The following is a 72,089-nucleotide window of genomic DNA, read 5'->3' as shown; positions in this document are numbered from 1 at the left end:
GTGTATTAAGTTCAAAGCGCTTTGCTTTGCCCACCGCATTGCCCAAGGAAAGGGCCCAAGATACCTGCAAAAGCTCCTTACCGTCCATCGCCCATCCGGAATCTGAGATCGGCCGAAGCAATGCTGTTTAAACTCCCTCGCATTCGCAAGGCCAGGATGGGAGGCCGTTCTTTTAGGTTTTTGGCAAGTAAACACTGGAACAAACTGCCCATAGATCTTCGTATGGAGCCCTCAGAAACAAGATTCCGTTCAAAACTTAAATCCCATCTTTTCCCTGTCAACTACAACTAGTGTTTCTAGCTTAATTTTCCCCCTCCCTCCGGTCTTCTGCCTTCTAGGGTCTTACAGCAATTTATAGCACGGGGGCACACTGTTTTAGTGTAACCAGGCGCTCTAGAAATGGCTATATTATTATTTTTTATTATTATTTCATACGGTGAATGGACCTCAAATCTAACTAGCCAAAGAAACTACTTAGAGAAGAGATTCCTCTCAGTTATAGAAGATCGGCACTCAGCACCTCTCAGCACTCTTGAAGCTAAAGTAAAGGTGACCAATCCCTTGTCATTGGAATATGTGACCATGCAACAGGTTAAACTTGGAACAACATTCTGTACATTCTGTCCATCACTAAGTAATTTCCTAATTTCGTAATGTCAAGAAACATTGCATTTGTTACTTTACAGGAAAGACACACCCTTCCGAATCAACCCACAAGTAGCTCTACACCGGCTATCAAAATTGGGGACAAAAAATGAATAAAAATGCTGCCATCCCACAAATGCTTGAACCTCTTATTTTTTGGTTGGACTGGAGAAATGTAAAAAAAAAACGTCAACAATTCATACTTGGGGCCCAAACCAGAAGCTGAAATAATGTGACTGTGATATACTAACGCAGTACAGCAAAATAAAATCTACATTTCATAGCTTTCATCATCATGCCTTTTTCCTTAAAAAATCTTCAACACCTTTCTTAGTATTTCTGTGTATTGTTCCACCTCATTCCCACATATCAAAAAATTATCGACAAAATTGTTTGTAATCAGCCCTTGCAATACAGAAGTGGCAGAACATAGATCAAACAGCCTCTGATTTGACTTATGAACTTCAAAAGGTTTGCTCAACCAGACCTGGTGGTATGGTGATGGAAAGTCCAGTATGACGATACAGTATGACAATACATTTTGTGCATGTCAGCATGCTCACCATCACCATGGTGTTCTGTAATGGGAATTTGTCTCCAACAACCCTTCTGTTAATAGTTCCAAGGTCAATACATAACCTGATTTCACCACTCCCTCCTGTCAATACTGTTGCTACCCACTCAGTGGCTTTCATACTCCCTGAGATCCTTTCAGCACACAAGCCATCAAACTCTCTGATACTTAGTGGGATACATCTTACTTTACATTAAGCAGGTACAGACCCTTCTTACAGGCAAATGTGTTAGATATATCCTTTAACACATGCAACCTTGTCAGAAAAAAAAACTTACGGTAACTCTGTATGATTCCACCAAGGTGTCAACACTGTGACAAAAATTTGAGTAGAATATTTGGGACCAGATGGTTTACCCAAAGATTTGTGTGTGTGGCCAGTACACAACTATATCAACTCTCACTGGTGTATATATTTTACCTATATTTAACAAAGAAGGGAGGTAGAGTACAACGTAGGATTCCTACTCCACGGGCACTGATAAATAAACAAGAAGAATCCTACTACCAGTGTGTAAAAAGGGAAAAAGGGGGGAACACTCAGTGTTGTGTAAAATACCCCTCACACACCAACAGGCCCCTTGGTGTCATGCTTCATCATCGGGGTCTTCGCACCCCGCTAAAGGGATGCGGCACGCTGCGACCTGCGACTACGCGGGAGCGTTGACAAGTTAGACTATGTGTGGTGTGTGTTGAGTGTAAGTGAACGAGGGATAGATGTGAGTGGGAGGTGTGGTGAAAAAATTTAAAAAGTACCTGGCTAGTGGGTAAAATGAAAAAAACTTTATTTTGTACCCCTGGCCGGTGCTGTTAAAAAGTGTGCAAAAGAACAAGGTTTTTTGTCTTAATTAGGGACAGAACCTCTGGTGTGCGTCGACATGTTTCGGTACTGGTGTACCTTCTTCAGGACGGGGCACAACTTCCCAACCCTACTCACGTTTTTCTAAGAAAAATCGGGGTTATTTTAATTTTTCTAAAAAGTGATAACACTCATTAAAGACGGCTACAATGTGCCTACAGCGGTTATTTGGATCATGTAATCACATGTCCTGAAAAAGAAGAAAAAAACATTAGGTTTGGTTACCATATAGGAATGGCTCAGACAGGTGCAGTCACCTGGAGCCCCAAACAGTTAATTAAACCTGTAAAGGAAAAAGACAAAAGACATACAACACACAACATATAAGACACAGTTAGGGTTTTTTTGTACTTATTTTCTTTGGACATACTCATGGTCTTTGCTGTCTATTGCCTCATGAGCAAGTCCTGAGCATCAAGGTAGGTAGGTGGATCCACAATCTATGAGGATAGAGAAGTGGATTCAGTGTTGTTGCTTTTACTCACTGTTTAACTCCGCCGTGCACCTAGACAGGCTGGGCTTTGTTTGAATAAATACTCACAAAATCCGCCTATATTGGCCTCCTTCTACCACCTTGTGCTGCTCCGCTGTGAATGAAATGCGGATGCGCTAGGCGGTATATAAAGGAGGATTGGGTGTGTTTCCATTGGTTGATTAGCGGAAATTGCAAGTGACCTTGTAAGGAAAATATCCATGTTGCCGCCTCCTCTGTGCATGTGGTCTAGCCACATGTAACATGTAACCCTCTGTCATTCGTTCATTGCCGGGTTTGTGAATGTCCAAATATGGACTTTCCGCTCGTCAGCCACTCACCGGCTCTTGCTGTGACTCGCGCTAAATAGGGAATCCTTAAAAACAGCTGCCGCTCGGCTGTCTCTCATGCGCGCGTGCGCACAAGTAGTTTCTCCGCGCTTCCTTTGAGCATGCGCGATGCTGGCAGCGCTGATCACTAAGGGTGCCTGGTTTTGCAGTTTTACCAAGATTTTATCATCATTTAGGATGCATCAGGGTGCATCAGGGTGCCGATTGCCATTCGGTTCTCTTCACATAAACGGGGCATTCGTTCAGGCATGAAATGTCCTTGTTCCATTCAATGTTTAGTTTTTGGTTAGTTTTTTGGGGGTTCGGTGCACTATAATAGCTGTTTTAGGGGGAGATGTCATTTGGATATATTCAATCCGGTGGCAAACTTCTCCCTGATATCTATACAGTGGGTGATACATCAATTGGCTTAATGATTAACGATTTGGCCACTGATATTGGTTCCCAGATTCACATTTAAACTGGAGGTTGTTGTTGATCCTGTTATATCCCGAGGGTGATCAGGTGATTTGGCTCCACGGTATATCATCATTTAGTCCTGTGATATGGGTTCCCAGGCGGAACACCCAACGTTGTTCCTTCTGGAACAGGCCTGCTTCCGAGGGTAGTCGTTCGATGATAGTCCAACGTAGATCATTGATGCAATGTTGGTGTGACAGAAAATGTGATGCCATCTTGGTTGTCGTTTTCTTGCAGCGTATATTGCTTTTGTGTTCCCCTATCCTTATTTTGACGGGTCGGGTGGTCATGCCCACATATTCCAGTCCACATGGGCAAGTTATTATGTAGACCACGTTCTTTGTGTTGCAGTTGGAAAATTTTTGTATACAAGGAGGTAGGTCCTGGGGGTATGGACAGCTGGACCCTATTTAAATTCTTACAAAAAAGTAATGCTGACCATACGAAAGTTCTACTAACTCCACATTTAGAGTAACAAATCAGCTTTAATTCAAGATTTGTTTGGTATTATTTATTTATACCATTTACTTCATTTGTTATTAAGTTAGAAAAAATTTTTTTAGACAAAAAGACATACCTTATACATACAATTATTCACAGTGAGGAAGAGGGGAAAGAAAAAAAGAAGAACAAACTTCAAATGACGGTGCTTAGTCACAATTAAATTTACAAAAACATAAATTAACCACTATATACAGTTGCATATATACAGTTGCACAATTATTTGTGTATAAACACAAATACTCATTAACAATTGATATTCAATCAAAGATTAAAGAAAAAATCAAGAAGAAATCAGATGGAGATAAGATAAATCAATATCATTCACAGTGTGAATAAGGCTGAAATGCTTAATCACTTTTTCAGTCATTTAAGGGAACAAATTAATCCCAGATCTTTAAACAGTGCTTGTCTCCATTTGGCCGACGCGTTTCGAACTCGCTAATTTAATTGGCGTGTTCTCATCAGGGCTTTTTGAATTTTCCTTACTGGTGTAGTCACAGTTGGTTGGGGGTCACCTATTTTATCAAGTTACCGCCGTGGTATCTTCAATCTTGTCTATGTATTCCCTTCATGGATTCAGTTTGCGTTCACAATATATAATTATCCCAAATGCCAGGGGCTCTCGTTTACATGCCTTTTATTGCGGTGGCCCAGCGGAAAGATTTTCACTGCTGCATGCGGCTTCGTGGACAGGCTCAATACAATTTGGAGCGGTCCTGGTACCGTTCTGCTCAATACAGGGCTGTGATTCCAACTCCTGGCGACACGAACATCAAAGCGCTTTGATGTTCGTGTCGCCAGGAGTTGGAATCACAGCCCTGTATTGAGCAGAACGGTACCAGGACCGCTCCAAATTGTATTGAGCCTGTCCACGAAGCCGCATGCAGCAGTGAAAATCTTTCCGCTGGGCCACCGCAATAAAAGGCATGTAAACGAGAGCCCCTGGCATTTGGGATAATTATATATTGTGAACGCAAACTGAATCCATGAAGGGAATACATAGACAAGATTGAAGATACCACGGCGGTAACTTGATAAAATAGGTGACCCCCAACCAACTGTGACTACACCAGTAAGGAAAATTCAAAAAGCCCTGATGAGAACACGCCAATTAAATTAGCGAGTTCGAAACGCGTCGGCCAAATGGAGACAAGCACTGTTTAAAGATCTGGGATTAATTTGTTCCCTTAAATGACTGAAAAAGTGATTAAGCATTTCAGCCTTATTCACACTGTGAATGATATTGATTTATCTTATCTCCATCTGATTTCTTCTTGATTTTTTCTTTAATCTTTGATTGAATATCAATTGTTAATGAGTATTTGTGTTTATACACAAATAATTGTGCAACTGTATATATGCAACTGTATATAGTGGTTAATTTATGTTTTTGTAAATTTAATTGTGACTAAGCACCGTCATTTGAAGTTTGTTCTTCTTTTTTTCTTTCCCCTCTTCCTCACTGTGAATAATTGTATGTATAAGGTATGTCTTTTTGTCTAAAAAAAATTTTTCTAACTTAATAACAAATGAAGTAAATGGTATAAATAAATAATACCAAACAAATCTTGAATTAAAGCTGATTTGTTACTCTAAATGTGGAGTTAGTAGAACTTTCGTATGGTCAGCATTACTTTTTTGTAAGCAGTTGGAAAATTGGCGTTGTTCCCATGTTGTGCCGTTTCTGAAGGTGAGATTTCTGCTTTTCTGGGTTTGGTGACAGCAGCTGCAATCTCCACACGGAAAGTGACCCTGTATACCAGTCATATTTTGTCTTGTTGTCTGGTTTTCCCGTGGTAAAGCACGATGTCCTTTATGCTTTTGCCCCTCCGATGTGCATGCATCGGTTTCTCAAAATTTAGGTCTCCACAGTTCAATATACCCCAGTGCTTATTGATGACCTTTGATACCTGGTTTGATATGGTGGAGTAAGTTGTCACACAGATAGGCCTCTTGTTTGTTTCTTTTTCTTGGGGGTTTTCTTCTATGAGTGCCTCCCTGTGATTGTTTTTTGCACGTTTCATCGCTTTGTCGATAGTTCTGGTGGGGTACTGTCTTTGTATAAGTTTGGTTTTTAGATCTTTTGCTTGTCGATTGAATTTGCTCAACTCTGTGCAGTTCCTCCGTAGTCTTAAAAACTGACCATATGGCAGATTTTCCCTTAAATGCCTGGGATGAAAACTGTCGTAGCGTAACAGACAATTCCTGGAGGTGGGCTTAAAGTGGGTAGTGCTTTTTAGTCTTCCGTCCTCACTGTAAATATTCAGATCCAAAAAAACCATCGATGTATTTGAAACGGTGCTGGTGAATTTCAGGTACTCGTTCTGGTTGTTAAGCCAGGTCACAAAATCCGTGGCGCTATTGACGTCACCGTTCCATATGATGAAAATGTCATCTATGTACCGTTTCCAGGTGCCAATCTGGGAACGGTAAGGGTTACTTTCATGTAGAATTTTTTGTTCCTCTAGGTGGTGGACGTATAGTCCCGCTAGGCTTGGAGCAAAAGTACTACCCATGCTCGTTCCGTGGGTTTGTAGGTATAGTGTCTCTTTGTACTGGAAGAAGTTGTCTTTCAGGGCCATGGTGATACACTCTAAGACCAGGTTTCTTGGTGTCTGGTATTTCCAAGTACGGCTGAAGAGTACTTCTTCAATGATCTCTAGTGTCTCTTCATGGGGCAAGCTCGTATATAGGCTCTCCACGTCGAGGCTTACTAAGAGCTGTGTGGTTGGATCAAAAGTTTTATCTTCCAGGAGTTGTAGGACTGACTTGGTGTCCTTCAGGTACGTATTTGTTGCTTGTACCATTGGTCTGAGGAAAGCGTCAGAGAATTTTGATAAAGGCTCCAGAATAGACCCAATCCCAGAAACTATTGGTCTTCCTGGTGGGTTGTCGATGTTCTTATGTATCTTGGGGATACAATAAAAGTATGGTATCTTGGGTGAGGAAATATACATTTTTGGTCAAGTTATGTTCCCTAGCGTGTACCCCACCGTCTCCATGTACCAGCTTAAAGTGCATGTAACTTCCCTCCTGTGCCAGCTATGAAGACGCAAATACATTTGCGTCCAACGTTAACATGTCCCTTTCAGACCCACCCTGAATGGGTTGAATAGTCCGTTTCTAAGTATGCCATGCCAACGTCTTTTTGTGGTGTACTTTACACGTTTTTCAGCTCTGGCGAAGTAGGCCCTGAATTCTGCCATCGAGCCTTTTTCCTGCCTTCTGACTCTGAAAGCCTCAGCCCAGGCTGTCTCTGTACCCGTGACCTCTGACTTACTTCCAGCGCGGCCCACCGCGCTTAGCTCAGCCTGCTGCCTGCCAAGACTGAATTCAACCTTCGAATTATCTGTTCCGCTCCTCGAAAATACATTCCTGCCTACTAGTTTAAGTAAACATCCCCCCAGCTGCAGAGCAAAAGGGCCCGGCCTCACTGTCTCTGTGCAAGTAATTCATAGCCTCTGTTACCATGCTCCCATGGAAGGCCCATGCCCCCACGCTTCTCATGCAGACACTTAGGCGCTTATACACGCACTCACAGTCAGTATAGAATAGCTTCTGCCCCAGAGACCTTTTCCGTTTAGATAATATGGTTCCCAAACACCAGATATCAGATATGATAGAAGTACGAGTTGATCTGACATGCCAGACTTCTGTCTCTTTCCGCCAGTGTAACTGTCAAGTCCCCTGCACCCTCCAGTTTCCACGTCAATCACACGTCATGCAGCTGCGCGTGCATCCAAGCCTCAGATTTCTGCTGACATTGCAACATTTCTGCTTTGTGCCACCCACTTGTGACACCTATCTGTGACGTTTCTAGCACACACCTCTATGTTCACGCCTAGTTCACGCCTTCTAATTACGTATCACTAACACGTGGATGCTGTTATCTTGTCTTCTCTCAGCTGTTACGCCTACTGTATTGGTTTCTATAATGTAACTTAAGTATATAAGCTATGTATTGTCAATAAAATATTGCTCTATCCCTTCCTGAACCCCAGTGGTTGCAGGAACATGATATCCAGTTCTAGAACCATTCCTTTTTAAGGAATAAAACCCCTAAGAACTCTAACACCACGGACTCTGCCTTTTTCTTTCCGATTGAGTTATTATTGATTAAGTACTTACCTGCATAGAAATTAAGACGGTAAATCAAATATTTACCACAATATTTTGGCGCCCGAACAGGGACCCCTCCCCCACCCCACGCGCCGGTTGGTGCGTTGCAAACTCTGTCCCCTGCCATCAGTTAGACGGAAACTACGCGTACCGGCAGGATTTCCTGTATCTCCCTCTGGCCCACGGAGGTGACGAAGACTGCAATCAGCACCCAGACGAGGCGGTGAGGAGTGCGGAGGATCCCGACCAGAGCCTAGCCGAAAGAAGCAAGGTCCGAGGTGTCAAGAGGCCCACCAGTTTCCGAAGTATCCACGTGTCGAGTCGAGTCCGGTCCAGTCCAGTCGAGTTTTCCGAGGCCTTCTGTTTTCCGTGCTTCCCGGTGAGTACCATTGCTGGGACGTATCTAGACGGGTTTGGGTACACAAGTCCGGTCTGCACTGTTTTAGACAGTGTATCTGTACTGTTTAGCAGTATATCAGTTATTTCAAGTTCTTGCACTGTTCTTAGCAGTGTATCTGTGCTGTTTAGCAGTACATCCAGTATAGGGGGGTAGTCATATATGTCTCAAATGTCTTTCATGTGATTGATGTCGTGGTATGAGTGTGACTGTTTTTAATGTGCATTATTGTGTTCTTGTGTAACTAGCTGTATTCAGTATTAAGTAGCAAGGATTGAGCATTCAGTACTAAGTAAACAAGATGCCGTTTTTCAACAAGTTAAAGCAGATAGGAACTAGGAAAGGGATACTAGAGGAAGAAATTCCTATCCCCCCTAGGGACACTCCTGGAAATTTTATGTACCACAAGCATGGCTTAGATGCCATATTGTATCTAGATTTATGGGCCGATTATACTAAGCATCTAGACGAGAGACACAGATGGCCTGTTACCGGAACATGGGATGCCGAGTGCATCATGAAGGTAGAGGAAGCACTATGGAAAAAGAAAGCCAGACAATCTCAGAAGGACGCCATAGAATTATGGCGTAAGGAATCACATAAGCGTGCTGAAAAAGCACTCCGTAGAGAAGACAGACTTAAAGAATCAGATAAAGCCCAAGAAAACAAATTAGTTACTGAAGGGATCCGAGTAAAATCAGAACAAATAGACCGCACACGAAACAATCTTGTAAATGGTATGTATCTTGTGGCCGAGGGTTCGCCTGAGGCCACTTCAGAAATACAGAAAAATCTGCCGCCACCATTGGTTCCAACTAAAGTAACTCACAGGACCACTAAAGACATATTCCTGAATTCCTATCTAGAGGATGTAGCACCCGCTTACACCAATCTGCCTGTCCGCGTCCCGCCTACTGACGGTGACGGGGTGGCAACCCGCCTCCAGACCATATCCCACCGTTACTGCAATCAGGTTTTCCCGTCCGACAGCCTGTCGTTCCTCCACCTCCGCCACTTCCCGCACCTAAAATTGATATACCGAAACCGCTTCTACCTGACCCTACTAAAAGACAAGTTCAAGTACAGATACAGACTCCACAGAGAGATAATGTCCAAGCTTCCGCCTCAGGAGGTGCAACCGGGGGTTACCGGACCCCGCCACCAACACACAGATTACACCTTAGGGATATGCAGAATCCTTTCACGTTCAAACCACCCCGTCTCGACATACTCAAAGAACCGCTTGCAGTTTGCAGATATGATCCAGTACCCGGCAAAGATGATAGAATGATGATGGCATCACTACGCTTACGACATGCTACAGATTATCTACTGTTATTCCCAGGAATGAAAGAACACCTAGATAAAATATATCATTTTGTCCAGACTGGGGAAGACCCAGACAGTATTAAGGATGCCATGGCGCATCAGAAAGTTGACACTCAAGCATATATACTACGCTTTTTTATAAATTGCCTAATAAGAGAACGAGACAGGCCTGAGACAGAACAGGAGGAATTAGATGGACTCAACAAGTGGGGTCAAAATATATCCGAAGGAAAACATGATAAAGGGGGTTGCATAGCCAGTATGTACAAGAGAATAAGAAAAGCAGTGATAGAAATACACGAAAAAGAGAAAGAAAAAGCTTCCTCCGAGGAGGAGGAAGAACCCGAAGAACCAGAAAAGACTACAGATACGATAGCGTATGTAGGTAAGGGAACTTACCTTAGGAAAGGCATTCGTCCAGAAAGCAAGAGAGTTTTTCTCTCTGGCATAACCAAACCGAATTCTCCTGAACATCAGTTCCAAGAGACTGATAAAAGGCTTCGAGACCGAATAGGGTACCACGTACTCAATTCTATGGATGAACAAGAACTAGCCCGGTCAGCAGTATTATGGGCTGACAATCCGAACATATACAATGATGACACAGTAGCGCAGACATTTCTGAACCTATCCCCAGACGAGCAGAAATTAGCAGGTGTATACATGATTCAGCACCTCCTCACGTTATACAGAAACCAACACTCCGATCCAGGTCCCTTACACGATACATTAGAAGCACTACTCATGGATAGATGGAGAGGTCTAAGTACCAAGTTAATACAAATAATTCTAGAACAACGACACAGATATAACACTTTCGTAAGCTCCGAATATGTTCCTGCTCCGCCCCCAGAAAGAAAAATGTATCATATGGAACGTCTGCATGGCATTGAAAGTCAGAACCCCTTACGAGAAGTACATCCAGTTATGGGTGCCGATCATAACTTGAAACGTGTGTATGTACACACGCCTCTGACCAAGTTAGAACTGTTAGAAATGAAGAAACTAGTACCGTGTCATGATAAAGATCCTGCAGGTTTTCACAGAGAACTTAAAGACATGTTACTGATGGGGGATTACACATATGAAGATATCATGAAAATGTTAAAGGTACTGCTGCCCACGGGCATCTACGAGAAACTCAAGGAAAAAGAATGGGAGGTGGGAGAGAAAAAGATTGTATGGGCAGAAATAGAAGACGAAGAGGAAAAACGTATCCCAGGGCTAGGCCTTGGGGAGAAAACTAAAGCATTACCAGGTTTGATAGTACAGGTTCTGCCAAGATTACTGACAACTAGAAAGGAAGATTGGGACGCAATTTCGGCCTGTAAACAGAAACCAGATGAAGATACTAGTGACTTCTATTCAAGATTCGAGAAATGTTTTATTATTAATAGTGGTCTTAAACCAAGTAGCGAGTCGTACCCGCATCTTTTTGTATCAAAACTAGTGGAGAATTCCCTGTTAGCAGTTAAAAACCGTGTATACAAGGTCGAGAGTACATGGCAAGCAAATACGCCATCACAGATGTTACAGATGTTACAATACCATCAGAACAGAATTAGAGAAGAACAGGATCATGAACAGAAACGCATGAAAGACACGAAAATGAAAATGTTAGTGGCCCAATCAGTTCCAGCCGACAGCCAGAGAAAGGGTACGACCCAGACAGGTCACGCCGCAGCTCCCGTTAAAGGGACATGCAACTATTGCAAGCAGCCAGGCCACTACGTACATGAATGTCCAGTTCTGAAACATAATATAGCAACAGGTAAAACTAAAGAGAGACCGCATCCACCAAGACAAGATCAGGCCCAGCAACAGACTTCACAGAATACACAGCCTATGCATGCTTCATCTCATACAGCACAGACAGTAGCGGTATCACAGCCACAGCCCATTGCCGCGACTCAACAAGTTTCACAACAGATGTACCAGTATGCCCAATCTGCTTACCCCGATTACCAGCGATACACATGAAACAGCCTAGAGAGGGAGTTGGGCTTGCCTCTTATTGAAATTCCTGTAGATCAAAAGGGTCCTTATGTACACAGTCAAGTATTGGGAAAAGACAGAAAGTTTTTAATTGACACAGGGGCAAGCCGCACAACAATCAGCGATGACGAAGTCCCAGGGGCACCCCTCTCAGGCTCACAGAATGTTTCCCTTGGTTTTTCAGGACAGCCCATTGTAAATGAGGTATCAGAACCAGTTCCCCTGGCTGTGGGTCCATTATCACGTGTTACAGACCTATTACTGACGAAATCATGTCCACAAAATCTGTTAGGAATAAAGACATTGAAGGCTCTAGGAGCTGTTATATGTTGTTCCCCGGAGGGAGTTAGACTCTTTCTGCGGGATTTCAAGGGTCAATATGTATTACGAGAGTTTGATGTCAGATTGAAAAATGTACCAGATCACTTGTGGGCACAAGGCCCAACTGATGTAGGTTGCATGCATATCACACCATACCGTGTTACACTCAAACCAGGTGTTGTTCTACCCAGAATCAGACAATACAAGTTACCACCCGATGCTGTAGTGGCTTTACTGGAAATCATTGAAGAGCTCATTGCCCAAGGAGTGGTCGTAGAAACCGACTCCAATATCTGTAATTCACCCATCATTCCGATTCTTAAACGTACTGATCCCAATGCACCGCCAGTATATCGGCTGGTGATTGATTTTAGAGAACTGAATAAATGCATTGTTCCACAGTACCCTGTGGTCCCCGACATCTCATCCTTATTGACTGCTATTGATTCTGAAGCAACGTTCTTTACTGTAATTGACCTCAAGAACGCCTTCTTTAGTTTACCTATTGACCCAGAGAGCCAATACCTCTTCGGATTCAGTTTAAATGGACGAAGTTTCAAATTTTCCCGCGCACCTCAAGGATTCACAGAAAGCCCCAGCATCTATAGCCAAGCACTGAAAAGACAACTAGATTGTATTCAAATGCCAGTTAACACCGCTTTACTGCAATACATCGATGATCTGCTGATCACCGCACGAAGTGAGCCCGAATGTGAACAAGCATCACTGACAGTGTTACATTTTCTGGCCGACAAGGGACACAAGGTGTCTCCTTCGAAGCTACAATTCTGTGTTCAGCAAGTTGTGTACTTGGGTCACTTGCTGTCCAAAGTGGGGAGACAGCTCACTCCCGATCGCATTCAGTTAATTGTAAATATGTCACAACCCCAGACACAAAAGGAAGTGCGGGCCTTTATAGGCCTCACCTCGTACTGCAGACAATGGATCCCTCAGTATGCATTTCTAGCCAAACCACTCATTCAGTTAACAACACAGGAGGCAGCGACTTCGACTGTCCTTCCTTGGACTCAGGAACACACACAAGCCTTTGAAGAATTAAAGAAAGCTTTATGCCAAGCACCAGTTTTAGCGACACCATGTTACAGCAAACCTTTTACACTTTTTGTTACAGAACGTGATGGTACAGCGTTGTCTGTCCTCACCCAAGATCAAGCAGGTTCACATAAACCTTGCGCTTATTTTTCAAGTACATTGGATTCAGTAGCCCAGGCACTCCCTGCGTGCTTAAAGTCAGTAGCAGCAACAGCTTTAGCAATTAGACAGAGCGACTCAATTGTTTTAGGACATCAGTTAACAGTACAAGTTCCACATTCTGTAGAGGTTCTTTTAAACAGAACCCAGACTCAGCACTTGACTATAGCACGACTGACAGGTTATGAATTGACGCTCTTCCAGCCACACATAGAAATCAGACGCTGCAGCATTCTGAACCCCGCAACATTGTTACCTACAATTATGACAGATCCAGCCCCGCATGATTGTATAGAGATCATTAATGCAGTAACAAAGCCTCGACGAGACTTAACAGATGTCCCATTGACAAATCCAGACCTGACACTTTACGTGGATGGTTCATGTATGAGAACAAGTACAGGAGAATTAGTGGCCGCGTATGCAGTGACCACTGAAACTGAAGTTAAAGAAACATATCGTATTGATACACTGTCCGCTCAAGCGGCAGAGCTTATTGCTCTGACCCAAGCTTGTATACTAGCCAAGAACAGAAATGTTAACATATACACTGATTCCCGTTATGCGTTCGGAGTCGTACACGACTTCGGAATGTTATGGCAAGAAAGAGGTTTCTTGACCTCTCATGGTGCCAAGATCCAACACGGTCCCCTCATTCGGTCCCCTCATTCAAGCACTGTTAGAAGCGATACATCTGCCTTCAGGCATATCCGTCATGAAGTGTAAAGCACATACTAAAGTTACAGATTCTGTTTCCCAGGGTAACGACCTGGCAGACCAGACAGCGAAACATACAGCACTGACTCACACCCAGACAACTGACGTGACAAAGACAATAGTACCGACACATTGTATGACAGTCAGGGATCCCGCACTAGATGTAATCGATATTCAGACACATGCTACTACAGATGAAATAAAGAAATGGACTGAACTAGGAGGGATCCAGACAGATCAAGGTTGGATGACGAAGGGAAAATCTACATGGTTTCTCCCTGACTCTATGGTTCAAGTCATAATCAATACAGCACATAGTCCAGCACATCTAGGAGAGAAAGCGATGTTAGACAGTTTACAGAATCTCTGGTACAACAAACACTTACGAGCAGCAGCAAAACAGAAAGTGCGTACTTGCATGATCTGTTGTCAGTTCAATCCAGGTAAAAGCGTCCCTGTAGAGCAAGGTGGATTCCATCCTCCCGATCACCCTTTTGAAGTCCTCCAGATGGATTATATCCAGATGGACCGTTGTCGAGGATTCAAATATGTCCTCGTAATTGTTTGTGCACTTTCCCGTTGGACCGAAGCATATCCAGTCCCAGATTACACTGCTCCGACCACTGCCAGACAGCTGGTTCGAGAATTCTTCCCACGATACGGCTTGCCTCGTGTTGTGTACTCAGATAACGGACAGCCATTCTCATCCGAATTAATGAAACAAGTTTCCTTGCTGCTAGGATATCAGTGGAAATTCCATTGTGTCCGACATCCCGAAGCCGCTGGCCTTGTAGAGAGGCATAATCAGACACTTAAGACCCGCCTTGCTAAAATATGTAAAGAGAAAGGGGTCGACTGGATAGTCGCCCTGCCAGTTGCATTGTTCTATATGAGGATGGTCGCCCACTCGAGATCAGGACTATCCCCGTATGAAGTGGTTTTTGGCAGACCACCGAATATGTGGGGGACGCCCATGCCTAAGAAAATTACCGATGTTGATTGTAATATGTTGACAGATTACCTTGCCTCCTTGATGTCTGCACTCCAATCATGTCGTTCACAGGTTGCCGCAGCCTTCCCTGACAACACTGATGTAAAGCCGCATGATGTCCGTCCAGGAGATCTGGTCCTGATTAGGAACTTCGACAGGAAAAGTCCGCTGGAGCCCCGCTGGAAAGAGCCGAAGACCGTCCTTCTTACTACGAGGACAGCAGTAAAGGTGGAAGGCAGAAAGGGGTGGATACATACGAGTCATATTAAAAAGTGCAACGAACTGAAACCAGACCCAGACTCGTCCACCCCCTCCAAAGACTATATTGAGCCTAGTGACTTTAAAGTTCCCGAACGAGAGAAAACTCCCCAAGAGGAGTATAAACTGAAACTCCGATCTAGCAAGTCAGACAGTTTAATTGTTTAAGTCCTCCCCTAGGTGAATCGGTTAAATAGTTTCTGACATGTATCCCCTAGATCGAGATAGAGAGAGAGAGAGACAACTCAAGAAACGTACATATTGCAAATCACTCCGTAGTCACTGTATAGTGACATTATTGATTATGTTTTTTCTGAGTCTTCTGATTATTGTTGCTAGTATACTGCTTCCTATCTACTACCCTATTTTCAAGCGTGAACAATCTGCTTACAATGTTTCTGCTGAACATTCTTTTAGTGAATTACCTCCCCATGAACTTTCTTACAGACTTGCGCTGCGCAACAACACATTCATTAGTATGTTACATCATTCCCATCAGACTAACAATGCTACAAACTGCTGGATATGTGGCCGACTCCCTCCCTACCAGAAATACAAGGGAGTTCTGCCCCTTTTTCCGTACCCGTTCACTCACAATGGCTCCTGTGGTGCATGGTTTAGAATAATTAATTCCTTAGATCCTGATATTGCTGTTTTCAAAGGGAGCTGGGTTTGGGGAAACTTGAACTTAGTTCTGCTTAATGTCTGTTACCCTGATAAGAAGGGACTCCCCACTAGAATAGGAACTGATCTAGAAAATGAAGTATATGGATTAGGTAATTACACAATTAACCTTATGATTCTTACTGTTGAATCCGAAGCTGCACCAGTTCTCCCCGCTATGTCAGTATTACCAGTCACTGGTGATTTATGTGTCAGTAAGAAAGGTTCAGTACACTTAGGTCATAGTAAATGTACTACTGTGGTCGAATTCAGTGATCAAGGCAAATCGTCCTTTAGAGCTACCCGTCATTCCTACTTTGTTTGTGGTCATACCGCATACATACGTTTACCTCCAGATTGGGATGGTACCTGTTACATTGCATTCCTTCTGCCACCTGTTTTTCTAGCCCCTCCTGATTATCACAGAAATACAAATCTAGTAAAGAATAGACTCCGAAGAGATCTCCCGATTGTCGACTACACAGAAACGGCATGGGAACAGTACACAGATTTCAATAAAGGATTCTTTTTCTTCACAGGCCCCGTCCAAAATAGTAAACTAATACGCAGATTAACTAGAACACTTGAAGCAGTAGTGAATGAAACTGCCTCCGCCTTAGGTAACTTAACAGAGGAGCAGTCTGCTATGCGGATTGTTGTCCTTCAAAATCGTCTTGTTATTGACGTCATCTTGGCAGATAGAGGTGGAGCCTGTAAGGTCATCGGGTCAAGTTGCTGTGTTTTCATTCCAGAAAACGCGCCAACCGTATACAAAGCTATTACACGTCTTCATAAGATTGCCAGTTTGATACATCAGAATCCAGGCACCTGGACTTGGTCCGGTTGGTTCTGGACAACGTTAACCGCTTGGGGATGGAAGATCCTATCCTTCCTAGGTATTGGCCTCGTCATAGTATTCAGTTGCTGCCTGTGCCTACAGTGTGGGCCAGCGATTTGTGGACTGTGTGCCACATCATGCATTAAACATTCCAGTTTTCTTTCAACCCGCCAAAGGAAGAAAGACGAGCAAATGATGTTACAAGAACAGACTGATTGATTCATGAGGATCGATATATCATGAAGGGTCCGTAGGGAACAAGGAGGGAATGAGGAAATATAAATTTTTGGTCAAGTTATGTTCCCTAGCGTGTACCCCACCGTCTCCATGTACCAGCTTAAAGTGCATGTAACTTCCCTCCTGTGCCAGCTATGAAGACGCAAATACATTTGCGTCCAACGTTAACATGTCCTCTTTCAGACCCACCCTGAATGGGTTGAATAATCCGTTTCTAAGTATGCCATGCCAACGTCTTTTTGTGGTGTACTTTACACGTTTTTCAGCTCTGGCGAAGTAGGCCCTGAATTCTGCCATCGAGCCTTTTTCCTGCCTTCTGACTCTGAAAGCCTCAGCCCAGGCTGTCTCTGTACCCGTGACCTCTGACTTACTTCCAGCGCGGCCCACCGCGCTTAGCTCAGCCTGCTGCCTGCCAAGACTGAATTCAACCTTCGAATTATCTGTTCCGCTCCTCGAAAATACATTCCTGCCTACTAGTTTAAGTAAACATCCCCCCAGCTGCAGAGCAAAAGGGCCCGGCCTCACTGTCTCTGTGCAAGTAATTCATAGCCTCTGTTACCATGCTCCCATGGAAGGCCCATGCCCCCACGCTTCTCATGCAGACACTTAGGCGCTTATACACGCACTCACAGTCAGTATAGAATAGCTTCTGCCCCAGAGACCTTTTCCGTTTAGATAATATGGTTCCCAAACACCAGATATCAGATATGATAGAAGTACGAGTTGATCTGACATGCCAGACTTCTGTCTCTTTCCGCCAGTGTAACTGTCAAGTCCCCTGCACCCTCCAGTTTCCACGTCAATCACACGTCATGCAGCTGCGCGCGCATCCAAGCCTCAGATTTCTGCTGACATTGCAACATTTCTGCTTTGTGCCACCCACTTGTGACACCTATCTGTGACGTTTCTAGCACACACCTCTATGTTCACGCCTAGTTCACGCCTTCTAATTACGTATCACTAACACGTGGATGCTGTTATCTTGTCTTCTCTCAGCTGTTACGCCTACTGTATTGGTTTCTATAATGTAACTTAAGTATATAAGCTATGTATTGTCAATAAAATATTGCTCTATCCCTTCCTGAACCCCAGTGGTTGCAGGAACATGATATCCAGTTCTAGAACCATTCCTTTTTAAGGAATAAAACCCCTAAGAACTCTAACACCACGGACTCTGCCTTTTTCTTTCCGATTGAGTTATTATTGATTAAGTACTTACCTGCATAGAAATTAAGACGGTAAATCAAATATTTACCACATGGGGGTGGGTTGTTGTAGGAAATCAGCTTCCTTCTTGCTGAGCCAATCAAGGGCTAGCCCTTCCTCCACCATGCCCCCGATCCGGGTTCGAAGTCTTTCTGTTGGGTCACTCTCCAACATTTTATAGTTCCGTTCGTCAGACAAAAGACGTTGGCATTCTTTGTCATATGCCTCAAGGGTTTGTAACACTATTGCTCCCCCTTTGTCTGCTGGTTTAATGACGAGCTCACTGTTGGCCGTTAATTCTCGAAGGGCTTTCTGTTCCTCTCCACTTGTGTTGTAGAAGACGTTTCTCCCTTGTGTGTTCAGCTTGTTGACCTCTGTGACCACTGCCTTCTCAAAGGTTAGAATTTCTAAGGGGATACTAGAGTCGGGAGGGGTGAAGGTTGATTTTAACCTCAGACCCGTGTCTGTCTTCTCTTCTGGCAAAGGTTTATCCTTGAAAAAGGCCTGCAGTTTCAGTTTTCTGAAAAAGTCTTGTAGCTCCACATTGAGTTTGAAAACATCCGGTTTCTGAGTGGGTACGTACCCCAAGCCTTTGTTTAGGATTTTCTTCTGCGTCACTGTTAATGTGATGGGTGTGAGGTTCACCACTAAGTCCCTCTCTTGCTGGTTGATGGTTGATTGGGAAGTGATCCCGTCATGCTCCGAGTTGTTCGGGCATTGGGCTGTTCCTGGTCTTCCCACGCTACATTGTTCCCTTTCCGGTTCTTCCCGCGTGTGTTCTGGCGTGCCCCTAAAAAAGGTTGTTGTTGCCCTCCATAGGGTTGTTGTTGTCCATAATAGCCATCACTGTATTCCTGGTTCCACATTGGTCCGAACTGGAAGGGGTTGAATTGTGGTGGACCCATAAATTGTTGGAAATGGTTTTGTGGTTGGTATCCCCGCCATCCTCTTTGTCTAGGGAACTGTTGGCGCCTCTGTCTCCATCCTCCTCTACGTTGTCTGTTTCCTTTGTTTCCGCTCGAATTGGAACCTGATGAGCCAGTATCTGAAGTGTCGCTGTCCGCGTCACTGTAGCTGTTTTTCGAAACATAATCCGCTTTTGTGTACGGGTATGCACTTTCGGGAGTGAACTTTGCCACATCTTTGGTCAATTTGTTGGTTTTGCTCTGTTTCAGATTGAACTCGAAGTCGGTCATCTGTTGATTCAGTTCCTCGAGTCTGGTTTTCAGCTCTTCTGGTGAGATATATGTTTTCAATTGGACCTCAATTCTATTTATTTCAATTTTGAGTTCCTGTGTGATCCTGGCAGCTGTTTTAATTATAAGGACTAACCAGTCTCTTGAGCAGTGCCAAGAGATTAGTGACCACTCTTTCTTGAAAATCATGTCGTGCTGGAAAATTAGTGGTTCGTTTTTCACAATCAGGCCAGGTGGTGCCATTTTGTTACGGAGGTACTGGGTCATGAACAGCCCATGTAAGGCTGCTTTTATTTGGTTACGTCTGAGGTTCAACAGTTCATTCCAATCGTTTGTTTGTGGGCCTGTGTCCTGATTGCATAGGCCCTCAAAGAGGTTGCTGTCTGCTAGAATTTTATCAATTTCGTCCTCTGCAAAAGTGAGGCCATGTTCATCTTCCATTTTGAGGGGACCGCTGAAGAAGGTACACCAGTACCGAAACATGTCGACGCACACCAGAGGTTCTGTCCCTAATTAAGACAAAAAACCTCGTTCTTTTGCACACTTTTTAACAGCACCAGCCAGGGGTACGAAATAAAGTTTTTTTCATTTTACCCACTAGCCAGGTACTTTTTAAATTTTTTCACCACACCTCCCACTCACATCTATCCCTCGTTCACTTACACTCAACACACACCACACATAGTCTAACTTGTCAACGCTCCCGCGTAGTCGCAGGTCGCAGCGTGCCGCATCCCTTTAGCGGGGTGCGAAGACCCCGATGATGAAGCATGACACCAAGGGGCCTGTTGGTGTGTGAGGGGTATTTTACACAACACTGAGTGTTCCCCCCTTTTTCCCTTTTTACACACTGGTAGTAGGATTCTTCTTGTTTATTTATCAGTATATATTTTACCTCCAGCACTGTTATCACTACATTCCTTGATAATATTAATTCTCAAGTTCAATTTATTTGCTCCCATAAATATAAGGTATCTGGGAGATGTTCACTGGCCTGAATGAGAATAACATGTAAACCATGTGTAACTTGCAGAACTATTTCTCCAGGTCAGATTAAATAATAAAATAAATCTTTCATTACCCTTTACACCTCTTCAACACTTGGTAAAGTAATCATTTTTTTCCACAATACTTACACACACTTTTACAGTGGAGCAGTGTCTGTGATTGGGCATACTTGAACTCTCAGTGTGTCCCAAGCTTTAATTAGCCCATCAGCCCTTGTACATCAAGCACAGACATAGCTTTCCATAAGTAACTCTTAAACACATACCAAAGACTGTGCTACTAATTTAGCAACAGTGAGAAATGTATTGAACTGGGGATTGTATTTAAGCCAACATTCTTCTCTGATTGTGTTACTTTTGCGCCTCAGCATAAACTAGTCCCTAAGTGTCTCATCTTCATTGTCACCAAAAGTTACAGGGAGTGGTCCATTAACATAAAATCTTACATAATGTTCATCTGACTCATCTTCACTTTGTACACTTATGTCAAAGTAAAGTTGTTAAAGTTCAATACAGACTGGCACAAAGGATTATCTAATATTTCAAACTCAGTGACATGTTTTTATCATTAACATTGTCTCAGAAAGTTTTTCCAAAAGTTCTTGATCTTCAGTGCCCGCTTAACAAAGCAAGAGTGAGGCTTTCTTTTCAGGAGAAAAATCTGTTCTGCATAATTTTAAATTATTGGCAACTTGAAATACCTGAATATTCAGATAGAAGAATGAGTTATAGTGCGATTCTAAAATACGATAGAAAGAAGTGGTAAAAGTGAATAGTACATAATATGATAAAAGTCTGAATATAGTCAACTATACACACAGAATGACAATCTGGAAGGAAGTATGCTTGGAAATTAGATTCTGCACTGGAGAGGGCATGCAGATCACTGTAAGAAAAAGTCTTTGTAGTAAAAATTGCAAAAAGAAAGATGACATTATACCACTAAATAAAAAATAAAATACCTTGTTCAGAGAAGTGATAAAACAAGATCACAACAGAGTCTTTCTTATCTTTCAGTGAAGTGTACAGGAGTTGCAATTTGCCCTGTGTGATATTTACAGGAACAAATGCACTCTGTGGACAATGAGAGTACCCGGTGTCTCCAAAAGGTAAATTTGTAAGCCCACTCTGGGGGTTGAAAGGCAGCTTGTGAATCGATGAGTGGTTTGTGATGAGTAGGGAAGAGAAGTGAGCTTGCGTTTAAACAACATTGGGGCTTCCACAAGGTAAACCGCGAGATGGGTTGATGCAGATATGTGCATGAATCTGTGCTGATTGGCTCATACTGAATTTGTGGAGAGTGAGTGTACTTATAAACTACAGGAGACAAGCTTCAGTTGAGCACATTAACACCAGTTTATTTAAAGTAATGCTGAAGCAGTGGTCAATAGTCGAAGAAGTACAATAGTAGAAAGCAAAAATAAGATTAAGCACTCACCTGTATGCTTATACTTGGTGGGATAATAAATATTTTCTTGTGGCTTCAAAGGGTAGTAGTAAAATCCAAGGGTTGAAATTAGAAATCGGAGCATTCCATAAATCAGTCCAGTCAGTGGCATAGCTAGTCTATTGGCCACTCAGTGTGGCACCGGCATTTGCCGCCCACGCTGGCATGTAAGAGCAGGGGGGTGCTGATGGACTCCTGTAACCGCCGGGGGGATGCTGCCATGATTTCTGCGCAACTACCGCCTGCAACGGCAGCTGGTATGAGAATGGTGGTGGGGGGAGACCACCGCCCCCAAAACTGGTGCCACCCATGGCGGTCCACCCCCTTCCCTGCCCCACACTTGTTATGCCACTGAGTCCAGCACTGTTCCTTGGATTTAGAGTGTTAGAGCCTATTTTATTATATTCTCCTACCTGACACCAAAGTGAAGTATAGCTGTGGAGTAAAGACCCAGACTCTTCAGTTCATGTCAACAATTATCCAGCATTTATTCACAGGAAGAAGCTTGAGACATCTTCATCCAAGCCCCCAACTGTTATTAGGTGAGCATTCTAGAGGTCAATATAAAACATTCCAAAGTAGAGTACAGGTGGGAGAAAACTGGTAGGTTTAGCTGAAAGACTAGAGTGTAAATCCTGACAAGATATCACACAATTTCATCTTTCATAGGAACCTGATCTTGGGCCTTCTACCAGTAAAATACAGACCAGTACCTCTTCGGGAAAATAGTTGCAACACAGACGTATTTAAAGTACTGCCCACATTTAATGTTACAGTGGCTAGATTTCACCAGACTAATAATTATCTTATTTCTCATATTGTCCTCACGGAAAACATTTGCAGCTGGCTGTGACCTTAACACACATTTTCACGCATTACAATGTTGGATTAGTTTCTCTGAAACTAAACTTGTTTTCACATCTTGCTTTGCACAACTCCCTGAAAATTATGTACAAGGTCTTGTTTCACACTATGTACAAATGTCAGAACTATCTTCATTCACGGGGTGACAGGGCTATCTACATATCCATAGCATCACTAATTTATGCACACATCACAAGGCTGCTTTCTTTTATAACAGATGAGCATCCCAATAGATTAGCAGAGGAGGTACTTCTGCTGACACCTAGGGTTTTTGTATGCTGAGAAATCACTGTGCAGCGGTCTCACATCTCGTGAAGGGTGGACAGTTTGTGACCAAGACAGGATCCTTCATTAACCCCTTCACTGCGGCGGCAATTCCGCCGCAGTGCTAAGGGGTGGGGGGGGAGGGTCGCACGGCTCACCTGCGCTTGTGACAGAACCGCTCCGTCAAGCGCCTCGGGTGAGCTCTGCTAGTGACAGAACAGTTCCGTCACGAACGCGCCCGCTCAATAGAACGAGCCACCCAGGCGCAAAATCAGCGCCACGCAGGCGCGTCGAGTGGGCCGTGACAGAACCGTTCCATCACTAGCACAGCTCACCCGAGGCGCGTGACGGAACGGTTCCGTCATAAGCGCCAAAGGGGTTAAATCCTGACAGGTAATGGGGTTGGATCTTCTCTTTGGGGGATTCTTGGCTTTACACCTACACACACTCTAGGAACACTTATAGTAGGGTTCGCATAGTAGGAGTACGCTAAATTACTGCCTAGATTATATGCCTGAATATATACATTTTTTATAACCAAGGTAGAACAATATCTACTATTTACACTTTTAGTGCTTGTAATCATCTTTATCTGGATCTTTCCACAAATCATTGCTGCACACGTACTTAATGCAAGAATGACATTGGTTCAATAAATATTATTGAAAGCGTCCCACTGTATATTCTCTGTATATTACTCTGAGAATAAGTAAGCACGAGTGACTGAGCGAAAGGTTCTGTACTGTTTCCTTGATCCCTGAAGGGTCAGGGATGTCATGTTCTGTGGTTGCCAGAAAACCATTCACTCATTGGTAGGTTAGGGGGCCTTATGGTGGCAATGTGAGCTGGACTATATGCCAACATATCCTGCGGAAGAGTCCGGAATCTGTCTTGACACTAAGCCTTTAGTTTATGTTGTCCAAACAATATGTAGGTCCCACGGATTGGTAGGAACTACACGTCGTTATCACATTTCCAAAGCAAAATGTTGAGCCAGGAAAGAGGGATGGTGGTGCCAATAGTGCTTGTGGTAGCCCAAAGATACAGAAATTGATTACAGAGTTATATTAACAATAAGGTATGTCTTAAAGCACAGCTTCATGAATATCTTTAAGAACTGCACATGTAAAGCTACCTCCTTGTTCCACTGAAAGACTGATATAGTCCCCTAATAAGTTGACAAACAGACACAAAGGTGCACACGTAACATGGAAATGTTGATTTAATTCAATTTACACACGCATTAGGACTATGCTAAAAGTCCAAGCCATGTTAAATCAATATTATCATTGCCCAGCCCAAACTGCTAAGCCGGGTCCTCCCTGGACCAGACACAAGCAGCCTGGGACCAGTTTCGAGATGTCACTCCTAAACAGCCAGGCTAGCTTGAATCCAGAGGCACTGTTCCCATTAGGGGCAGAGTCAAGACTGATTTGGATATTGCTGGGTCCAAAGTGGGGTGGTGTAGTGGGCAAAAGAACAATGGATTTAACCCAGATCTCTTAACGTGGAGTGAATGTTTGATTTGTTCCGCATTCTGTCAATCATGTGTGTTTCTTTTAAATGTATGCTTTTTGTCATCAGGGCTTGAAAATGTTGAATGAGTACTGTTGAGATGAGAAACAATAAATTCAGCATTATAATTGCACCTGAAACGCACACATCAAAATAAGATATTGATTTCCATCTTTATATATAAATAAATTCTTTTAAATATTTTCTCAGTCAGGATGCTATTTTTGGGTTATATCATGCTTCTTGTGTAGACACAAGGAGGCAAAAATCTAATTAGGTCTTTAGAAAATTAAATAGTACAATGACAAATTTAATTTGTTTAACTTTTATTTATATTATATTTTAGATCTAATAAAGTTACAGTTGTGATGTTCCAGTAATTCAACAGGAATTATTTGAACTGAATAGCAAGAAAAGTTTAATTGTGTAATAGGAATGAACCTTTTTTCCAGTATCAGCAAACTGGTACAAAGCAGCCGGTAATCCCACACACTTAGGGCAATTTTCATGAAATTTGTGGTGCAGGGCATCAAAGGTAAAAGACAGGAATGTGCTCTATTCATCCAATACGGCACATTCCTTTCGTATTGGCAACCTGGGGATAATGCAGGCACTCTTGTACCATGGTGCAAATGTGCCTGTGTTGTAGGCAGGATTGCTTTTGTGCAGGAAGGGGCATCCTGAGAAGTGTTTTCCTCTTTCTATGTGTGCAGAAGAATGCAGGACATATAGAAAGAGGATGAAGTCAGGAGAAATAAAGAATATTTCTCCTCTTTACACCTTTCCTGAGGAGGATTATCTTTGTGGGGCATTCCAAGGTTTACAAATCCCTGTATATCTGGGAATGCATCAAAAACCAAATGATGTGTGCTACATTGTCATACTCCAGATGTTTTAAGTCAGTCAAAGCCATGCAAAATAGCTTTCTCTGGCTTCATCAATCTGACTTAAGGATTTGTGTCACGCATGTGTCACGTTGCATGGTGCAAACATTACGCAAAGCTCTCATAAATATGCCCCTAATTACCTATTGTCTCAATGAATTGCGTACCAGGTGGGTGTGTCTGACAATACTGTGAAAGTGCTGTTAACTTATAGTTTCAAATCCCCTACCTATTGAAAGGGTATAATATACTATGATTCATCAATTCTTACAGTGATATAATCTTCCCTAGTAAACAAGCCCAAAAGAAGCAACAAAGATGACCACATAGTATAAGCCTGATTATGAGTTTGGTGGTGTGGCACCAGGTCCGCCACGCCACTGCACTGCCAAATCCATGGTCGAGTCACCCGACCACGGATGTATGACGTTAAAACGCATACTTTTACATCGTATACCATTATAACGCGATTTTTACAACGCAGGATCCTTTACAACGAATGCCTTTACAACACATGTCATTACATAGCAGATGCTATTACAACGCATGCCATTACAACGTAAGTATAGGTAAGTATATCATTTAAAAAAAAATTGTAAGTAATAAATATTTAATTAATTTAATTCATTTAAAGTAGTTTTTTTTAAAAAATGAACCCTTAAAATACCCCTGTACCCCTGTACCCCAAACCTATCCCTAATCCCTAAAGCTACCCCTGTACCCCAAAACCCAAACGTAGCCCTGAACCCTAAAAATACCCCTGTACCCCATAACCCAAACCTAGCCCTGAACCCTAAAAATACCCCTGTACCCCAAAGCCCAAACCTAGCCCTGAACCCTAAAAATACCCCTGTACCCCATAACCCAAACCTAGCCCTGAACCCTAAAAATACCTGTGTACCCCATAACCCAAACCTAGCCCTGAACACTAAAAATACCCCTGTCCCCCATAACCCAAACCTAGCCCTGAAACCTAAAAATACCCCTGCCCCAAAACCCAAACCTAGCCCTGAACACTAAAAATACCCCTGTACCCCATAACCCAAACCTAGCCCTGAACCCTAAAAATACCCCTGTACCCCATAACCCAAACCTAGCCCTGAACCCTAAAAATACCCCTGCACCCCATAACCCAAACCTAGCCCTGAACCCTAAAAATACTCCTGTACCCCATAACCCAAACCTAGTCCTGAACCCTAAAAATACCCCTGTACCACATAACCCAAACCTAGCCCTGAACCCTAAAAATACCCCTGTACCCCATAACCCAAACCTAGCCCTGAACCCTAAAAATACCCCTGTACCCCAAAACCCAAATTAAATAAATGTTTTAAAAAAGATAAACTTACCTATACTTACATTGTAATGGCATGCGTTGTAATAGCATCTGCTAAGTAATGTCATGCGTTGTAAAGGATCCTGCGTTGTAGTAGTTGCGTTGTAAAAGTAGTCCGTTGTAATAGTTGCGTTGTAACTGTTGTTTCCCCCCGATCACTGTTCTTTTGTTGTTTTCTCACACAGTGACCTCAAATGGGCACCGCAATGGGAATGCCAAAAACACTTACTGCATGACATGAACTTAAAAGTCCATTCCGTGTAGGAACTGGAGAGCATGTACACAGAGGGGCACATATTGTGTCTCCCCGCATGCACCCATGGTGCAGAGGCACAAGAGGGTCTTTAGGTCCTCCTTTGTTTCTTCTCCAGTACAGTTCTCATGGAGGAGGAACCACCATGAAAATAATGGCAGAGTGGAAAGTTTTAATATGCTTGGTGGGACTGTGGGGCTCCCGCCAAACATATTGCTGCCTCCTGACTGCTTTAACACCTCCAGAGAACGGTGATTCCCTGGAAGCTGTGTCAGGGCAATGGTGATACGACTGCTCTACTTGTAATAGGACAGTTGGAAGGCTGCCATCGCTGCTCCCCCATGAGTCTGCGGGTTCGTAATTAGGCCCCATATGTTAATGCCGTCCCTTACCAATTAGAATCCGACAAATCTAGAAACAACTCATACTTAATTCACATTTAAACCAAGAACAAAGAACCAAATTGCTTTTTATTAAAATGCTTTACAATTGGTAAAATACAAACATCAGCAATGTACTTATACTGAGAAAACTTTCTAATATTGCCTGGCAGAAGAAACCCACTAACTTTATTATCTACTAGCAACAATCTTTCTTGTTTGTTGTTCTTTGTTTTAAATTAAATGTATTCCAATTATCATTCACTTACAAGGTCTTCTTTACTCATAATCGAACCATCGTAAATACTATGTAGTAGCCAGCTATGGTCCACATACAAACTATTCACATTTTTGAGCATGAAACAATTCCTTACCTAACTTCACATTAGTCCTTGCTCACAGTGTTGAGAACAATACCCCTGTGCGCAAAAAACAGTGGAATGTACAACTTGCCCTTCTGACTTCCAATGTAACTGTTGTTTCCCACCACGATGCAGCAGCAAGGAACGCTTTATAGTTTCAAACAAATGTTCACATGTCGTAGCTTAACCAGTTGCAACTTCATTAAAAAATAAGGCCCCCCTTTACAAGAAAGGTTTATTCACTTTCAAAATATTCGCTCCATGATCCTCTCTCACATAACACCAAAGAATGAATACATTTTATTTGTGTCAATTAATTAAAATTGAAACAAATATTTGCAATAATTCAATAAAAAATCAGAATAGAATAGAACTATCGGCCAGATTCATCAAGCTTAATTGCGCTCGCAAAGGGCCAGATTCTGAGAATCTGGCCCTTTGCGAGTGCAATTTTTGCATTTGGGATTCATCATCCTAAACGCAAAATTCGCTATTAAAGAATTCGCAAATTTGCAAAGAATTGCATTTAAGGAATCACTATTTGAGATTCCTTAAATGCAATTCATGAACCATTCTAAAATTGCGAAATCGCAAATTTTGGCCGCTATTTACCGCGAGGTCAATCCTCGTGGTAAATAGCAAAAACTTAGAAAAATGTATTTAAATGCATTTTTCTAAGTTGCATGTTACACACACACATGTCCTTTGGACATGTGTGTGTGCAATACTAATGTAGATTACATATCAGGGGTGCTACAGGGTGTCCTTTGGACACCCCTGACACCCTTGAAATCGCTTCCTTAATTGTGATTAGCTAATTGCTAATCGCAAATAAGGAATGACTCCCCAATGGTCAGTTATTCCTTATTTGCGATTAGCAATTAGCTAATCGCAAATAAGGAATCAGTGGGAATCGCAAATTCTATTGCGATTCCTACATGAATCCTGTTTTGCGAGTCTGTAATATCAATTCCTTAATAATCGCTATTACTGACTCGCAAAACGGGACTTTGATGAATCTAGCCATATGCCTCTGTAGCAAAAGAAGTCAAATGAGTGAATATAGTTTAAATTAACTATCCTGTGGCAGTGGAAATAGTTGGGGTATTCAAGTCCTTTGTCGCCTGATGGCAGTGAAAATACATGGGGACAGTGGTAGGCATGCAATATTCCAATGCATCATTGCAAGTGGAGACACTATTCAACTTAAATATTGTTTCGAATAAAGTATGTAGCGCAGGGGAGAGGATGTTGCCTTACGGCTAGAACAATCCACCTTTGGTTTGCTATAACTTGCGCCTAAGCCAGGCAGAAATCACTACTCTAGTCAGGGCAAGTGAGTTACACGCTGAAGATAACCCCTGCACACACCCTTGGTAGCTTGGCATGAGCTGTCAGGCATATCCCAGAGGCAATGTGTAAAGCGTTTGCACCACACACACAGCAGCAACACACTTGGCACACCACAAAGGAAACTCCAGACAAGATTATATAAAAAGTAGCCTTTGTATTATCCAAAACACATTAGAATCATGATCACACATATACACTGTGCCAACTGACACCAGGTCAAAATGTACAGGGGATTATATAATACTTCCTTTATGTCATTCCTGTGTGAAGGTAAGGGTTCCTGTCCATTTTTTCAACTTCCGGCACAACTGCGCACTCTCCGTATGCGGAGTGTGCGCCTCATATGCGGACCCGATGCTCCGCAACCCGAAATTACGTATTCGGGCAGTAATATCTGAAATCGAACCGCAACCCATTATTTCATACAGGAAATGACATACAGGAAGTGAGAGACAGGAAATACCTCACAGGAAGTTGTTAACAGCCATTTCCTGTTCATTCTGAGTCATTCTCTCTCACAGATCAGATTCTGTGCCATCCTGCTGCCCTTTTCAATCTTATTTCCCCCAAAATAACTCAACTATATGGGGGGCCAGAGGACCAGTTGAGTAATGCAGCGAGGGCCACACTATGGGCCAACATTGGTAAGCGCTGCAGTGCAATGAGCACCAGGAAGGCGTGGGAATGTGCAAGAGCTGGGAGGACCTAATACACTGGGCCCAGGGCTGAGGAGCTACTGGGCCAGTTTTCTCAGCACCATGTGCATCGTCCCCACCTCAAAGTAGCCCGGAATTGCAACAAAAGCCCAACTGGTTAATATCAGCAGGTTTTCGAAACTGCACCTCTTGCAGAGCGTGCAAGTTCGGAATCAATAAGACCCACTACAGAACACCGTTTTCTACTGCTGATATTCCGATTAAAGGTAGCCACACTTGTAAAACGGAATATGCTGTGTACGTCCTGACTTGTACGTGTGGCCTTAACTATATTGGCAGTACAAAACAGCAAGTGCACGTCAGGATTTTGCAGCATATCAGAGCTATCCTTCATAGTGACCAGGCATATCCGGTGGCTCGCCATTTTGAGAGCACACATAACAAAGACCTTAATTGTCTCTCTTATTATGTGATAGCTTCTGTCCCAAAACCTAGAAGAGGAGGCAACAGGGAGCTCAAGTTAAGGAGATTAGAGTCAAGTTTGATCCTTGAATTTGATAGCAAATGGCCGAATGGCCTTAACAACACAGAGGATCTACGCCACTTTTTATAATTACTTGCTCTAAACATCTGTCATCTGTAAATAATAAATATCATCTAGGCTTCCTGTTAGCACCTTTTCAACCCCCTAGATAAGTCAGGATCCCTGTGATCTAGGGTGGTACTCTGTTTCCATGAACTCACCTTGTAAATATCTTGCTCATACATGTAATCAAAGTGGCTGGTCAAGTTCCTTGTCAGCCACTTTTCTAATTATTACTCTGCTTCCTCCAAATGTGTACATATATATACTTTTTCACTGGGTTTTAGGTATTTATTCATGTACCTTAGATGTGAGAACTGGTTTTAACACTTATTTATATATGTGGTGTCTTTTTCTATAACTTTTAAATGATGATTTATTTATACTGGTATTAATAGGTTTTATGTATAAGTTTACTCAGACAAATAATAAGGAAATAAATTCATATTTTCCTTCGTGTCTAGATTAACATACATGTACCATATACACAGATTTTTATCATCATAAGCTCTCAGCACTTTGTTTCCCTTGTCTTGTGATTAATTTTCCCTCTATTTGCACTTATGCACTTTATTATCTCCATGAATTGCAGACTGCGATTCAATGACACATTAGGATTTGCACTTTCACCACTTGTCCCGTTCCCCTATCAATTAAAGGTCGCGATATTTTGCACAATTTCTTGAATAATATTCTGAACAAATGAAATAATTGATATCGATTTAATTGTTTCATACAAATTGCATAAATTTGCACAGTTGTTATATTTGCACAGGCCTTTGCTAAGATTTGCACAGGGATTTATCCCATAATACTTTTATCATTGCGTAATTTTGCACGTGTTATTGCTTATATAGGCATCTGCAATAATTTGCACAGGGATTTATCCCAAACCATTCAGGAAAGCGGATTATACATGTTTACAATGTCTTGGTGTTTATTGCGCAATTTTGCACATAGGCCAGTGCCTGTTTTTGGATTTATCCAGAAAAATCAGAACAATTATTGCAATTTTTATGTTTAAGAAAATATGCGAACAATTAATTAACAACAAACATAATTTATTTTTATGATTTTGCCATCGCACTGTGTATAAACTCTTTTGTTTATGTCTATGATCATGTGACCTGAGAGAGAAAGGGCGGGGATGCGGGCTTGCACTGCATTATAAAAATGAAAAAATAACGTTGAATCGATGCATGTGAACAAGGGCTTTGGAAGCCCGAAACGCGTCTTGCCCTCGCTGTTTTCAACCCTTGGACAATAAACTATCTGTGTATCCAGTTCGTGGTCCATCTCCTCATTGCCTGGAGGGTTCTGATTCTCACAAGAACCAGTAGTGGCTGTCTTTGGAGTTTGCGCACATATATATATATATATATCTATATATATATATATAGTATGTAATATGTGCCCGGAAGTATGATGTGAGACAGAGCTGTACCATTGTGTATCCCATGACTCCATTCACCTATTCTTTGTCCATGCATCAGTCATCATGAAGCAAAAGGCTCACTGTGGCGCATGCACTGTACAAGGTAGAGTGTATTCTGGGAGTTATAGTTTCATTATGACAACTGGGGAATTGAGACACACACATGCATGTGTACAGATATCTGCACTGCCAGCGCCACTAACAGTGAACCAAGGGAATCATAACTGGTATGCGCTTGATAAGGAATGGTACAGACACTGTCCAGTGTGTGTATGAGAGGCCAATGGGTATTGGATGCTGTGACTTGCATTGCATTCTGTGAGTTTGGGTTCTGATTGAGACAGATCACAATGTGCCATGGAGTCAAGACAGACTTTGAGATCCTTGCCTCACTCTTAAGTGTTTTTTTTCAATTTTGCAAAGTGTGTTCACAGACACACATCTTACCCTCAGTGGCTTGTATGCCATTTTTCATGTACAGGTAGCTGTAACAATGAACTGCTACTGTTTACCAGTGCACAGCACTACTTGACCAGTCTCTGAAGCCAATATGTGGCACTGGGTTGTCAGGTTTTGTGAGACAATATCAAAAGGTCGGACTCGCAACTTAGCAAGGGCGGATGGTATCTGTACAGTTGGTGTTTGTGTGTGGACAGGGAGTTGTTGTGCAGGTGATGGTAGTGCATGTTCAAGGGTTGGTTGTGTATGTGCAGGTGGGGGATTGCCTGGATAGGGGCTGGTGGTCGGTGTGTATCCTTGCTGTAGTCCTGTGCAGTTTGTGGTACAGGTGTGTGGCTGTGATGTGCTGCAGGCAGATGTGATAGCTCTCCTCCCTGCTTTGACCGTGAAAGGAGACTTTGGATCACTTTCATCATCTTCATGGCCAAGGCATGGTGTCTTGCACTCTCTTTCCTTTGGATGTCTCTGATATTCTTAGACATGTCTTGCAAAGATCTATCCATCCTATTCAAAACATGGGTCAGTCTGTCCACCACCTGAGGGAATTGGCCCTTGTCCTGCAGGGCCTCAGACATGTCCTATATGGGAGCACCTATGGCACGAATGTCCTACCTCACATATCCCTGCTGTTGGAAGACGTCCTGCTCCCACTTGACAAATGGGCAGGTGTAGGCCTTCTCTGCAGGGGTCGGCCATAGATAACAGCACCAGGTCAAACAGCAGGGTGGATTGCAGCTGAGAGCCTAGAGATAGGAGAATGGTGCCAATGGGATTCCTGCACCACAACAGTGTTGTAACTTCCCTCAGATTGTGGAGAGAATGACTGGGATACACTGTATAGGGAGGAATTTATAGAGGAACTACCATGTCTGTACTGGATGTGAGGGCTGTGAGGGAGTGATGAATGTGTTGGAGTGCGTGTGAGCTGTGGCTTGTTAGCTCTATGCTGAAGACAGGCAATATTTCTTATTGGAAGATGAGGCACTTTGCTGTGCATAGGGTGTGAGGCCTTGACAAATTTGTCCGATCTTTGAAATATTCAGGCCATGTCATCGGATTCATCATTCTCTGTGAGGACGGAGAGATGGTCTTCATCGTGGTCAATTTTTTCAGCCTCCTCAGTTACATCATCCTCCTCCTCTTGCACAGTACTTGCACCCGACATTACTGCCTGCAGGAGCAGTGGATTTTCCCCTTTGAATACGTGTCACCCACCACTGGTGGAAGGTCTATCATCGTCATCATCACCTGAAACACAGAGGTTGACCTGGTATAAGAAGTGATACAACAAAAGGGTTGGTTCTTCTGTACTTTGCATCAAGAGATGAAGCACATATGACCTGGTTTGGGTACCCCTACATGTGACAGCTCACACCATAGCACTGAGGTGTTGAATGTAGATGTACAATGCACAAGCAAACTCACCAGCCCCAGCCATAGCTTTGTAACCCTTTGCAATCCCCCCTGATGTCAACTGCGGTCCCCGATCCAAAAGCTGGAGAGAGAAGTGACACCATACTCAATGATCTGCTTTACTAATTTAGAAACAGGCACTTGGTATGTATGTAACTTTGTAAACACCGACTGCAGATTCTATGCAGCAGGGGATTTGGAACTTTGTCAGTATTTCTGAAACTATGATAGGGAAACACTTCATGCCACACTTACCTGATGGACTGGCAGGTGCCTTAGGGTTTCACTGCTGCAGCCAGGATGTCTTGCATTTGCTGGGATGGTGTTGTACGCTGCACTGGTGTCATCCTGTCAGCATCTGTGATGAGAAATATATATCCATATTTCAGTACACCATATGGTAGCTTAAGTGATCATGAACTGATCCAGCACTGTGACCAGCTAACTCATAATAAAGGAGAAATTCTGGACCTCCTCATCTCCAAAGGTCACACCATCACACTGGACACCATTTCCACTTGCGATTGGTCGGATCATCACAGCATCTTCTTTTTTATCAACTTGGAAGTCTCTCTGACGAAGGCTCAACCAGCGAAATCTAAGATTTGGAAAAGGGACCTCAGAAATATCAATACAGCTGATCTAGCAACCCACTGTATATCTGCCCTCTTTCCACAAGCTGACAAGCTGAACTATACTACTTCTAGCATCATGGATTCCATTACTCCACTCCAACCAAAAAACACCTCAATTAAAAATTTCAAACCATGGTTTAACGACAACTTAAAAACGTGGCACCACCACCTCAGGGCAGTTGAACATTCCTGGATATCGAGTCCATCCTCGGACCGACTAATAATCCTATGAACAAGGGGGGCGGAGCTAGCCGGCGTCTATGGCGGGCGCATAAGAGCGGAGCTCCGTGCTAGTGCTGCCTAAGATCCGTAAATTATCCTTTCTCAGCGGCAAACACCGTTTGATTCCGGCGGGGGCTGACTCCCCTACCCCCTGCGGACCTCCGACGAGAATTTGGGCGAGGTGCGAGCACGGGATCCACCTGCAACACCGCCGATCGGAGAACAACGGTCCAGGCCAGGATCCCCGGCCTCTCCTGGGGCGCGCAGCCGTGTTGCGTCACCCGACGTGCGGCCGCCTGGTACGGGCGCAAGGACGCTGATTGAGCCCCGTGATCGGTGGCTCCTACGGCCCCACCTGCACACTGCAAACATAGCGGAGGACCCCTGAGGGGCTCGCTACCCACGCCGGAGCGCCCGGTGGCACCAGGAGTGAGGCGAATTTTGTAAAGCAGCCATCGGCTGAGCCCACGTGGCGCCGGCGGAGCCCCGCGCTAGCACGGCCATCTTTGCACACTGCCGGTAAGGACTCCCCTGAAGCTGCGGCGCAGGACTGGGGACGAGAAAGGCTACTGTGGGACGGAGGGCCTGCGACAAGAGGACTGCGCGCTGAGGAGGCTCGGGGCGTCCTGGGGCTGACCGACCCTGTGTGAGGACTATCGCCGACCGGCCATCTTGGCCTCTAGGCCCCACTGAGCACGCCATCCATAGAAGTAGCCTGGACCAGCGGACCCCCGACACCGGCCTTCGGACAGGGAGGGACCCCTCTTCGCTCAGTTTGGGAGCTACCGGCCTCTGAGGCTTGCGGACACTGGCCTACACAGCCACTGGAACGATGGGCAAAGGGGACAGGACCCAGTCGAAACTCACGTTTGACCAACGGAGACAGAAGGTGCCGGAGCCTCCGGCTGCCCAGTCCCCGGAGGCCGCTGCCGACCCGAGTGCCGGACTGTGTGCAGAAATAAAAGGTATGCTCAGCACAATGGAGAAAGGCCTACAGGAGGGTATGTCAGCCATTGGCTCTAAGATAGACGCCCTGGCGTATCGGATGGACCGGATGACGGAGAGAGTGGACAAGCATGCGGAGCGGCTGGACATGGCAGAGCGCAGGTTGACGGAGGCGGAGGAGGCGCAGACAGAGTGGGATGCTGACCGAAAGCAATTTGGGAGACTACTCCAGGTGATACAGGAGAAATCGGAAGACTTGGAGGCGCGCTCCAGGCGGTCTAACATCCGCGTCACGGGTGTGGCGGAGTCGACCCAAACGGGCAAAATGGAACTATTCATTGAGAAACTTCTTAAGGCTTTACTGGGAGACGACACCTTTTCCCCCATGTTTATAGTGGAGCGTGCCCACCGCACCCTGGGTCCAAGGCCTCCTCCAGGCGCGAATCCAAGGCCGATAATTGCGAAACTCCTCAACTACAGGGACAGAGACGCTGCCCTCCGTGCCGCTCGAGAGAAGGGGAAGCTGCAGTACGAGGGAATGAACATTTCGCTATACCCTGATTTCACCTCCAAGGTACAGGAGGAGAGACGGCGTTTCGTCCCCTACAAGCAGCAACTCAGGAACCTGGGGTTGGACTACGCCATGTTGTACCCAGCGCGGTTGCGCATCAACAGGCAGGGCCACTCGCACTTTTTCACAGATCCTAGAGAACTGCAAAAGTCCCTGAAGCAATGGATGAAGGAGAACCGGGGAGACCAGACGGCGCCTGGAGAGGAACACACTGGCCGAGGAGAACTGGACGAGCAGGATTGAGGAGAGTAGGCGCTCGGAGGCACTTCCCAGAGACACAGATACTCTGGCAAATGTGACAATCCCCACCTGCCGGTCCGGGAGGTGCCCACTCGGAGCGCGCCGCAGAGGCAAGCGGACTACTGCATTCGAGACTATGGGTGAGACCTACACAAGCTGCATTGACACTACTGGGGGGCTGCGTGCACCATCCCACTGTGATTCTGGGCTGGGGCGGTCTCGGGGGGCCTGACACATGGAAAGGCAGGAGGAGGTCGGGGTGTGCGGGGGGGGGGGGAAGGTCTGTAATTGCTGGTAGGATACTGCACCTACTACTCGTTGCTGCACTGGTATGTGGGGGCGCTGGCAAGGAGCAGCTTATGGACATTGCACGTGAGGTCCGAACGGACGGTAGACGATAAAGAACCTTTATAGGCTACCTCTGCCCTAGCGCTTACAGTGCCTGCGGCTCTTTTTGAGCCTGGTTGGGGGTGTTTTGAATGGGATTGAAGGCGGGTGGGGGGGAGGGATGCAGGGAACTCGGTCACACCAGGTTGGGGTTGGTTGACTGTGGGAGGCGGGGGCGTTGAGAGTTGAGGGTTCTGAAATGTTTGGGGGGGGGTCCGAACGGTGCTCTGCAATGCTGTATGCTGTGGAGGGCGTGGGCGACTGCTGTGTGTTGTGGGGGGCGGTGAACATAGGTGCTTCGACACTGATGTGCTCTTTTAGGGACAATGGCTGATGCACCACATGATGACTTACTGAGCGATACAGAGACCCTCAAGGCCGTCACTTGGAACGTGAGGGGGTTAAATGACTACCGGAAACTCCGCAAGGTCCTGCAGTACCTACTCCGACATCACATAGACCTGGCTCTGCTGCAGGAAACGCACTTGCCTGACACTAGTAAGTTGCTCACACATAGGGGACTTCAGGGAAACACCACCTACGCAGGCTTCACCACACACGCGAGGGGGGTACTCACATGGGTCAATCCGAAATCCAAGTTGTCCCTCACACTACTGAAAGCGGACCCGGAAGGAAGGTTTGTGTTGAGCAGGTGCATAGGCAAGGGCCACGACATCCTAGTCATGAACGTCTATGGCCCGAACTATGACTCCCCTGACTTCTATGCGGCAGTAGCGGACCACTGTGCTGAGTGCCCCACAGACAGAATGCTTTGGGGGGGGGACTTCAACTTCACATTTAGCGCAGAACTCGATAGGTCGGCGGGCCCCCCCCGGCGTCCGGCGGCGGCCGCGCTACAGATGCAGGCTGAAATGGTACGACTGGGTCTGGTGGACGTCTGGAGAGATAGGCACAGCGACAAGGGGGGTTACACACACTACTCTGCGTATCACAACATTCATACCAGGATAGATTACTGGCTGTCCTCTCACACACTGCTCCCCATGATCAGGGGCTGCAGGGTGCTTCCCCGCACCCTGTCGGACCACTCCCCAGTATTGCTAATACTGTCCACACCCAAGCAAAAGATACCCCCGTTCACGTGGCGCTTCCCGCCGTATTCATTACTAGATGAGGCATTTAGGGCTGACCTGGGGGAGGACATAGATACCTTCTTCGCCACTAACGTAGGCTCAGTGGACAGTTTTGGGACGGTCTGGGAGGCGTTCAAAGTATACCTCAGGGGGGTAGTCATGGCGAAACACTCCAGTGTCCTCAAGGCGATTAGAAACAGACTTAAGAGTCTTGAGGAACAAATTGCAGACTGCGAGCGCCGACAGCTATTAGACTCCACGCCGCTTGGGATGGGTCCTTGCAGGCCCTTCTGAAAGAGTTTCACGAGGAAGCTGATAGGGAGGTCAAACATCTAGGGAAGTACGCGACAGCGCGTACGTATGGAGAGGGAGAACGACCCGGAGCACTGCTAGCTAGGATAATGAAGGGCACCAGGCGCAGACAGGCGGTCCCGGAACTGCAAACTCCAGGGGGGGTGAGGGTAACTACGGAGGACGACGTGCTAGCGGAGTTTCGGAGATTCTATGAGGACCTATACACCACCAAGATCACAGGGGTGGAGGACCAAATCGACAACTATTTAGACTATATCAAAATGCCGTTCCTCGAGAACTGGCAGAGGGAATTCCTGATGTCACCCATACTCCGTGAGGAAATATCAGACGCGCTAGACACCATGAGGTCCGAAAGTGCGCCCGGGATTGATGGACTGACAGTGGCATTCTATAAGGCGTACAAGGACAAGCTATTGCCTTACCTCTCCATCCTCTTCGACGAGATATGCGAGTACGGTGTTATGCCGCCCTCGATGAGAGAGGCACTCATTGTCACGATCTTGAAGCCAGGCAAGCCTCCTGATCTCCCAGGTTCATACCGCCCTCTGTCCCTTCTAAATGTAGACGCTAAGCTTTATGCGAAGGTTCTGGCAACCAGACTGGCACTGGTGGCCCCGGAGCTAGTTGCCCCGGAGCAGGCAAGGTTTATCCCAGCTAGAAACCTCACTTATAACATCCGTACTGTCCTGGGGGCCATGCAACACACTAGACATGATACCAAAGCCATGGCGGTCTTCCTTGACATGGAGAAGGCCTTTGACTCTGTGGAGTGGCCCTTCATGCGTAAAGTGTTAAAGAAGCTGGGGCTGGGGGAGCTCTTCCTCCAACTCCTGGGCGCGCTTTACCATATGCCCACGGCGAGGGTCAGGCTCGGGGACTCGGTCTCGAAGCCAATCACCATTACCAGGGGCATGAGACAGGGATGCCCCCTCTCCCCGCTACTATACGCATTGGTGGCGGAACCGCTGGCGTGTGCAATTCGGGAATACCACTCTTATGAAGCCATCAACTACCCCACCTACAAGATTGGCATATCCACGTATGCGGATGACACCCTGTTGTACGTGAGAGATCCGGCCACTAACTTGTCTTCGGTCTTGAGGGAAGTGGTCAGGTTTGGCGCACTCTCGGGGCTAAAGGTCAACTGGTCAAAATCAGTGGCCTTTCCGCTGACCCCAATCACCGAACCTTTTGAAATGGACTACCCGCTACAATGGTCCACAGAACCGGTAAGATATTTGGGCATTATGCTCCACACAGATCCTGACATTATGATGAGGGAGAACTACGGGGTTGCCTACAGTAAACTCGTGGACGACGTGGAGCTTTGGATTAAGCTTCCGCTGTCGCTGCTGGGTAGAATTGCAATGATGAAAATGGTTATTCTCCCGAGGTTTCTATTTCTCTTCAATAATCTCCCGATGGTCCTCTCGAAAGCTTTCTTTGCGACTATGAACAAATTACTGATAAGACTGGCGTGGGCTGGAAAGCAGCCTAGAGTGCAATGGAAGTTACTACAATTACCATACGAGCAGGGGGGCTGGCTGCCCCAGACCTGGAGCGCTACTACAGGATTGCGCAGGCCTCCCATCTCCACACCTGGATACATGGCGGCCAGGACATTCCGCATGTGATCCTGGAACGGCTGTTCGCGGACCCCACCCCACTTCCAGCGACCGTCTGCGGTCCCATGGACCGCAGGGTGGGTGTACTGGACTCCCTGCTGTCCACTAACCACGCCTGGCATTCTATATTGCAGCGGCAGGACAAGGTGCTGCTGTATGCACCCAACATGCCGATACAGTGGGCGCTTTGGCTCCCGACATTGACGGAACCTGGTGTGTGCAAGGCCCTCATCGAACTAGGTGCACGCACAGTGGGAGATCTCTTTGTGCAGGGCAGGGTAAAGACGTGGGAACAACTTGCGCAAGGGGGGGAGCGTACCTCCCTGCTTCAACGCTTCCAGTATCATAGGGTGAGAAGCGCGCTGCTGGAGCAGTTGGGCCCCGACTTGGACGAACCTCCTGAAGTCCCGGAGCTAGTATACGTCATAGACACTGAGAACCCGAAGAAGTTGATTACTAAGCTTTACAAGATAGGCCATGAGCACACGGCACTACACTACACTAGGGCGCGATTAGCCTGGCAGACTGATCTAGGGACCCAAATTGATGACGGCATGTGGGAGTATTGCTGCGCGGCCTCCAGGCGCATCTCCCTGAACGGGCGGCACCGCTTGATCCACTTTAAATTCTTGCAACGGGTGTACCACACACCGGAGCGATTGCACAGGTACGGCCTACGGGACACGCCACGCTGCGAGAGGTGTCATGCCCAAGCGGCGGACTTCCTGCATTTGGCCTGGTGGTGCCCGGGAGTTCAGAAGTTCTGGGCCTGCGTATTTGCTGAAATTAGCAAAATAGTGGAGCTGGACCTGGTACTAGACCCGGCCCTTGCTCTGCTGGGATACACAAGGGAAATACCAGTCTCGGTGAGAAAGCTGGTGAGCATGGGCATGCTCCTTGCAAAACGGGTAGTGGCACTATGCTGGATGAGGGGCCCCCTACCAACACTGAAGAGGTGGGCTAGCGATATGCAGTACTGCAACACTCAGGCGGACACATACAGCGAACTACTCCCGCCCCGAAGTCGACCCAAGAACTTCTGGGGACTATACCAGACTTACCTAACCTCCAGACTGGACGAGGAGGGGTCTATGGAGGGGGAGGGGGAAGATCAAGAGAGTGACTCGCACATGGACACTGGATGACCCGGTCAGGGCTCTTCCCTACACTATAGTATGTCACTGGGCGGGAGACGTCGCCCCACCCGTAGCTGTGTGAGACAATAGGAGACACCCTCTAGATGGCTGGGAGGTAACATGCGGCACAAGCCAAAATACGTCACCTAGACGCACACTAACAGACACTCGGAGCACAAACAAGGGACCAGTTGTGGGAGGGGGGGGTTCATGGGCTGGGATGTTGGTTGGGAGAAAATATTAAAAATGTACAGTTTTGTTCCTATATATAAAGTGCACACCGCAACACAGATAGGACTGACAGGCGGGGGTAGTCCTGCCAGGCCCGCACTGCTGCTGGGACACGGACTTGATCTGTATATCCTTCAGTTTGCTATCTGTATGTGCCATGATTATGGCGGGGCAGCCCACTGCCGGCCCGAGATGGGTTGTAGGCAAATGGCTCTTCGCACTTTGTACTGTGCCCTTATTTTTTGCATAATAAACATAATAAAAAAAAAAATAATAATCCTATGAACAATAAGGAGCTCCTACAACAAACAAAAGACTGCTAAGGCCGACTACTTCCGATCCCAGCTTAATCAAGCCACTAATCACCCCAAGAAACTTTTTGAGCTGGTGAAACAACAATCAGTGGAAACACCAAACCGCTCTGTCTCCGAGATCAACCCACCTTCATGCAAGGCTCTGGCCGCCTTCTTTAGTGAGAAATCCACATTCATCAATATTTATCTTGACTCCAGGAAGGAGCTCTTGCTAGCTGGGGGGTCAGCGCCACCTTCGACCTTATCAGAGAAATTGTAACCGACAAACCTGAGCACAAAGAACAATGCCTCATGGGACACCTTCACTCTCTGGCTCTGCAGCGAAAAAGACACCAACAAGATTCTTCAGAGTATCAACCCATCTAATCACTTTAGCGATCCGTTACCAGCGTCCAGCTTCAAAGACCTGAAGGAGGTCGTCAACCCCATCTGGACAAAGATTGTCAATGCTTCTCTCACACAAGGTATGATCCCAGATTGTCTAAAAGCTGATCAGGTAACACCTACCCTGAAAAAGCCTACAGCTGTTAGTACAGACCTTAACAACTTCCGTCCTATCTCTAACATCCCCACCCTTGCCAAACTTCTAGAAAAATGCATCCAATCTCAACTCTGTGGCCACATTGGGAATTTCCATCTCCTGGACCAACACCATTCTGGCTTCGGGAGTGGGCACAGCACAAAATTGGCTCTCACGCACGTTATGGATGGTTTTAAAAAAAATGCTTGACGAAAATGAATCCTGCCTCCTTATCCTCCTGGACCTTTCCTCAGCGTTTGACACTGTTAATCACGACAACCTCCTGTCCATTTTGAAGCACAGGATTGGCCTTTCTGGTTCGGTGCTGCAATGGATCTCGTCTTATAGCACTTAACTCTACCCTAATAAATACTCAAAACTGGTTAACTAAGAACCATCTCTTGCTCCACACCTCCAAAACAGAATTCCTTCTCATTTCTACCCCGAATCACATCCCCAAGATAGACCTCTGGATGAACCACCTCAGTGCCTTCAACGGCTCCCCGCTCATTGTTGCCAAATCTCTCAGACTCACCCTAGACAAGCATCTGAACATGAAAACTCTTATCAGCAATGTGTGTAATGGAGTGAATCACCTCATGATGATACTCAGGAAGTTCAAACCTTTCCTCCCACAAGCTGACTTTAAGCATGTGGTCCAAGCGCTTGTTTTGCCGAGGCTAGACTATGGCAGTGCTACACTCTGTGGCCTCCCCAAATATACCTTGGCCCCACTAAGGGCTTCACTTAATGTGGCGGCCAGACTGGTCACATGGACCACAAGGAACAAGAACATTTCCCCAGTCTTAAAATCCCTAAATAGGTTGCCCTATGAAGCAAGAATTCAGCTAAAGAGTGCCTGTCAATCTCACAAAGCCCTCCATTTAAAACCGCCAGTTATCTAGTGCAAAAGCTAGAATTATGCAGTGGGGGCAGACCTTCTCGGCGTGCTAAATCTCTCCTTCTGAAACATCATATCTTTAGCAAAAAGAGAACGTGTCACCGAGTTTTCTCCGGCTCTGCGCAAAGATCTGGAACTCTCTCCCACCGGAAATACGCCGAGTCTCGCCAAGGTTACCTTCAAATTGGAAGTAAAAAGATTCCTTGTGAACAAGTACCTACCTTAAAAGGGTCTCTGATCCTCTGCTCCAATGCTTTGGACCTACACCCTAAGTCCTGCATTTGGTGTTATTATGCTTTACTAGTCACTTGCTCCCCTCCCAGTTCACTCTGTTCCAGTTTTTATCTTGCCCTTATTGTCCCTTTTAATTGTAACCTTTTGTTTGATATGCATATGTGATTTGCGTAGGTTGGTACCCCCTCTGACGATTGCACTATTACCTTCCTTTCCCTCAAATTGTAAAACGCTCTGATACCTTTGGGATCATGTGCGCGCTATATAAAAGTTTATCAATAAATAAATACATTTATAAATAATTGTATGTGTCATTCTCAATGACCATTGATGTGATATTGCTGGCCAATTTCCAGCATGTTTACCTTAAGGACTTTAAATGTAGGCCCCTGTTCATGTGCAGCAGTTGTTAGCTGTAACCTCTACACAGCACTGATATTAAAGAGATAACACATCAACAGATAAACATGTATGAGAAGGTCACTGATATTTGAAGGAAGGGGATAAATAATCAATACGCTGACCAGTTTCACATTGGCACATCTGATCAAACATTGCATTGCGGAGTTCATTTGTGAGATTTGTAATAGTCTGGTACATATTGAGACTCATTTGTTCTTCCCTACACATAAAGTCTCAAAGCTAATTTTGGACTGAGAGATCACGCATTTGTTATGTCCATCCTTTGAGTGTCCTCTGTTCCCATCATTCATTTACAATATCATGGTAGTGCTTAGCTGACAATGGATGATGTCTTGTACAGCAGACATCCTAACCTCATATATCATACAATCACTTACATAGGTGAATACAATAGAAGAGGAGGCGAGCAGAAGGCAACATTTGACTAGGATTCCATTTTGTGGGTATGTTGAGAAGTTTTGATGGTTGCCGCTTTCACTGAATTTGGGTTGTGCTTTTCAGCCAAGAGATTATAAAATTTTACTTCCTCAAGATTCACCTTAGCAGCCCATACAGCCATCACAAACGTACACAACTAGCATCAGTGTGACCCTCATCAACAACAAATTTCAATGGGATTTGTCCTTTGGTATTTTGCAAGTGAGTTTTTATATCATTGAATTACAATCCAGTTGTGCCATATGACACTATTTATATCCATTCTGCACTCACTTGGCATACATTTTGTGTCATCCTTCACTAGCCACCATGGTGTGATCTGGTATGTGTTAAGCTACCCTGGCTGATGAGGGCTAAAAGCCCGAAACCGGTCTTAGGATGTTTGTTTCCAGTCCAGGGGACCTGGCCTTGCAGTTCAGGCTGGACTGTTCCCATTGGGCGCAGGGTCAAGACTGATTTGCATATGGCTGGGTCCAAAGTGGAATGGCATGGTGAGCAAAAAAAACGATGCATTTTGGCCCATAGCTCTGTACTGGGGTGAATGTATGACATTGTTCTGCATTCTGTCTATCAATTGTTCTTTTTGCACTAAACGAGAGCTGGCCGCTAAACATCACACCCAGATTCTTAGCACGACCGGGCGGAGAGGGAGCACTATCAGGCCAAGACCCAACCTATCCTAGAAGGGGGTACCACTCAAACAACAAGTCTTCTATCTCATCAGTGTTGCACTGCAATCGTTTGGCCTTCAGCCAGTCAAGCATGTCCACCATGGCGTCACCAGGCACTTTATAAATCTCTTTATTATTATTATTATTATTATTATTATTATTATTATTATTATTATTATTATTATTATGCAGCTAGCAAATGCAGCTGTTGCAGTATGCCTAGCACACGTGAGCAGGAGTTGGGCATCATCTGCATATGACATAACCTTGATGTCGTAGGATTCCATCAAACATGTAAATGTGGGAGAGAGAGGGCTAACATTTTTCCTCCTGAGGCATATGGCTTCATGCATACCACCTGCTTACGTCCTTCCATGATGGAACCCAGACAGCTCTTTGCAACACCTGTTACCCCCAAATGCTTTAACTTGAGGAGTAAAATGTTATGATCCACAATGTCAATTGCTGCTGACTGGTCCAACAACACCAGAGCAAAATTGAGACTTGAATCCAAACTAAACTTAATGGACTCTGAGACATGTAATAACAAATTTCACTGAATTCTGCAGCTTTTCTCCTCACAAAAGTTACTCAGTCGGGAGCATAGGGACTGACTAGGCTCCAACGTGGGGATGTAACTTTCGGAACCACGGAGTCAGACACAATTTTAAAAATCTCCCTCCCTCATTCTCAGCCTCCCTGATACATTGCGTAAAAAAGGAGGTGAACATTTTCTTTAGGTTTTTATGATAGGATTTTAAGGCCATTTGTAATGGGCTTTATCACCATCCTGATACAAATGCCTCCAAACTCTTTCTAATTTCTTGAATGTTGCTTTTTCAAACACTGATTCCTGGAAGAACCAATGTGCTGAACGAATCTTAGTAGTCTTTCCTGTGGCAGTGATGGGGGCTACATGGTTGGCTACCCTCATATAAGTGAGAAAAAACAAGGACCCCCTGGGTAGCGGTAACGTCCAGACTCCTAGGGCAGGGTAATAACCTATGTGGAAAAAACATTGACTCCTGAGGAAGGCGTTCTTTCAGTCGAAACGCGCGTCGAGTTTTTATACATATTTTTTCAGCACTTTTGATATTTATGATAACTTTGTATGAATTGTTTTAATTGTAACGTGTATGATTTATATGCTATGTACTTATTGCTGACATAACCTGTTGATGTTGCTTTATGAATTATATTTTTATCTTATCATATAAGTTGACTTTTGTGGAGTCTCTATATGATTTTTATTTATGCTGATTAAACATATAATTTTAATATATATTCACATTCAATTGTTCTTTTCACCACTAGTTCTAGACATATTGGTCACTTACCTTTCTGATGGCCATTGGCTAACCTCATATGCCATGAATTAATCGCAATTTCCCCTTCCTTAACGGAATCCTGAATGTTCAGTGATCGACTGCATGATCCATCAGTGCCATTAATAGAATGGCAGTTTTATGTTTTTCATAATGCACACCCTGCCACCAGACAAGGTTCATGTTCAATGAAATGTTAGCATCATGTAAATACAAATACCATGGGCTGTATTACCAATACGAAGAACATTCTTTGTTTGATACACAGCACACCTTTCAAAAGATGTGCACTTCAAAAACAAGAAAGTGTGCCAAATTTGGAATGAATGCAACCACAGACTGAAATATGGAGCATCTGTTTCTCTGTGTTTCACTGTGCAGGCATCCAGTCTGCACTTTTATGTTATATGTTATATGTTATGTTATATGCGGATTTATAACGCGCTCCGTTAGTCAAGACTGTCCTGGCGCGGGGAAGAAACTGGATCAGAGTGGAAAAAAGGAGTATGCTAATCATGAACTTGAAAGAGGTGAGTTTTTAGCAGTTTTTTAAAATTGGTCAGATTGGGAGCGTGTCTAAGAGCGTCTGGTAGGGCGTTTCACATTTGAGCTCCCTTTACCGTTAGAGATTGTCCACCCAGGCGGACTCTTCTGAATCTGGGGACGACCACCTGCTTTCTGGAGGTAGATCGCAACTGACGGGTCGGGAGGTAGAGAGTGAATCTTTTGGCTAGATAGGAAGGGCACGGACCATTGAGGGCCTTATAGACGATGACCAAAGATTTAAAGCGCACTCTTTGTGCCACAGGAAGCCAGTGAAGCTCCTTCAACTGTTTGCGAACGCTGAGTCTCCTGGGGATGTTGAAAATGAGTCTCACCGTAGCATTCTGGACTACCTGTAACTTTCTGATCATATAGTCAGGAGCCCCTATATAAAGGGCGTTTGAGTAGTCCAGACGGGAGAGAACCAGAGCTCTGGCTACAGTTTCTTTGGCCGTTTGTGGGAGGAGGGGAAAGAATTTGCGCAGAGTGGTCAGGGTTCCAAAACACGTCCCCGCCAAGCGCGAGATCTGGTCGCGGAAACATAAGTCGGCTCCGAACCAGATACCCAGGTTCTTGGCTATCCCACTCTCTCCCGTCGGGCATGTTGATTCGCTGGGCCAAATAGACTCCTTAAAGTCAGTGGGGAATTGGCCGTAGAGCAGAATTTCTGTTTTTTCCTCGTTGCATTTGAGGCATGATTTAGCTAGCCAGGCAAATACAGAGGATAGGCATTGGCGTACTCCAGATGTGCACAAGTTTTCCTTTTTCCAGGTGAAGAGAAGCTGGGTGTCGTCGGCGTAGGCCATTATCTTAGCCCCCCAGCTCTTAAGGGAAGGTGATTTCAGTGAGTGACTGCAACCACCTGTAGAGGGATGTCTGAGGGGTGTAAGGCACCCTGTTTCTCCCCCCTTTAGGAGGCACACTGAAAGGACACCACCTTTTCGTGTTAAGTTATGTATGTTATGTTATATATGGATTTGTATCGCGCACTGCTACTCAAGAGTGTCCTGGCGCGTTGGGGAAAACAGTGACCGAGCAGAATGGGGCGGCTACACCACTTGTTTAAACAGATATGTTTTCAGAAGTTTTTTAAAGGTGGTAAGTTCTTTTGTGTGTCTTAGCGTATCCGGCAGGGCATTCCACATGGTGGATGCTCTCACCGCCAGGTTGGAGGTGTTGCACTTTCAGCGCACCTCTTAAAGGTATATTTTCCTTTGTGCTCACATTGGTAACGCACCCCACCCCCATGCAAACAACGTAATGCCCTCCCATGATAGCGCTGGTGCAACATATGCACCAGCACAATCTGCATTACAGAAGGTGAGGCACAAGTGTAGGCAGCCCCTTCTGTAATACCATTGTGCCCAAAGGGTGCTCAAATGGGCGCATACGCCCGTTGGGCCCCTGGATCACAATGTTTAATCCAAGCCCAGGTCAGATATCTGTATCCCCTCACAAGCATCCACTCCCATATTCATTGCTCATTCAGTAGGATTATCATCACGTTAATGGTGCTGGATTCTTGGATATACCTAATTGTCAGTTTTTTAATTGTAGCAACCCAAAATGGAGGCCAAGGTACTATGGGGGTCATTAGGATCGCGGACGGACTTGAGTCCGTCCGCGACCCCAGAGCATGAGGGAACGTCCGCATGGGCTGGGGCGTTCCCTCTGTGCAGATTAGGATGTGACCGCCACCCTGGCGGTCACATCCTCTATTTTTAACATTGCTGCGGGTGGAGCTTCAAGCTGCACCCGCAGCAATGTTAAAAATGCATGCACAGCATTTGCGTGCACAAAGCGGCAGGCACCGCGCGGTGCCTGCTGCATTGTGCACGCAAATGCAGGGGGGTACCATAGGTACCCCCCATGTGCACCCCGCACTACACCTAGGGGGCCCGCAACGGGCCCCTGCAGTGCAGTTACACATGCTTTTCCACGGCGGAAAAGCCGCCGCGGAAAAGCATGTTCCCAAGCACATCCTAATCTGGCTGACGGTGTCTATGAGACACCTTCACCATTTTAGTGCTTTTTCGCCGCGGTTGTAATCCAGCCGCGGCGGAAAAGCTGCGGACCTAAACCATGACCCACCAGCCATCCTAATGTGGCGGTGGGTCCTGGTGGGTCCGCAGAGGATTTTCCGCATCCTCCGGGCCGGCGGTGGCTTCCGCCGGCCCTGAGGATGCGGAAAATCCTCCATCCTAATGACCCCCTAAGTGTGCAAAAACACAGACTTTCTATTAGCCCTAACATTTGAACATCAGGTCACAATGTTTTCAAAATCACCAGAATTGAGTGTTCACTGTAATTGAGCTGCACAAAGATCCTTTTCTACAAGTCAAGATAAATATCAGCAACAGTACCACAACACACATCTTTTCTGAACATTAGACAGCAGTGTATGGTTCATAAACTTACCAGCTGATGTGCAAATGTTGTTCAAGATTCACTCTTTAAGCGACCTGACAAAACTAGAATGATTTTGCCTTCAAACGCCAGTAGACTGAAAACACCAAATTTTCAGTTTCTGGTTGTGTGGTTTTAATTAATTAGGCAATTAACTGCACATTAAAATGTTGATGCCATCTGTTTTGTTTCTGTTATTGAGGTATTAGTTAAACTGCAGGTAGCCTCAGTTTTCTTTTAGGTGCTTGGGGCATGCATAGTACTCATGTCGTGCCCTTTTAAGTTATTCAACATCAATATTAAGAAAATACAAGATAAGGAAATCATTTAATTATCGGACAGAGCTAACACAAGAAGAATTAGAGTAATGGCAAAATTAGAGGTCAAAAATGCATAAAGCTCTTCATATTAATCACTAAAATACATGTTGAGGTTGCTTTATCCAATGCCTGGTGTAATACAATAATATGGAACCCATTTGGTTATATATTGCATTTCATGACACATACGTATTGAGATTGGGTAACACCTTTGCAGAAAAGGTCACTTCTGCCTCATCAAATTTCAACAGCAGTCATTAATTTGGACTGAGGCTATCTGGAAGTGTTAAAAAGGGCAAATGTTAGAAAGGCCAATAATAAGGGTAACAATATTTTGAAAGGTACTGCTTTGGCCGCCAAGTAAGTCTGCGAAACAGTGCTAAAGTGATAGTACATACTCCCTCAAACATGGTAAAATTAGCTTACACCTGATTGGTATGTTTAATTTACAGTTATGTCCCTAGTAAATTAGTACACCATATCACAGGGTTTGTAAATTAAATAATACTAGTGGGCCGTCAGCAGTTATATCATCCACTTAATTAGCCCTTAAAAACATGCTCCCTGTCTGACATTGCAGCCTGAAAGCTGTTGTAAATCTGCCAATTTGACTTATTCAAAATGAACTACTTGTCAATGCTTAAATGCCACGTTAATTACATATAGGACAACCCTAAGGTAGGCCCTATGTGGCCCATATGGCAGGTTACATTGTAATTAAAAGGTTGGACATGTCCTGGTAGTAAAACAACTCACACATTTGTTTTTTACCACTGTCTACCTCAAAAATAGGATAACATTGAGTTGCCCTATTACACTTAATAAGTGTTAACTTTTGATTGGGTACATGTTAGGTGACTAAGAAATTGTAATTTGAAAACGTCTTTATTGGTTAAGTCAGATTTTAAGTTTCAATTTTGAAAATGCCTTTTAGAAAACTCAGGAAACTGAAGTGAGCAAGAACTGGAGAGATTGAATACCGGCAAAATAAAATAAGAAGTCTAATAGGAGGACAGAAGGAAGCTGATATAATATGTCAGAAGAACTCTTGTAAAGGACAGCAAATGCCTCCTAACCCAAAAATAATGAGCATATAACCAGTCAGGGTCCTGAGGAGAACCTGAAAGAAATAAGAGGTTTGAACCACGTTGACGGACACACTTGGTTAGTGTCTTACTCAGAATAAAATCTTACAGTAGACATCCAACAATACTTAAATAATGGGAAAGTATATTGTAATGCATTGATCTCCAATCCCCAAAGGACACCAGCAGCAAGAGTGCTATTGCATAAATAATACTAGTGATTGTATCAATTATAACCTCTGTATTTTGTATATTATCAGACTAGTCATATGAGCAGGAGTCTTGTTTTTTTTTATCTAATCACGGTGTAAGTTTTGTCAAACCCATGTATAGATTTGTAGAGTGTAATAATGAGTTTGTCAGAATGTGGTCTAATGGGCATGTTTAAGTGTATAAAAAAAAGTTCAATGGATAACAAAATTAATTGGGAATAAATAGACAGGTTAGGACAATCCATTCACTTGTCCTAGAATCTGTGTTCTCTGAATAATTTCAGCTGAGGTTACTGGATATATATATACTTTTAGAAAGCTGTTATTTTCTGGCTCTGACTATTTGGTGCCTGCAGCTTGTTCCTGCATCACATGACTGGGTGTAGTTTGCAGACAGCCACACAATAGAGGGACTAGGTGTGCTTTGATGGGCCATCACTGGCAGGATGTGGGGCCATAGTTGGGCACAAATCAATAGACTGTGCCCAGCCTTCACAAAAAGACCTTAACTCCAATTTTTGTTCATGCATCCAGCCTGGAGCCAGGGCAGGGGAGGCAGGAAACACCAAGTCAGACTTCAAAGTAGGCAACTGGTATAACAATATGACCATCAGGCTCACTCTTAAATTCACTTTCTGAAACTGCAGAAGTTCTTTCAGTGGCCTGCTGTGTGTTTCAGAAGACTGCTTTGCTATACCTTGAAGAACTGATTCCTACCTAAAGCCTGCCTTGGACGCTCAGAGACCTGCCCTGCTGCTCGAGTCTTGTTCCACTTCTTAATTCCAAGGCTACCAAAGTGACTCCAAGGGCTTGCTTGCTGACCTCCTGATCAGAGCTTTAGGGACAGGAAAGGGTCTAATAATCTTGAACCTGCACTTGGACCTATTCTGACTTAGTCATAACTCCCACAAGTAGTCCCCTTCAAGTCCAGGACCTTGGGTAGGGGGCTTAAAAGTGTAAAGATAGCCAAAATCCAAAACTGGAGACCGAACATCTGTGGCTTAAAACTGCTCTGTGAACTGAGAGGAGACCGGGACGAACTTGCTCATCTATCCGCACAAGGTGCATCACTAGTCGGCCTGACAATATTCTCATGGAGCCCTCTTTGGCTACAGCCTCCAGCTTCGTCCCTCTGGAGAGTTTTGGCTTCCAAGAAAACAGACTAGGTGCCTAATTTAGGAGTCGTCAGAGGAGAACACTCCATCACAAACATGACAGATATGCCATCCACCTTATTGCAATCATATTCTATCTAAATCAGGCCCCTAAATCTTCACTGTGTCTTCATCCTGCAGCACTGTGACAGCAGCATCTCTTCCTCGATGACCATATGTAACAATGCTCCAATGAACTTCTACTTTCTCAGAGACTTTTTGCTGAAATCTCATCTAAGTCTGGAGGCAAGAGCCAACCATCCCCCCAAGTGACTTTTTGTATCTGACTCCCCCTCCATCTCTGTCGGACATATTTTTGGACTTTGATCCAGTCTTGTGTGACTAGATGTCTGAGGCTGGAGCATGTAGGCACTAGTTTTTACCTTAAACTTTAAAAATTCACAACACTAGTTCCACTAATTGGATTTTTTTGTGATTTAGTGACAAATTATTTATTAAAATGTGCTCTATTTTTCTAAATTGGAGTCAGGTTTTTCTTGTGTTTTTTTAGTTTACTATTGTTAATTTGCTGAATAAATACTTCGCACATTGCCTCTAAGTATCCCCTGACTGCTTTTTACCAAGCTCCCAGAGGATTAAGCACAGCTTAATTTGGTGCCTTTTGTGGTTCACTATAACTGTGATTGTAGCTGTTGCTTGAGCAGGGTTAACACCCTACTAAACAAACAACCCAGTTTCTCACAGGCATGCTGCCTAGTTCTTCTCTTCCCTTACCAGGTTACGACTGGCATTTTTGTCAATGGGCAAAGATGAGACCAAAAGAACAGGGGACACATTGCCCCTTTCAATCTATCCCACCAGACAGTGACACCATGAATAACAGGCCAGTCCAAAAGTTCTGTTTACTATTCGCCGCAGCTGGAACTATAGTTCAATATTTTGCATCTGGTTTAGAACCACATCCTCGTTATTGGAACAGGAAGACTCATTTGGTTCCTCTTTCCCTTAATCAGGCTTGTTTCATCAGTTGTGCCCTATTTTGGGGTATATTAGAAAAGGGGAAGAGTTTACCACACCCAGTAAATACCATTAACACCTTGGGAGGTTCTTAATGATTGCACTCAATACCTTCTATTCCAAGTGGTTCCAATAGAAATTAAGTGTAACATGTGGAATCAGTATTAACACTCCGAATTCCATGTTGTGCACGTTTCTGTCCTATCAAAAGTACAGGGGACATTTTTCAGAGCACCCATATCACAAAAGAACAACAAAACCAAATTTGACCCATACTAGTGGATATTGGGTAACATAGGTAATGGAACGAAAATAACCAGTAGATTATGATATTTAGTTAACTTTCTCAAGAACAATTAAAAATAGATGTCCTTACCCAATGTTAGTCAAGTTAGCACACAAAAGAGGAAATTGTACTTCAAAAAGATATGGAACAACTCCAAAAAACAACATTACTTTTTGCTCCTACACAATAGAGTCATCCAATTCAATTCAATTCATGGAGCTTTATTCAGCACATATAAAATGACCATAAAAGCACAAAAGTATACATAATAATAGCAAATACATCAGTTTGCAGAACAGTAAAAAGTGAAAAGTGCTCTGAGTATAAACGCCATCACACATGCATGGCCCCGACGGATGTTTCTTGAGGGTTGGGAGGGCCACCAAATGGTGTGCCATACTGAATCTAAGTCTAGTGAGTACAAATTTATGAGATGGCCTAGTCACCATGGATAAATACAAAGGAAAACCTTCTACCATGCTGTATCTAGTGTAGAGCACAACAGTGGTCAAGGATCTGTAGGCTGATGCCCGCTTCCTCGCCCTAAAAGCCAAGAAATTACTTTTCAGCTCAGCTTTGGGTATCCTAGATGCTGCACCTGGACCAAGCAAAATATTCAAGTTAAATATCTCGGAAAAACAACCAACAACATATTTCACCCAAGGTATCTTAAGATGTTTATCCAATGATAAGCAATCCTCGATTATAGACCTGTTGAAAGACCTTTCCTCCTTAAGTCAAATAGAACGCCAGATCATAAGTGGCCCTAGGGATAACAGATCAGTTAAATAGTTTATATCTAATTCTCGGTGCATTAGCTCAGTTGGAGCCGAAGTTGGTAGACACAGAAGCTTTTTTAAGAAAGAATTTTCCACTATTTGCACATTATAGTCGCAACTATGGCCCCATACACCCGCCCTGTATAATGCGATGGAAACACCTCTTGCTTGATAGATCTTAAGCATATCCCTGGTTCGTCGGTCCCCGACCTTAGCAGCAAATCTAAAAACTCCATAGGAATTTTTGGCCATTTTGTTCTGAATATTGTTAAATTCTTCGGTCCATTTCCTGTCTTTGGAGTAGGTGATACCAAGGTAACAGAATTTGTCTATCTGCTGCACCTTTTCACTATCAATAAAAAAGGCATTTAAAAATGTATTTTTAACCCCGCAGGTCATAGTGTGTGTTTTCCCTTTGTTGATAACTAGTTTTCTATCCTTGATAAAGGAAGAAAAACTGTTGATCAGAAGCTGTAATCCCAAGGGGGTTCTAGAAAGTAGAACAGCATCGTCAGCGTATAATAACACCGGTACAGGGGCGCCTTTGATCTGGGGGGCATCTGCATTAATCTTTTTCAGAATGGCATTGATTCCATTAATAAATAATATAAAAAGGAGGGGGGGCAATACACAGCCCTGCCTAATCCCTCTTTTAACACCAAATTTTGGAGTGCATTCGCCTTTAGTACCGAAGCGCACACATGTTTGTAGGTTCCAATACAACCTGGTGAGAAAGAAGATTATGCCCTCCGGGGCTCCCAACTGTAGCAAGGTTGGCCATAAGATAGAGTGGTCTACCATGTCAAAGGCACTACTTAGGTCAGCAAAGCAGAGGTAAAGTGAGCCAGGTTTTGCTTCAGTATATTTCCCGATCAGTAAATCAAGATTGATGCACTGATCGATGTACCCCTGCCCTTCCTAAAGCCATACTGGCTGTCAACCAGAATGCCCTCTCGCTCGACCCATTCCTCTAACCTGACAAGCATGACTCTACTCATGATCTTAACTGAGGAATCAAGAAGAGAAATGGGACGATAATTCTTCACATCAGACCTACTGCACTTTTTATGAATAGGGACAATGATAGATTCTCCCCAGGTTTTGGGGGCCTCAGTACACTTAGCTGCATTAAAGACATTAGCCAGGAGAGGTCCCCACATCTCAGGTGCTGCCTTGTACACATCAATCAGCACACCGTCAGGGCCTTGGGCTTTGCCCACCTTACTTACACGTATGCCAAGTTCAACCTCACCAGCTGTTATATACAACGGTAAAACAATCCACCTGCTAGGGTCGGTATCTACACTTCCATTGGTATCAAAGATGTTTGAAAAGTGAGCGACCCACCATTCACTCGGGACATTAGAGGTCAACTCTGGTATCTTTTCGTCTTTAAGAAAAGGAGAATTGACCGTCGCCCAAAACAGAGTACTATTGGATAACTCCGCTGCTTGATTAAGGGAGTCCCAGGCCTGCTGCTGTAACTGACTCTTCCTCTGTTTCAGTGCAAGCTTATAGTCTGCTATTAATTTGATAATTGAAGCGGTGTCCCTGGGCTTTTTTGCAAGCGCCTGTTTAAGTTTAGATAATGAGGTAGTGCAAAAGTGATCGAACCCACCTGGTTCATTTCTACGCTGACCGCTATTATGTTTAGTGAACCTGGCATCAATAGCATTATTAATACTAAGGAAAGAGGTTACAATCTTCTCATAATCAGCACTATTTTCAAGGATGAAGATAATATCTACCAAAAATCTCCTTCACTATAGAACTGATTAAGTCATGGGCCTTATCCCCTGCCCATCTTAATCTAACTCCGTTAGGTCTGTGTGGCTCAACAATTGTGATTGTAAATACTACTTCAACCAAGCTACCACCCCAAAAAATAGTGTCCAGGATGATACACAATAGGGTCATCCATTCTGGTGAGTAGAAGTAAATACTCTAAAGTGATCTGGCTATATTTGATGACTGATACAATGCCTTTCTCTTTTCCAATTTCACTTCTCCTGTAAAGAGCAGTCATCTGCTGGAAAAGAGTAGATGGCCATTAGCTTGGTTCTGAAGCATGAGTCAGACTTATATTACTTATGGATGATGTTATACAAAATTGGATGTCTCATGGTAACACCTGTCAGGGAGATGGTAGATGAAACCATCTCCTCTGCTGCTTTTGTGAGGCTTGCTGAAGTTTTCTATTTTCACAGACTTTGGAAGGACAGTTTGATAAAAAAAAAGGTGCAGAGGATGTTGGGATATTGCTTGGAAGAACTGGCTTAACTTTTGCATGGTGTGTGGCAGGTGCAATGAGCAAACAATGCTTTTGGAATTGCTTGAATGGATTATACAATCAGGTGACTGCAGGATAACAACTAGGATGGTCGCCCTGGGTTTTCAGTGACACATAAATGACAATCTTTCTTTTCCTATCAGGTACATATTACAAATACTGAAGTGGTACTAGTGATGATCATCATTGGAAGTGTTTAGAGAGTAAATCATGATGTCACTTCAGGCCCAAACTAGATATCTAAATCTCCATTTAAACAGGAGCTTATTATTGTTCACTGAATTTCTGCTTCTGCCGACCCTTCATTTAGCAAGTTGAAAAAATGGTGGCTATAAGCCAGAATGTGTCTGTAGCCCGATGCACAAAAAAGTTGCAATACATATTTTGACAGATGTACAGAGAGTTTTCTTCAGCTGTGGTGTTAGCATTTTGCCACTGTTTTGTTTTTGTGATGCTAGTCTCAACCACTGACTAGGAACATTGTGAAAAATGATTTTGTTGATTGAGGGGAGTTGAATTGTTACTAAAGGAACAACCATTAATCCAAGTCAGTCTTAACTTTGAGGCAATTTGTAAAGTATTTATGAAGCACTTTAACAGTAATAAAGTCAAAACACAACGAAAGAAAAATCAAACACCAATATAAAAATATAGAGTAAATGTAATAAATTATTTGACACTAAAATTGCAAAAATCCAGTTAGCCAAACCAGAGGGACGCCATTTTAAAATGCCACTTTTTGGTTGCGTGAGACCTGGTGAAAGTATCAATTTCAGGTAATTCATGATGGACTGTGGACTGGATACAGGAGCCAGGTTATCCAGTTGAAAATGTTATCTTCTAGAGTCCAGCTGAAAGAGTTCTGTTTATGGTGGAGTAAGCCGTGAAGAGCAAGAAGAGCAGTGCGAATGGTCATCGCTGTAGCCTGAAGATCCGGCTGTGTTCTGAATGGTCATTGCGCATTGGGGACTATTGTTGCAGCTGGTTTGTATTGCTGGTCACTACGGACTGCAGCGTGAAGTGTAGATCTTGCATTGCTGGTTATTGCAGATGGTCACTTAAACATGAAGAGTCAGGTTCACTGTAGCTTCTTGTTGGCCGTTGGCGCAGCAGGCAAGATCTTGATGAGAAAGAGTCCATTGACGGTCATGAAGAGCCCAAAAACTCATGGTTTTCTCCTTTTCTGTTAAGAGCAGCTCAACTGATCCCAAACCAAGGGGCAGATTTATGTTAACTGGCGCATCCCCAGGGATGCGCCAGTTAACATGCGCCACAGTGCGCCACAGCTCCGCCAGCCATGGTGCGCCGCATTTATAATGCGGCGCACCATGGTGCAAAAACGGCACAGAGGCGTGACGCATTTGTGCAGGAAATGTGGCGCCTTCTGGAGTTGCGTCGCAAGCGCGACGCAGCTCCAGCAAGGCTCGGGGGTGCCCCATTTTACCAATGCTGCGTCAAGACCTACGCCTGCTTCAAGCGGGCGCAGGCTTTTGACGCAGCATTGGCTTAAAAGTGACTGAGTGAAATTTCATAGATTTCACTCAGCCACTTTTGCGAGGCGCACCTGCCCCAGAACGCCCACCCTGCGCCGGAACGCCCACAAGTGGCGCAGGGCTTTACAATGTGACGCATCTGCCTACATGCATCACGTTGTAAATCGTTCGTAGGGATGCGCCACGTTTACGCCGCCTTGCGTGACGCAACAGCGGCGTAAAAGTGGCGCAAGGGCCTCATAAATCTGCCCCAAGACTCTATGACCTGAGACGCATGTCTTGAAGATCAGAAACTCACTACAGCAGAGGCAAGTAGGACTCAGGCAGATCCAGTTGCAGATCCAAACAGGTCCAGTGCAGGACCTCAGCTGGGCAGTTGCAGCAAGGCCTCTGGAGCTTGTTGTGTCCCAGGAGCGCAGAACAGGAAGTCTGTCAGCGGACCATTGGAGTCCCTTCAGTCTGGGATGAATGGTGCATGTCCAGTCTTCCTTCTCAGACAGCAGGACAGCTTCATGCAGGGAAAGAAATCTTTATTGCATGATTAAAGGGCATTCCTCTAGCAGCAGGACAGGTCCAGGAGTGTACTGAATAGTGGGTCTGAGGAACCTACTTTTATACCTGATTCCTATTTTGAATTGGAAGAAATTCTAGGGTGTCAGGAACTTCCTGCCTCCCTGCCTTGGTCTCATGATGTCTAAAGTCTATATATCTTAGTATGAAGTTATTTGTGTGTAGGTTAATGCAGTGTCTTTGAAATGCAAGTTAGACTGTGCAAAGCTAGCTCCGCCCCCTCATCATGCCTGGGATGGATCATCCTGCCAACACCCTGGCCCTATATTGTGTAGCTGTCTGTGAGGTTTACACAAAGTCCAACTGCTAACTACACCTAGTCATGTGACCCAGGAAATGGTTAGGACAAGAAAATGCAAAATTTCTAAAAGTGGCACTTTCAGCATTGTAACTTACAATTTGATACCATACATGACATTTACAACTACTCCCCCAAAAAGTTATCACTTAATAAATGTAATAAGATAACCCAATGCTATCCTATGGGAGAGATCATCCTTGCAGTAGTGAAAAACGAATGGGTTTTTCACTATCAGGACATGTAAAACTTAAAATCTCATGTCCAACTTTTTAAATAGAAACCACCATGCCCTATCAGCTGTTTAGAGCCTACCTTAGGTGTGACGTATGTGTATATTAACCTTTAGTCCCAGCAAAATGTTTATTTTTCAGGTCAAAATGGCAGTATAAAATTGCACACAAGGCTGCAATGGTAGGAGTGAGTCATGCATTGTTCAACATTCCATCCATCATCCCCTTTGGTTTTGCTTTGTTCGGCCTTAGTGTGCAGGGTATGCCAAGACGTGGGTCCCTTGCTCACTTTGCCACTGGATTCAAGCTAGCTTGGCTGATGACAGCTGAGTAGCCTGAAACAGTTCCAAGGATGCTTGTTTCTGGTCCAGGGAAGACATGGCTTGGCGGTTCGGGCTGGACTGTTCCCATGAGGCACAGGGTCAGACTTATTTGCATATGGCCATGTCTGAACTGGGGTGGCGGTGTGAGCTAAAGAATGATGATGGATTAAACTCAGATCAGAAGACTGGGGGTGAGTGTTTGCAATGTTCAACACCCCGTCCATCATCCCTTTTTATTTTGCTTTTTCGCCCATAGTTGGTAGGGTATGCCAAGACATGTGTGCCTTGCTCACTTTGCCACTGGATTCAAGCTAGCCTGACTGATGATGGCTAATTAGCCAAAAAACAGTCCTGGGATGCTTGTTTCCGGTCCAGGGAAGACATGGCTTGGCAGTTCGGGCTGGACTGTTCTCACGAGGCACAGGGTCAGACTGATTTGCATATGGCCATGTCTGAACTGGGTTTGCGGAGTGAGCTAAAGAATGATGATGGATTAAACCCATAACAGTTGACTGGGGGTGAGTGCTTGCAATGTTCAACACTTCATCCATAATCCCTTTTGGTTTTGCTTTTTCGCCCATAGTTGGCAGGGTATGCCCAGACACGGGTGCCTTGCTCACTTTGCCACTGGATTCAAGCTAGCTTGGCTGATTTAATTTAAAAACACTTGTAGAGCGCGGCGTACACCTTGCGGTTTCTTGGCGCTGGAGGTTCAGTAACTGAGGGAGAAAGACCATGGAAGGGTGGAGTAAGTATTAGGCAGGGAAAGCCTGGCTGAAAAGGAAAGTTTTCAGGTCTCTACGGAAGGAGAGATACTGAGTTGCAGAACGGAGATTGTCTGGAAGTGAGTTCCAGAAAGTAGGGGCCAGAGTTGAGAAGTTAGAACCGCCCCACTTTTTGCGTGAGAAGCGGGGGATCTGGAGAAGGGACTTGGAGGAAGACCGGAGATTTCTAGCGGGGACATAGGGTTTAATTAGTGAGGCGATGAAAGCGGGGGCAGTGCCCTGGCGGGCCTGAAAAACCATGCATCCGATCTTGAAAAGGGAGCGTTGTTTCACGGGGAGCCAGTGAAGCTCTTTTAGAAGGGGGGTGGAGTGGTGATAGCGTGGAAGGCCGTATGATGATGGCTGATTAGCCCAAAACCGGTCCCAGGATGCTTTTTCTGGTCCAGGGAAGACATGGCTTGGCAGTTCGGGCTGGACTGTTCCCATAGAAAACAGGGTCAGACTGATTTGCATATGCCCATGTCTAAACTGGGGTGGCGGAGTGAGCTAAAGAATGATGTCAGATTGAACCCAGAACAGTTGACTGGGGGTGAGTGCTTGCAATGTTCAACACCCCGTCCCTCATCCCTTTTGATTTAGCTTTTTCGCCCATAGTTGGTATGGTATGCCCAGACATGTGTGCCTTTCTCACTTTGCCACTGGATTCAAGCTAGCCTGGCTGATGATGGCTGATTAGCCAAAAACCAGTCCTAGGATGCTTGTTTCCGGTCCAGGGAAGACATGGCTTGGCAGTTCGGGCTGGACTGTTCCCATGAGGCACAGGGTCAGACTGATTTGCATATGGTCATGTCTGAACTGGGGGGACGGAGTGAGCTAAAGAATGATGATGGATTAAACTCAGATCAGTTGACTGGGGGTGAGTGTTTGCAATGCTAAACACTGCGTCCATCATCCCCTTTGGTTTTGCTTTGTTCGCCCTAAGTTAGCAGGGTATGCCCAGACGGGGGTCCCTTGCTCACTTTGCCACTGGATTCAAGCTAGCCTGGCTGATAACGGCTGATTAGCCAGAAACATGTCCCAGAATGCTTTTTCCGGTCCAGGGAAGATATGGCTTGGCAGTTCGGGCTGGACTATTCCCATAGGGAACAGGGTCAGACTGATTTTCATATGGCCATGTCTGAACTGGAGTGGCGGAGTGAGCTAAAAAATGATGATGGATTGAAACCAGATCAGTTGACTAGGGGTGAGTGCTTGCAATTTTCAAGACCCCATCAATCATCCCTTTTGATTTTGCTTTTTCGCCCATAGTTGGTAGGGTATGCCCAGACATGTGTGCCTTGCTCACTTTGCCACTGGATTCAAGCTAGCCTGGCTAATGATGGCTGATTAGCCAAAAACCATTGCTAGGATGCTTGTTTCCGGTCCAGGGAAGACATGGCTTGGAAGTTCGGGCTGGACTGTTCGCATGAGGCACAGCGTCAGAGTTATTTGCATATGGACATGTCTGAACTGGGTTTGCGGAGTGAGCTAAAGAATGATGATGGATTAAACCCAGAACAGTTGACTGGGGGTGAGTGCTTGCAATGTTCAACACTTCGTCCATAATCCCTTTTGGTTTTGCTTTTTCGCCCATAGTTGGCAGGGTATGCCCAGACACGGGTCCCTTGCTCACTTTGCCACTGGATTCAAGCTAGCTTGGCTGATGATGGCTGATTAGCCAAAAACCAGTCCAAGGATGCTGGTTTCCGGTCCAGGGAAGACATGGCTTGGCAGTTCGGGCTGGACTGTTCCCATGAGGCACAGGTTCAGACTGATTTGCATATGCCCATGTCTGAACTGGGGTGGCGGAGTGAGCTAAAGAATGATGATGGATTAAACCCAGAACAGTTGACTGGGGGTGAGTGCTTGCAATGTTCAACATTCCGTCCATCATCCCTTTTGATTTAGCTTTTTCGCCCATAGTTGGTAGGGTATGCCCAGACATGTGTGCCTTGCTCACTTTGCCACTGGATTCAAGCTAGCCTGGCTGATGATGGCTGATTAGCCAAAAACCAGTCCAAGGATGCTGGTTTCCGGTCCAGGGAAGACATGGCTTGGCAGTTCGGGCTGGACTGTTCCCATGAGGCACAGGTTCAGACTGATTTGCATATGGTCATGTCTGAACTGGGGTGACGGAGTAAGCTAAAGAATGATGATGGATTAATCTCAGATCAGTTGACTGGGGGTGAGTGTTTGTAATGTTAAACACTGCATTCATCATCCCCTTTGGTTTTGCTTTGTTCGTCCTAAGTTAGTAGGTTATGCCCAGACATGGGCCCCTTGCTCACTTTGCCACTGGATTCAAGCTAGCCTGGCTGATGACGGCTGATTAGCCAAAAACCAGTCCTAGGATACTTGTTTCTGATACAGGGAGGACATGGCTTGGCAGTTCAGTCTGGACTGTTCCCATGAGGCAAAGGGTCAGACTGATTTGCATATGGCCATGTCTGAACTGGGGTGGCGGAGTGAGCTAAAGAATGATGATGGATTAAACCCAGATTAGTTGACTGGGGGTGAGTGCTTGCAATGTTCAACACTCCTTCCAGCTTCCCTTTTGGTTTTGCTTTGTTTGCCCTAAGTTGGCAGGGTATGCCCAGACTTGGGTCCCTTGCTCACTTTGCCACTGGACTCAAGCTAGCCTGGCTGATGAGCCAGAAACCATTCCCCGGATGCTTGTTTCCAGTCCAGGGAGGACATGGTTTGTCAGTTCGGGCTGGACTGTTCCCATAAGGCACATGGTCAGACTGATTTGCATATGGCCATGTTTGAACTGGGCTGGCGGAGTGAGCTAAAGAATGATGATGAATTAAAACCAGATCAGTTGACTGGGGGTGAGTGTTTTCAATATTCAATACTTCGTCCATCATCCCTTTTGGTTTTGCCCATAGTTGGCAAGGTATGCCCAGACATGGGTCCCTTGCTCACTTTGACACTGGATTCAAGCTAGCCTGGCTGATGATGGCTGATGACGGCTGATTAGCCAGAAACCAGTACGAGGATGCTTCTGTCCAGTCCAGGGAAGACATGGCTTGGCACTTCAGGCTGGACTGTTCCCATGAGGCACAGGGTCAGACTGATTTGCATATGGCTGTGTCTGAACTGGGCTGACGGAGTGAACTAAAGAATGATGATGGATTAGAACCAGATCAGTTGACGGGGGTGAGTGCTTTCAATATTCAACACTTCATCCATCATCCCTTTTGGTTTTGCTTTTTCGCCCATAGTTGGCAGGGTATGCCCGGACATGGGTCCCTTGCTCACTTTGCCTCTGGATTCAAGCTAGCCTGGCTGATGACGGCTGATTAGCCAGAAACCAGTCCCAGGATGCTTCTTTCCAGTCAAGGGAAGACATGGCTTGGCAGTTCAGGCTGGACTGTTCCCATGAGGCACAGGGTCCGACTGATTTGCATTGGCCATGTCTGAACTGGGGTAGCGGAGTGAGCTAAAGAATGATGATGGACTAAATCCAGATCAGTTGACTGGGGGTGAGTGCTTGCAATGTTCATCACTCCGTCCATCATCCCCTTTGGTTTTGCTTTGTTTGCCCTAAGTTTGCAGGGTATGCCCAGACTTGGGTCCCTTGCTTACTTTGCAACTGGACTCAAGCTAGCCTGGCTGATGACGGCTGATTAGCCAGAAACCGGTCCCAGGATGCTTGTTTCCAGTCCAGGGAAGACATGGTTTGTCATTTCGGGCTGGACTGTTCCCATAAGGCACAGGGTCAGACTGATTTGCCTATGGCCGTGTCTGAACTGGGCTGGTGGTGTGAGCTAAAGAATGATGATGAATTAAAACCAGATCAGTTGACTGGGGGTGAGTGCTTTCAATATTCAACACTTCGTCCATCATCCCTTTTGGTTTTTCTTTTTCGCCCATAGTTGGCAAGGTATGCCCAGCCATGGGTCCCTTGCTCACTTTGCCACTGGATTCAAGCTAGCCTGGCTGATGACGGCTGATTAGCCAGAAACAAGTCCCAGGATGCTTTTTTCCAGTCCAGGGAAGACATGGCTTGGCAGTTCAGGCTAGACTGTTCCCATGAGGCACAGGGTCAGACTGATTTGCATATGGCCGTGTCTGAACTGGGCTGACGGAGTGAGCTAAAGAATGATGATGGATTAAAACCAGATCAGTTGATGGGGGTGAGTGCTTTCAATATTCAACCCTTCGTCCATCATCCCTTTTGGTTTTGCTTTTTCGCCCATAGTTGGCAGGGTATGCCCGGACATGGGTCCCTTGCTCACTTTGCCACTGGATTCAAGCTAGCCTGGCTGATGACGGCTGATTAGCCAGAAACCAGTCCCAGGATGCTTCTTTCCAGTTCAGGGATGACATGGCTTGGCAGTTCAGGCTGGACTGTTCCCATGAGGCACAGGGTCAGACTGATTTGCATATGGCCATGTCTGAACTGGGGAGGCGGAGTGAGCTAAAGAAAGATGATGGACTAAATCGAGATCAGTTGACTGGGGGTGAGTGCTTGCAATGTTCAACACTCCGTCCATCATCCCTTTTGGTTTTGCTTTTTCGCCCATAGTTAGCAGGGTATGCTTAGACATGGGTCCCTTGCTCACTTTGGCACTGGATTCAAGCTAGCCTGGCTGATGACGGCTGATTAGCCAGAAACCAGTCCCAGGATGCTTCTTTCCATTCCAGGGAAGACATGGCTTGGCAGTTCAGGCTGGACTGTTCCCATGAGGCACAGGGTCAGACTGATTTGCATATGGCCGTGTCTGAACTGGGCTGACGGAGTGAGCTAAAGAATGATGATGGATTAAAACCAGATCAGTGGACTGGGGGTGAGTGCTTTCAATATTCAACACTTCGTCCATCATTCCTTTTGGTTTTGCTTTTTTGACCCATAGTTGGCAGGGTATGCCCAGACATGGGTCCCTTGCTCACTTTGCCACTATATTCAAGCTAGCCTGGCTGATGACGGCTGATTAGCCAGAATCCAGTCCCAGGATGCTTCTTTCCAGTCCAGGGAAGACATGGCTTGGCAGTTCAGGCTGGACTTTTCCCATGAGGCACAGGGTCAGACTGATTTGCATATGCCCATGTCTGAACTGGGGTGGTGGAGTGAGCTAAAGAATGACGATGGACTAAATCCAGATCGGTTGACTGGGGGTGAGTGCTTGCAATGTTCAACACTCCGTCCATCATCCCCTTTGGTTTTGCTTTGTCAGGCCCACTAGCAGCATTTAATTTACTAGCCCTTGGTATATGGAATAACACTTTAATAGGGACTCAAAAGTAAATTAAATAAAGGTAGTTGAGTGTGTTAAGTCGTATCTTAAACATGTCTGATACGAGCGGTATTGTACATCTATTTATTAATTTAATAATGTATGTGCCGGCTGTTAGCACCTTTTCAAGCTGTCCTCGGAATATTTCCAAACTTTGTGCACTCTGTGTTTGGCGGACTGCCCTTCCTATTAGGACTTATTGCAGGGATACTATTTTTGCTCCTACTGCTACGATATGGCAAGCCAAATCATCAGCACCACTCCAAGCACCATAGAGAGAGCTCTATTGGAGATGAAGTATTGTGAGCGCATCGTCCAAATTTTGGGATTACCTAGTCTACGGTAATTAAATACCACCTGGTTTCTGTCATTCAGACCAATCTGGCAAGATTGCATTTGACCTGTTCTACGCTGCCTGCTATGCGAAGAAGAATGTGTGCTAGACATCTGCCTAACACTACCATCAGTCATACCAACGGATGTTGATACTTTGCTTGAACTGTTAACGACCCATGCTCTGTGTTGTCCCCAGCGGCTACCAATTCTGATGACGGCATTCATTGAGATCTCACAGACGCAAAATGCTGATGCTGAGGTACAAGAGGAAACAACAGGCATGCAGGTAGCATCTGATACGAGCATTGCTGATGCGACCAATGCAGAAGGCAATGCTTCAGAACTATGTGCGGTTAATCTTCTAAACGTGGTAATCCAACTTTCACCTACAATGATGAATTATTTTTTGTCTACAGACATAGAAGATTTCATGTTTTCTCCAAACCCTAACACTGACTTTTGATTTTGGCACCCAGTGTTCTGAGAGACTTCGAATTTGACCTTCATTGTTTGAAAACAAAGAACTTTTTTTTTCCAAATTTGTATTTTTCATTTTTTGGCACAAGTGATCTACTTATAGTAGAACTATTCATAGAGAACAAGAATTCTTCGAAGACTTCCAGAGACAATATATGAACTTGTCCACTAACAAACAGTTTTATGTAATCTGACATGAAATGGGTTCGGCCTTTTTCTTCTGTATTTACGAGCCATTTCATAAATTTATATTTTTATGATTCATTCATTTTGCATTTCAAATGTCAACATATGCTAAGAATGAAATATTGCTTTAATGTGTACAGCACCAATGCATTTGTCTGCTTACAGCTAGTTCTAATGCATTTTTTATGTTTTTTGGATGGGTTTTAGCACTTCATGTCTAGATATGTTTTAGATATGTTTAAACATGTTTAGTAACGTCGTACATACAAAAGTGGAGTGGGTGTTGTGTGTTGATTTAGATTCCGTATGAATTTCCCGATTCATACCCTTATATAGGTATAATTCACATTGCCCTTATATAGGCATATAAATCCAGTCCTTATTTAGGCATAGCTCATACTCCCCCTATACAGGCATGGCTACTTACATCCATTCATCGACGTCACAACGACTTCTTGGAAAACCAGACTCATAGGCTTTAGGGACTTCCCCTTGCCTGGGTATTGATTTCTCCAAAAACTCATTTATTATGCATTAACATCTATTCCTTAGGGGTTCATTCATGACGTTCATATGCCTGACATTTACGTCAATGCTGGCATTCCTAAACACCATCAAGGTATAAATATACCTTTACTTGCTATGGCAAAGGACTGTAATGTTCGTTGCAGTTCGACTACCTACTTGCACGACGCAGCTCGCCACAGCAAGTACAGAAGGAAGACAACTCCCCAGCTGATGCACTGACCAGAAGCTGTCATCCTCTTGCCGAGAATCCAGCTCCGGTGTTTCTTGCTCCCCTTGCATGGTGTTTGGAAATCGAGTCCCGGGAAAGAGATACCAGCCTCTCTCATTCTAAGGTATGAGGGTGATTAGAACCTACAGAAACCTTTGGCAATTCTTGGCAGAACTAAACTATAGCAAATACAGCACCTACTTCTTCCCTTTTACTAGACCTATGTTAGGTACACTGGGGTAGGCATATTTTAGAAGCACCAGTTGAGTATTTTAGCCAGTGGTATTTATGTAGTTATTTTTATATATGTCATAGCAACAGGCAATGCTATTACAGTATTATTTTATATTACTGTTTACGCTGTGTGCATTTTACTTCGCATTCTGTCTAACGATTGTAGCAGTTCACCTCTCTTGCATGAGAACGAAGACTGTTCAATAAACCTTTTCTATTGAAACGCACGTCTCTCTATTTCTATGCAAACTCTGTAGAAACGAAGCATGCATGATTGACTAAGTGAAATAGTTATCTATTGTTTCCACAACTCTGAAGATACTGTTCCGACTCTAAGGGAAAGAAAGTTGTCATGTTTATGCAGTTGTCAGAGACTAATTCCTTCTTGTTTATTCAAGAATGTTTCTAGTGACCTCTGAGTTAGCTGGCACACACAATTAAATGTAATGTACTCGATAGAGACATACTGACCTTAGTCCTATGTCAAATCTATAGTGTATATTATTCTAATGCGCAAAGCCTATTCGGGATATAAGAACTACACTACAGCTGGTTACTTATGGTGCAACACAACTGCACACATGCAATGTCTCGGGCAACCTTCCCAGGGACATGGCTGAAAGGCCATGAGAGATGAGTTGTGATTCTTAACTCACAGGCCATACATAGTTTTCTGCAGATTAGTATAAAGATATTGAGACTTCTGGTTAGCAGTTCCAGTGGACCTAGGCACTCTGTTCTCTGCCTCCCATTGGCCTGAACCTTCTGGTCGGTGACTGGGCTTGGCCATCAGGTTGATGGCTGCTAGACTAGCTGGCCAAAGGGCTGTTCACGATTTCCATATCCAATCTGTCACTCTTCTATGCTTCCACTAGGCCACTCACTTCCCTTTATAGGGGCTAAATAGATGAACCTGGATAGGCCCAATGGGTGCAGCGAGCTTAAACAACCTGTGCTAACTGGGCCTTGGTTACAAGAAGGTGGAAAGCAATCCTTGGAAACCCAAGGTCGAATGATTGGAGTAACCATTCCAGGTGGGAACAAAAGTGACCTTCTCGACAAGCTCCAGAGCTAGGTCACTGAATCCTATGTGGATATCTTGGGTTCAGCCTCTCCAATCGAGGCTACAATCCTTCCCAGAGCCGCCTTCCCTAGCTAGACCAAGGTGCTGCGAGACCAGGGTGGATTCTCATGCTCTAGTGGGCTAACCAGCTACAAGATGCCGCAGAGATAGGGCGGGGAAGCCGTCACCGAGGCATGGGGTTTTGTTTCCCCGTCCTGAGGCTCCAGGGACCTCCAGCCAGATCCACCTACCCTATCAAGGGCAGTGTGGTACCAGACTGGTGAGGATTCTTATGCTCCTGTGCGCTGACCAGCTCCAAGTAGCATTAGTAAAAATTAAGTGAAGTCTGTGCTTGAGGATGCATGAGGTCCATTTCCCCAGGTCATGGTTCCAGGTGACCTGATAAAGGCCGCCTTCCTTACCCAGGGCTGATTCTCGCCACTCCCCGTGCTTGCAAAGTTTAAAGACATTCACCTGTCAAAGCATGTCTTGACAAAAGACCTGAAAAATAGAAAAGTTAGATTTGCCAACTTTGATTCCTGCACGTTTTCGTTTTGTACAACAGAGCCGTAATTAATTTCTGATAACCGTGGATATACTTTGATGGTGTATTAAATTCCTTCACCCAAACCGAGGGGCATATTATCAAGGTGGGCGATATGAGATTATCGCCTCTTTTGCGGCCCTTTTCGGCCGCAAAGCCGCAATAATTTTATCGCCCTATTAGCAAGCTGTCGCTAACGGTAGTTAGCGACAACTTGTAGGCGAAAGCGAGCAGTTTGCATGTCAGCGATATTTATCGCTATTGAGATGCAAAGTGGGCATACCCAACCTGTTAGCGACAGAAAGCAGTCACTAACATCGCTATCACCTATTATCAACGCTGGCGTAGCGACAAGAAAATTGGCGCTAAGCTGCTTAGACCAGTTCTTAGCTTGTATATTTAATGAGAGGTGGATATTCAGGCTAAGTTCCTATTAGCGATAATGCCTGATTATCGCTGGATTTCCAGCGATATTCACACATTTTGCCGCTATCACCGGATATTTTATCGCTTTGGAGATAAACGTTGCTAATAGCACATTATCTCTGCAATAAAATCCGCGATGTGCGGCGATAAAAAAAATGTCGCTAAGCTTATTTAGCGATAAATGTCGCTAGTTGTTGATAATATGCCCCGAGTTTTTATAAACAGCACCATTGGTATTAGAAATGTTCAGAGCACTCCCCACTTTCTGACCTCTATGTTGACTCATGTGAAAGGTCAGCAAAGGGGACATTTCTGCGCATGCATTAGAAGGTCGAAAAACTTTAGCAGTTCATACCACTGCGCCTTAGACAGCCGTCCAATCATATCCTTTACTAGGTTCCGGCTTTACGCGCAATGTTTGCAATCTTTATCTATCTACCAGGGCTACTACCTTTGTTATTTTTTCGGAGCAACGAGATATGATTTATTTAGCAATTCTCTGCTTCATAAGACAGCCCGGTCACTCATGCTAAAAGAGCCGCGGCAGTATATTACACGGGTCTAGCAGGGACAATCAAAACAGAAGTCAGTGCTCACAGTTGCTATCACACGACGCACTCGAGTGGCAACAAGTGACTAAAACCAAGAGCTGCGCTGGTAAATATAATTTCACACTGCATCACCTCGTCATGTGATGGCTAATCCGACCTGTGAAATTAGTCCACGGGATTAAAAAGGCTATTCCGAGAGATGCCATGCTCTAAACAGCAGAATATGTTCACCGTCTGCCGCGCAAAAGAACAGAAACTGAAATAATATACATTCCTTCAGTCTTGCTGCCTTTCTGCCACGGTCGAATCATCTCTCTTCATATGCCCTTCCATTACCAACAATCCCCCAGTAACAATGTACAATTTAAACAATATCTTGTGGCGTTTATGTCTGAAAGTACAGCAAATAATGCAAATTCACGTTGCCCATGGTTTTTTAATTATGCAAAAAAGAATCTGTTTTCAAATAATATGCAGATCTTAATTTAAACATTTTCTAGTAAGTAATTTTTAGCAGAGGTATTTTATTTTTAGCAGAGGTATTTAAATGCATAACAGAACAGTAAATAACTAACTTTCATCGATAGTTATCCGTTTTTTTTTTTTTTACAGATTGCCACCCACCTTCTTTTTTGGATGCACTTTTAGGATTCAGAGCAACTTGGCCTAAATCCCAGCAGCTCTCATGTTATACATGCCAGACTGTGCAGGAAGGTGCAGTCATTGCTCTCACTGTAATGTAATGTAAATGTTTTTGTACTTGTATAGCGCACGAATCACCATGAGGCATCTCGGCACTTGTACAAATACCGCTGAGGCACCCTTCCTGGCCTTTCTCTGTGAAGTGCCCACTCCTGGGCACCCCCAAGGTGAAGTCAGGCATCCTAGCGTTGTTGTGGGGCCGGTGTGGAGATTAAGCAAGCTATTGCCCAGAGTTGCAGAGTGGGACCCATGATTAGAATAGGCACCGAGGCGAGAATTATCAGGTCCGTGGAAATTGAGCCCAAGACCCACAGAGGCGGGAATTGAACCCTGGTTCCGGGCTAGACCTCTGCTTCAGGGTCTGCCGCTCTAACCATTGAGCCACACTTCTCCACAACGGTGGTCTGCATGAGGGGCTCTTCTATGTACCTAGCAGACCACTGCCATCAGACCGCTGCGGGACTGCCTGCCGGACCCGGAATTAACAACTAATATGGCAGGCGGTCACACCACAGGTATGGAGGTCCTACAGAGGGGGTGCATTGCATCGTCTGCAGTAGGACTGCCAAAGTAGTGTTAAGGCCCATAGCGGGGATTAATGGTGGAACTCTGATGTTCCCATGAGAAAAAGAGGAATCAGTAATACCTGGTGTTGATTTGCAGGGTAATTCCCCATCCTTCAGCTTATTTTGTACCTGGAAACCTACTACATCTGTGGTGTTTGCATGTAAATGTTAATTCTAAAGGGTCTATTAAGTGACATTACCAGTCACACCAGAATTACAAATGACAAGATGGTCCAGTATACTGAAACATTGTTTTTATAAAGAGTGTCTACTGTATTTATCATGTTCTATATCAGATGCTTGGACTGAATAATTTGGACCCTAGGATAAAAAAGGGTTAAAGGACAGGGCAAAATAGTTGCCACCTTGTATCAATGTTAATCCAAAGAAGTTAGGTTCAGCTTAAAAGATTTAAATACAGTATTTGTCTATATGGATGTCCTCCGTCACCCTGTGGACGGTAAACCTCATATAATCTTTAAATATTGCACGTATTCTCTATATGACCAATAAGACTTTAGGTGGAGCCCTATAATGTATGTGTATTCAAATGCCCATTAACATCCCATGCAGAGGGAAAGTGTTCAAGAAAATATAATAGTTCTGGTAGAAGTACTTAGGGGCAGATTTACAAGCCCCTTACGACACATTCACGCTGCTGGTGCGTTACTTCTGTGACGCAGCGGCAGCGTAAACCATGCGCCATGTTATGCCTTATTTACAACATGAGGCATCTAGGGAGATGCCTCACGTTGTAAAGCCATGCGCCACATTAAACCTGCATCAAGTTTAATGTATGCAGGGTGGGCGTTCTGTCAGAAAGCTCCTCGGAAAAGTGACGCAGTGAAATCTACAAGATTTCACTGAGTCACTTTTCCGACACCGCTGCGTCAAAACCCTGCGCCTGCTTGAAGCAGGCGTAAGGCGTGACACAGCATGTTAGGTATTGGCAGCCCCTGAGCATTGCTGGAGTTACATCGCGCTTGCGACACAACTCCAACAATGCGCCTCCCTTGCGCCATCAGATGCGTCATGCATCTGTTTATCCTTGCACCACGATGCGCCGCATTGTAAATGCGGTGGCATTTGTGGTGGCGCAGTGGTAAACATGTGTGACGCATCTCACCTGGCACATCCGTGCTGATCTGCAGGGATGTGCCAGTCCTTGCAAATCTGCCCCTTAGTAGTTAAAGCATTATTGGTTCTTTGTGTTATGTTAGTTTGTTAGTGGTGTTTACTTAATATGTTGGTTGTATGTTCTGCATCCTCCGTCTCTGCATATGAGGGTACATAGCTTTAAATCACTTTTTTGTACTCTGACTGTTGCTTCTGACTCTCTGACCAACTATTGTAAGGGAGAGCTCAAAAACCTTTGGCTAGCTTATTCTTTTGAATAGTTTTGAATAGATTTCTTGAAATAGTGAGGTAAGCTCACTGGGCCCCAAACTCTTCTTTACCTTTGATTCCCTTCCTCAAATTAGGCGCAAAATAAAGTCTGGTTTAGTTGTGTTAGC

The sequence above is a fragment of the Lissotriton vulgaris genome, chromosome 3_2 (genome assembly GCF_964263255.1).
Source record: "Lissotriton vulgaris chromosome 3_2, aLisVul1.2, whole genome shotgun sequence".
Lineage (NCBI taxonomy): Eukaryota > Metazoa > Chordata > Amphibia > Caudata > Salamandridae > Lissotriton > Lissotriton vulgaris.
This window is presented reverse-complemented; position numbering follows the sequence as displayed.